The sequence below is a fragment of the Callorhinus ursinus genome, unplaced genomic scaffold (genome assembly GCF_003265705.2).
Source record: "Callorhinus ursinus isolate GAN/ISIS: 27379988/994484 unplaced genomic scaffold, GSC_fseal_2.0 scaffold21, whole genome shotgun sequence".
NCBI lineage: Eukaryota > Metazoa > Chordata > Mammalia > Carnivora > Otariidae > Callorhinus > Callorhinus ursinus.
In genome coordinates this window covers 13335090-13393450 of record NW_027397083.1, presented here as the reverse complement: position 1 = coordinate 13393450, position 58361 = coordinate 13335090, and the positions used below count along the sequence as shown (strand labels likewise).

At 42.3% G+C, this 58361-nt stretch overlaps 2 protein-coding genes across 11 annotated transcripts in view; one reads left to right on the top strand and one right to left on the bottom strand.

Annotated features, from left to right (window-relative positions):
• PRR5L (proline rich 5 like) overlaps window positions 1-4778 on the top strand; it is a 73397-nt gene extending 68619 nt beyond the window's left edge. For all 10 annotated transcript variants that reach the window (XM_025879189.2, XM_025879180.2, XM_025879183.2 and 7 more), the window contains one exon: window positions 2034-4778. In XM_025879189.2, coding sequence (XP_025734974.1) covers window positions 2034-2428 — 395 coding nt within the window. In that variant the 3' untranslated portion in view covers window positions 2429-4778. The remainder of the gene's footprint in view (window positions 1-2033) is intronic.
• A 13496-nt stretch (window positions 4779-18274) lies between these two features.
• On the bottom strand, window positions 18275-39399 carry TRAF6 (TNF receptor associated factor 6). Its single transcript, XM_025879179.2, has 7 exons — window positions 39194-39399; window positions 35556-35873; window positions 31867-32017; window positions 30195-30353; window positions 28648-28719; window positions 26591-26668; window positions 18275-24896 (listed from the first exon to the last, which is right to left on the bottom strand). Exons 2-7 carry the CDS (start codon window positions 35849-35851, stop codon window positions 24027-24029), a joined length of 1626 nt encoding a protein of 541 aa, XP_025734964.1. The 5' UTR covers window positions 35852-35873; window positions 39194-39399; the 3' UTR covers window positions 18275-24026.
• Window positions 39400-58361: the final 18962 nt, after the last annotated feature.

Genomic DNA, 58361 nt, shown 5'->3' with positions numbered 1-58361 from the left:
ACTCCTCCGCCATCTTGCTCCGCCCCCTCAAGGGCATTATTTTTAAGGATGGTTCTTTAATGGGACCCCGGCTTCTTTGAACCCTTCTGGTGCCTCTGTCTTATAGTTACCGATTTTTGTGATCATAAAAGTAATACATGGTTATCGTAACACTGTGGGAACATTATAGAAACGTTGAGGGTATGAGCCCCCATGCTCCCGAGAGAACCTCGGCCAATGCTTGGCATGGATTCTTCCTTCTCAGTTGCTCCTTGCCATTTTGTCTCCTATTTGTTCTTCCCCAAAGAGAAGAGCCACTGACCCAGCCCTCCTGGCCAATACCAGCCTCTTGTTCGGCACCTCCTGGGGGATAGGGTTTGCTTTCCCTTTAGAAACTAGGTCTTCCCCTGGGATCCTGTCCGTGTGCAGGAACACCACCCCTGTCCTGCTTCTCCCCTGCTGCCCACTGCCTCCCCCTGCTGAGAAAGGGATGGGTTTCTTTTGGGATGTTTGGGGTCTTAGGGACGTGGGAGCCATGGAAAGCTGGGCCGGACGGGATGGGGTAGGTGGCTGGCCAGCTGGGAGAGGTATGCACTGGTAGAAAGAGGGACGTGTAACAGAACCCACTTGGTCCTCGGCCCTCCATTCTCACTGGGGTCCTCCAGCCAGCTCATGATACAGATGCAGTGCTGATGTAGGGGAAGAGGTGGGGTGCCTCTTAAGGAGCAGGGGGAGGTAACCGCCCTGAGACCGAGGGGATGTAGGCTTGCCATGGCCCTGGCTTTCCTTACTTCTGGCCCCTCAGGCTCCAACCCTGCGTAGCTCCTGCCAGGTGCATCTTCCTGGAGCACAACCCCCAACCTGCCCCATGCCCCCATGGCTTGTCTGATCACAGAAGTTTCCATCTGGCTTTCAAGGGCCCTCCAGTGATCAAGGGCCCTCCTGCCTGTTCGTGCACGTCTCCACTGTTTCATGTCTTCCATGTTCTAGCCAGGCCGTGGCCGGATGGCGCACCTGGCTCAGCACTGGAGATGCTGTGTGTGTCCAGCATCTGGAACGATGCTGTCCCTCCCCCCAGCTCCAGTGTACGTCCTCCCTGACACATGGATCCGCTTTTTCCTGCCTCGAAACCCCTTGTCCTTCCCTGGAGATACTCAGCCTATTCTAGTTCTGTGTGCTTCATGTGGGGGTGTCTAGGAAGAGCAGGGTCTGCAGTGAGACCTCACTTCACTCCCAGCTGTACTGCAGCTTAGCTGTGTGCACGTAGGTCAATCATCCACCACTCTGATACTCCATCTTCTCATCTGTAAAGTGGGGGCTAATAGCATATCATGACTTAGGTCAGTTTTTAGGAGGAGTCAAAAGATGATTGCATGTCAAGGCTTAGTGTAGTTTCTGGAATGTGCGGAGTGCTCAGGCAGCAGCGGTTTTCCAGTAAGTTGAGGCCAGGCTTCGTCTTCGGGGTCTGCCTCCACGGGACCATCTGTGGAGCCTCGCCCATCCCTTGATGGTGCCAGAGGCTGCTGGAATCGCATATGACTTGAACAGAATGCAGGTCACAGCCCCTTGATCTGGTGGGAGGGGCACTGTGGTCCCGGTCAGGATGATTTGGAGGATGTCCCACGGCCCTCGCTTTGACAGCTGAGGTCCCCTAAGCTGGACTTAGGCTTGAGGGGCTAAGTCATCTGCTGTCACTGGGGAGGCCCCTACTTCCTGCTGAACAGAGCCAGAGCGTGTCTTCTAGAAGTTGGTCCAGCCAGTGTCCAGGCCTTTAGAGGAGACTGGTTGAAAGGAAAGGTAGGGCGAATGCAGTGAAGCTCAGGCGGCAGCTGGGAAAGAGGGGAGACGCCCTAGACCCTGCACGCCCTGGGAAGCCCTCTGGGGCCCCCCGCTCTGTCCCCACGTGTCCACGCTTCAGGTTCCCTGCCTTTCAGCACGTCTGTACCTCAAGCTGTTCCTGGGCATGGAGCCACCACGTCCCTGTTGCCCCAAACACAGGAGCAGGTTTTGGCCCCCCTGCCCAGTGACAGTCTTTGCTGGTCTTTCTCTTGCAGCCAGACGCCACTCCAGGGTCCGGCCCAAGGTCGCGGTCCTGAGCTACGCCTGCCCGACCCCCGCCCTCAGCCGGCCCCTGAATGAGACGGCCCTGACCCCCCTGGCGGAGCAGGAGGGGGAAGCCTACCTGGAGAAGTGCGGCGGCGTCCGGCGGCACACGGTGGCCAATGCCCACTCGGACATCCAGCTGCTGGCGATGGCCACCATGATGCACTCGGGCCTGGGTGAGGAGCCTGGCGGGGAGGACAAGGGCCTGCTCCTGCCGCCCAGCTTCTCGCCACCGCACCGGCAGTGCTCCAGTGAGCCCAACATCACCGACAGCCCCGATGCCCTGCAGCAGGGGGCCGCGGGCAGCCAGGGGGACTCCGAGCTGAACTGTGCTTCCCTTGGCTGAATGCCCACCCCTGGGACCTCCCAGCCCCGGCCTGACCACCAGCGTGAGCACGGCTCCATCCCCCGGGCAGGGGCAGGTGGGGCAGAGCTCCCCAAGGGGCTCCTCCTGGAGGCCTAGTCCAAGTGCCCCGGTTGTGAACCTCTCTGTTTTCGTGACTGTGACCCCCCTCTTGGCAGCCACGCAGACCCGACTGCCTGATGCTCACTTTCTGCTTGCCTGACTCCGGATCCTCCTCTGGGGGCTCTGCCCTCAGATCAGTGCTGTCTGACTCTCCCTACGATATCGCCCAGGGCCGCTGGCCTGAGGATAGCAGGAGGTCGGCTGAGCCACACATGGAGCCCGCAAGGATGCGTTGGCCTCCGGAGAGCCCCTGTAGGTTCTTGTGATGCGAGGCTGCCAGGAGAAAAGAGAGGTGGTAGAGCGGTACCTCTCCTCCCCTGCTCTGGGTGGAGTGAAAGCAGGCAGCGACCCCTGCCAAGCAGGACACTGGGAGCGCGCCTTCCTTATTTTACTTTCAGAATTCCTGGAAAAGAGTTGTCCCTCTGGCGGGTGAGGGTCATTCTCATCGGTATCCAGATCCTCCATGCCGCCTTTAACTTTTGGCCCCGGGGGACCACCCGGCTGGAGAAACGTCCTCTTTGATGAAGCTCAGTGCTCCCCTCTCTGGCCTCCTTCCAAGCTCAAGGAACTAACCTCCCTGGTGGAGTAGCTGGTGCCTTTCAGAAATTGACCATTTTCCTGTTGTGGGTGCGGGGCCAGTGGATGCCAACCAAGTAGTCTGTTCCTGGATTTGACTTGAATTTTTTTAATGTGCATCGTTTCAAAAAAACAATTGTTTGCAAATATTTGCACGTAGGATCTTGCATTGCTCATTTCCAAGGGCGTGTGTCTTCAAACTAGAAAATAAACAGCCCCCCCCCCCCACTTAGGAAAAGAGCCTGGAAGTGGTTCAGGGTGCAGGTGATCCGTGGTGGGCAGGGCTCATCAGCCGCAGAGTGCTGGAAGCAGCTGGACTTGAATCCAGAATGAGCGTCACGGTCTGTATCACTGAGGTAGGGAGGCTCCGTTTGCCTCAAGAGCAGAGGGTCGTAGCAAATGCAATGTCTCAGTGCTTTACAGTAGGGGAAAATGGGGGGAGATGTGGGCAGGACCTTTTGGAGAGAGGTTCATTCCCTGTGATTAAAGAAGTGCCTGGAATTTCTAACATCTGAGCTCTCAAAATGCTGTTTGGGGCAGCAGGCTTTGGTACTGTGGTGAATCCTTAACACTGCTCCCTCCGGGTCTGGGCTTTTTATCCACCTAGAAGCCCTCTTCTCTTTGTATTTGCCTGGTGGCCCCACCAATAACAGCTCCAGAAAAAAGAGAAGGCTTTCCTGAGTCCTTCTGGTACCTTCTAGATGTCCTGTTAGTCCTTGGAAACTGTTAACGAGACATGAGCCAGCTTGGCTTCCAATCTGGCGGGAGGTGGCTGGGCGAGGGCGAGAACAGTGTGAGCCGCCAGCAGGGAAGGCGGCCTTCTAAGCATATCTAAGCCTTGACGGCACATCCCTTCTGGGTGAAGACCTGGAATATGACCAGAGTCATGCTTTGGATGGCTTGTACTTTTGGGAAGTTAGTTTAAAACGCTGTCTCATTTTTATTCTTCTAAGAATGTGGAAGAGAAATGTCCAAAGGAGACCTTCTGGGAATTTCAAACAAAAAAAATCTCTGTGTATGTGTTGGATGAAGTCCACAAATTGACTAACGTGCATTAGCGATAGAACATCAGTAAGTAACAACATGATGATTTATTTGACTGATGGTGTCTGTCCTTACTGGTACACTTAGCGCTCGGGACTAGTATTTATCGATCCAGGCGAAGTCATTAATCATGCTTGGGTATGCTTTTTTAGTTTCCGGCGTTAATGATATATACGCTTGTAAATGCCTTGTCCTTATACTAAACGCCCCTGATGAGGCCAGCAACCGTTGGTTAAACATGTGAGCTCTTAGGCTGAGAACGGGAGTGTCAGTAGAGACCCAGTATACTTAATTGCTGATGACTGTTAGCCAGTTTACAACTTCACCTTTGATGTCCATGCCTGATCCTGCGCCGTGGGTATTTCAGACTGTACAGAGACAATTTTGTTGATGTTTATGGGCATTTTAGCCTTCAGACCTGTCGCGAGAGCGACGGCGGTGGTGCTGGCAAGCACTTTTTCTCCCCTTGCGAGACGAAGCTAGGATCTTCTGGTTGCCTTTTAATGACAGGAAGCTATCACGACTCCAAGCTCTGGGTGTGCTCACGAACCAAAAACCTTTCATGTCTGTTTCCAAAACAGATTCAATAAACGTCATTTTGTACACATCATCCCGTCCCCGTGCTGTGTGGCTTGACTGGACCTGCGAGCGCTGCAGTCCCCGGGCTCTTCATGCATCCTGCCCTCACGCTCTCTGCCGGCCTCTCCTGCCTCCACGTCCCTTTTCCTGTTGCCTCCACTCCAGGATTCGGCAGCAGCCTTACCTCGGCCGGTGTCCCCCGGGTTTTGTTTGCCATCCTCAGCTGGACTGGCAGGTCATTTCCGGGACAAGCAGCCTGTCTGCAGAGCTTGAAAAACACCGAACAAAGTCTGGGAAGGCCAGTTCTCTTCTAAAGCCAGCTTGGGCTCTTCCCGAGCATTTGACACTTACCGTGACTCCTCATGGACTCTCTCTTCATATACTCCCCTCCGATTCGGTTTGGCAGACAGGAACTTTAATCGGTAATCTGCTACTCTCTGCATAGGCTTTCCTAGGACCGCTGGAGCAGAGTTGACCTGAGATTGAAGGCTTATTAGTAAGAGCATTCAACGCGGTGTGACCCAAGCTGATTGAGGATCCTGGGGGATGCAAAGCGGGGCATGTCCCTTCGTGTTGAGCCTTCAGAGGCCGTAAGGCGAGAGAGAGCTGTGCTTCGGTGGATTTCACCTCACTGATGCACTGTCACGTCGACTCCTGCATCTGCTCAGCTACCCACCGAGTATGTGTGGAGCTGCCATCGTGTTGCAGGCCCTTCTCTTGGTGCTGGGGATGCAGCAACGGACAGCCAGGCAAGGGGCCTGCCTGCTCTCCTGGAGACCATCCAGCGGGGGAAGGCTGGTGATCAGGTCAACAGGCGCATTTCAAATAACGACCAACACTGGGGGACATCAAATGACAAAATGCAGTGGCTGGGGGAGAGGAAAGGGCGGCCCTGGGTCCGGTGGCTAGAGAAGTTCTCTCTGCAGTTGACTCGAGCCAGCCTTACGATCGGCTTCTGTTGCCTGTCCCTGCCATCACAAGTGACCACAGATGGTAATGGCATTGAGTGGTTTAAAACCACACACATTCATTATCACAATTCTGTAGGCTGCAGTCTGACGTGGGTCTCATGGGGCTAAGATCAAGGTGTCGGCAGGACTGTGCCCCTGGCCGGAGGCTTGGGGAGAATGCATTCCCTCCCCTTTGCCAGCTTCTGGAGGTCACCTGTATGCTGGGCTTCTGGGCCACCTCCTCCAGCGTCAAAGCCAGCAACGGTGGGGGGAGCCCCTCAAATCCAGTGCATCGCAGCAGCCATACATTCTGTCTCTCCGCCCCCCCACACCCCATGTTTAAGGCCCTGTGATTCCCATCAGGCCCACCCAGACAACACAGCATGATCTCCATCTGGACTGCCAGCATCTCTCCCGGGAGGAGAAAAGCCACCATAGGGGGTGTCAGGGCCCTGTGGAGATGAGACTGCAGTGGGCAGGCGGGTGCTGGTCTCAGTGTCCAGGGGCCTTCAAGCCAGACCTCCACCCACCCTGGCCCGGACTCCCACACTCACTAGGATTCTGGAGTCTCTTGTTCAGATCTTTCTCTGATTTCTAATCTCATAATGCTTGTCAGGCCCTCATCCTCCCATCTGGACTTCTGCCACTGGGTACTCCCTGTGTTTGCCTCCAGATTCCATCTCTCCCCATGGACGGCCCCAGCGGATCTTTCTAAAACATAGTTAAAACTTCTCCCAGGCTTCCAAAAACATCCACACACCTGAATGTGACTTCAAAGTCCTTTCCAAGCTGGCCCCCAGCTGCCTTTCTGGCCTCTGCTGCTCTGTGACTCCCTGTGAACAGGTGTCAGGCTCACTGGATGGTTTGGTGTCCTGAAGCTGCCCCCTCTCCCTGCGGGCCCTGCCCACTGCTTCTCCAGGCAGGAGACGTTTCTGCCTCCACACGTGTGCAGGTGCTATCCCAGGAAGGCAACAGTATGTGGGATTTGTGTTTGCCTGCCTAGGGCTTAGCCATGCAGAGAAAGTTCTCTAAGTCAGGTGCATTGGATGAATTAATGGGATGGCGGTAATTCTGACTGCCACTCCTTCCTTCCCACCTATTTGTATAAAAGACCTTCACCCCCTTTCCTTTCTCCGCAGGCAGAGACCTTCCCCATGCTGCTCTCTAACCGTGTTCCAGCTGAGGCTACGTGGCCCAGTGACCTGGGAACACGGATGGGGGCCAGGTCTCAGCTGTTCCCTGCAGCCCCCCACTTCCTGCTCCAGCCCGAGGCTACCAGTCCCTGTGCAGCGCTAACCTGTGCACAGGGCTGGTGCTTTGCTCCCGAGCCGGCTGCTTCCTTCCTGGCCTGATTCCTTCAGGGCCCGGAACATGTGCCTGTTGTTGGCACGAGGCCAGGTCTTTGCAGAAGTTCTCCTGCCAAGAAGTAAGCGGGAGTATTCCTGGCCAGTGTGCTCAGGCAAGAACCTCCTGGTCCTAACCCAGGAAAGATCCAGCAAAAGGGAGCTTCACACTCTGCCCTGGTGTGCCAAGCACTACACGGACCCTCACAACAACTGTGCAAGGCAGGTATCGCCCCCATTTTGCAGATGGGGAAACTGAGGCTTGGGTTCTTTTACCCCATGTCCAGTGACCATCCTTCCTCTCTTCCATGAGGTGTCCTGGCTTGGTAGAGGATGAGGAAGCAGAACAACTAAGCCAGGGGCATATCCTCCTCAGCTTGCTACATGGTGAGATGGGTTTCAGGGTTTCCAGAGTGGAGAAGCAAAGCTGCCTCTCTTGCTCTTCTCTGGCCACTTCTAAAAAAACCTCATGAGGGGAGGGAGTGAGGGTGGGGAGAGTCTGCTGTCCTGAATGGCTGATTTCCTATGCAGAAAAGATTTCAGTGGGTCTTTTTCTTGAAAAATTAGTAAGTTTAAATTTGGATTTAAAAATAGTATTTTAATAAGTTTAATAATTAGTATTCATTTAATAAATAATTCAGTTAATAATGTCTTTAGAATCAATATTCAATTTAAGATAACAAATTTAAAAGCCTTTCTTAGGCTTTTAAGTTCAACTCAACAAATTTTATTATTGTATTTATAAGTCTAGCAGATTTTAGCATTAATTTTGGAGAATCCTTTAAATAACGCTTGGTCCTATTTACAAGCTTAGCTCAGCACTTCAAACACTTTTAAATACATTTATAAATTTAATATTTCTTTTTTAAGTACTTCAGTTTTTCTGACAACATATAAAATCTCCCCCTTCTAACTTCTTATAGAAACTAATAAATTAAGCTTATAAATAAGGAAAACTTTAAGTGTTTTTACACTCTACTTAAGCTTAGATGACACCATAAAAAATCACAAGTCTTAATTACTCAATTATACATTTTAAAATGGATTATAAAACTGTCACCGATCAGGGCCTTATTCTCTTAAATACCACATGTGTCTAAAATACCAACTATGCGTAGATTCCTTCCTCACATAAAAGTCTTAGTGCTCTATAGTTTCTTTTAAATCTTCCCACACTTGAGTCTAAACTTCCTGGTGTGCTGGTTGTGAAGCTGTTGTCTCTCAGCTTCAGGCCTTTTCCGCATTTTGGGATGCTGGGGCTGGAAGTCTAAAACCAGTCGTGCTGGGGCTGGAAGTCCAAAACCCCAGTTCCGCTTTGTGGGGCTCCTCCTGTAGGAGGTGCTGGAGGGCGGCTGGGAGGCTGGGGTGGGGAGCGGTGAGGAGAGACCGCTCTTCTCTGTTGCCTGCCTTTGTCAACATCCTGGGGCAGGACAGGTGGGCCCAGTGGCAGCACCTGGGATCAGTTTGCAGCTTTTCCTCCCACAGGCAGCCTCAGGACATCTCCCCTCAGAGCCAGCAGCACCAGCCGGCTTGGGCCCTCCTCTAGCCCTTTCGAAGTCAACCATCCCCAACTGGGGCTTTTGTTTCTCTCCTTCTAAGGGTGGTACCTGCTTCCTGCACTTTCCACTTCTGAGATTCCTCCGTGTCTCCTCTTTGCCAGCTGACTTGTCCAATGCCTGATTAACAGTTCTGTATGTTAAATTCTCTGTTCCATTGGTAGGTGCGGCTTTTGCCCCCTGACTAGAGCCTGGCTGATAAACCACTCACTAAAGAAGGCACTGACCCTCTCTGTTTACCCACGTTACTAACGACCAGAAATTTCCTTTGGGTATGCGACCCAGAGCCGTCGACATGCACGGCAATTCTTCTCACCTTGACGTAAGGACACCAAAACATCTTTTCAAGTAATTTTGGCGACTGTTTCTCACATTCCTGAGTTTACTGGTGAAGCATATTTGACCCTTGTCAGAATCCCCAGACACACTGGATGCTGTTTATGATTGCTTACTCATTAACTTCATAACCTAAGAGATGTGACCTTGTAGGCACTTGTCTTATCCAATTGCCTCGTTCTTCAGCCTCCCTTCAGAAGTATGCCCCTCTCACGAAGTCACATTAAATTGGTTCTTAATTTCCATGGTCTTTTGGCCTAGGTCTGGGCCTCTGAGAAGAATCCAAAGCACTATAAATAGAGGCTTCTAAATTCTTGCACGTTCTTGGGGCCACATAACTTTTAACAAATGCCTAAACTTCAGTCTGATATCAATTAAATATCTCAGCTTTGGGCGCCAACTTTTTTTTTTTTTTTAAAGATTTGATTTTTTTTGGAGAGAGAAAGAACGAGCGGGGGTTGGGGAGGAGCAGATGGAGAGGGACAAGCAGACTCCACACTAAATGCAACACGGGGCTTGATCCCACGACCCTGAGGTCATGCCCTGAGCTGAAACCAAGAGCTGGACACTTAACAGACTGAGCCACCAAAGCGCCCCTGGGGGCCAACTTAGAAGGTCATTCCTCTCCCTGTTGACTGAACTAGGATCAAGTCAGTTGCCTGCCAACAGAAACTTTTGATGCCCACTCTAAGGGAATTTTGAGAGGGGCTCACTAAATGGAAGTAGTGTAACACTTCTGCTTCTAGCCAGAGGGGCATGGCTTGTATCAGATTAATCTTCCTGCCAAGATAATGATAAAAGCTGGACACAATATATAGGGCAACTGTTTGAAGGGGCTGGAGAGCACTCTGCACAAGTCTGAATGGCTGTGATCCCTAAGAGAGGCGAAATGTACAGTCATCTCGGTTTTTCCCAAAGGCATTTCTCCAAATCATGGGTGGGGTGGGGGTGGGAGGAGTGGATGAGAGCAGAAAGCTGCCGTCTTACTGGGCTGAGATCAGAGGTGAAGGCTGCTGGAGTAGCTGGAACTCGAAGGGAGGATGATGGAGAGGACTGGATGAGAAATCTGCATACGTGTTTCCCTCCAGTTGTTGGCTGACTCCTAAGCTGAGCACAGCAGAGAAGAGCAGCTGGGGAGCCAAAGAGCTAAATAGATTTCAGCTGCTGCATCATACCAAGGAGCCCGAGGTTTGAGTCCTGCAGAGGTGGGGAGAAGCTTTGGCAAACCTCCTGGGCTTTTGGTTGAGACCCCAGAAAGGCCAACCCAGTGGCAAGATGGTAGACAAGCACAACGATAGCAGTCATTATGTTAAATGTAAATGGGCTAAACACTCCAACAAAAAGACCAAGACGGTCACATCAGGTGAAGAAATAACAATATGCTGTTTATAAGAGATACAACTTTAAATATTGGGACACAGATTGAAAATTAAAAGTATAAACATATACTGTGTAAACACTAGCAAAAGAAATTTGGTGCTCCTAATTTAGAGTCATATTTCATAATGATAAAAGGTCTATTCAAAAGGAAGATAGAAATTATAACACTTAAATTTATCACTTATTGGTCATCAACTATATGTCAAGCACCACCCTAAGGATTTCATTCATTGTGTTGTGTAATCATCTGAGCGCTTTTTTGAAGTCAATTGTATCATCCCGCTTAGACGAGGAAATTGAAGCTCAGAGAGACTGAACAATTTGCCTGAGGTCACACAACTAAGAAAATGATAGAGAAGATTCAAACCTAGTTCTGTCTGACCTCTTGCCAATGAGCTTTAATCACAGCTTTGCTGCCTGTGGTGTGCTTTCTTAAACCAGTGGAGAGGGCCCCCGAGGGCACAAGAGGACATTTTAGCCCAAAGGGAGGACAATCTGTGGGTACTGGGACTCTGGGACTCTGGACTGGAAACCCTTCAAGAGCTAAGACCCTAAATTGTCTGTCTGTCTCTCACACACTCACACTTCTGTGTAAATGCTCTGCTCTATACACCTGATCCCCAAGAGGTACAGAGACCTTCCTATTAATGGACTCTACTGCAGCCCGATTCTTTGAATTTTTCGGTCTAAATTCTCAAGAATATGGTCAAGTTCAGGAATCATGAAACCACTCCTGATTCAATCAGCCGGCTTGCTGCTAAGGAGTCCCATCTTAGCTGGTTTTAGATTTAGCTCTGCTAAGTCCTTCCATTGGAACTGAAGGGGAGGGCTCAGCAGTTCTCAGGAGAGACTCACCCACTCCAGACTGAATCCATGCATATGTGGGTGGGTGGGAACCAGAGCAGAAAACCCCCAGAGAATCCTTCCCAAGCCACCGCTAGCTCTGGTCTTCACCTAAAACACAAGCTGTCTGGAGGCGAAGGACAGGCAGCAGGCTCATGCAGAAGAGGTGGGGAAGCCCCAGGAGAGAGCGGGGAACAGATGGGCTCTTCGTCAGGGTGGCAGGGGAAGCTGGAGGAAACCATGAAATGAAGTGTTCTCTGAAGTGCGCAGTCTGGGTGGGAGCCCTCTCTGCCCATGAGTTACCAGGGGACACTTTCTCTCAGGGACAGTGGTCATCAACTGCCACTCCTCTTACTACCTGGGCAGGCACCACTGGAAAAGCCTACAGACTGAAGTTTGGGGCATAATGTGCTGTGCTCATGGACAGCCAAGAGGACATAGGGGCCCTGTGTGTCTTCTTAGCTTCTGGAACTCCAAGGATAATTCTGTAGCAAGTAACTACACTAACCACATTTAATACTTACTCAGGGTCTGCTATAGCCAGGTGCTAGTGTAGTCTTTGCTCTCTATTATCTCATTTAACCCTTATAACAACCCAGTGAGGTAGAGTCCATTATTATTCACATTTTACACATAAAGAAGCTGAAGCACAGAGAGGGTAAATAACTTGCCCCGAGGCCACAGAGCTAAGTGGCAGCACCAGAATGTGAACTCGGGTAGTCCAGCTCGAGAGGCCTTGCCTGTGGAAAATGTAATCTAAATTACCAAGCAGAATTACAGTCACTGGGAAAAGCAGGAGCTTGCTGGGCGGCCCCTTGGAGCCCCTGGTTTCCCATAATAGTTCTCCTTGAGGGAAATGCCCTCTGTGAGGCTCCCCGCCAGTGAGGCTAGGTCCCCAAAACCTGCCGCCTGAGAGCCAGTGAGCGCATGGTAGGGGGCCAACTCCACTGAGAACCCAGAGGCCGCTAGCGATTAAACCTTTCTCCTCTGTCACCCCTGTCACTGTGGACAGTCAGACCTTTGTCCATGCCCAGCAAAACTAGCTGGGTGACCTTTCACAAGTTATTTAACCTCTCTTTTCTTCTGTGAAATGCAGCTAATTTTGCCTGCCTTGCAGGATTAGAGAGAAAAACACACACACACATATATACACACATACTTACACACACACATATATAAGCATACATATGGCATAGAAAAGGTTTAAGCTGTCTCTGGGTTAGGTAGAATCCTGACTGTTCTTGGTAGCATTATGTGTAATAACTAAAAACTAGAAACAACCTAAACATCTATCTGTTGACGGATGGGGTAGACAAAACGAGGTATATCCACACAGTGAAGTTCTACCTGGCAATAAAAAAGGAACATTATGGACACATGCTACATCACGGACAGACTTCAGAAATGTTATGCTAAATGAAAGAAGCCACCACAATTTGTGTGATTCCATATATACATACAAAATGTCCAGAAAAAGCAAATTCAGAGAGAGAGAAGGTAGATGAGTGGTTGCTTCAGGGGTGGGGTAGGAATGGGGATTGACTGTAGATGGATATCGGGGATCTTACAGCAGGGATGAGAATTACCTAAAACTGATTAATGATGACGTTCCATCACTTTGTAAAGTTACTAAGAGGAACTTAACCTGTACATCTGAAATTGCATTTTTTTTTCTTGTGGCAAAATAGACATAAAATTTGCCATTCTAATCATTTTTAGGTGTACAGTTCGGTGGCATTAAGTACATTCCCACTGTTGTGCAAACCACTGCTACCCTTCATCCCCGGAATGTTTTCATCTTCCCAAACTGAAACTCTGTCCCTGGCAAGCAGAGACTCCCCTCCCCCACTCCCCACAGCCCCTGCAGCAACCATTTTACTTTCGCCCTCTTCGAATGGGATTATTCTAGGTACCTCGGGTGAGTGGAATCATACAATATTTGTCCTTTTGTAACTGAATCATTTTGCTTAGAATGATGTCTTCAGGGTTCATCTATGTTGTAGCATGTGTCAAAATTTCCTTCCTTTTTAAGGCTGAATAATATTCCTCTGTATATAGACCACATTTTGTTTATCCAGTCATCCAGCGAAGAACATTTGTGTTTTTTCCACCTTTTGCCTAGTGTGAATAAGACTGCTATGAATATCAGTGTATAAATATCTTGAAATGGGTGGATGTTATGATATGTGGAACATGTCTCAATGAAGTTATTTTAAAATAAAACTTCAATTATTTTTTCAAAACTTAGCCAATACATGGTAGATGCTGTTATCATCAATAACTCATAGAATGGCAAATTTGATCAGTAAAGTGAGTTTTAAGAGAATAATAAAAAAAGGAAAAATACAAAAAAAGTACAAAGAAGAGAGATCTGTCATCTCACAGAAAACCACTGAAAGATTACTTCACAAAAATGACTAAATTTTAATTTTACCTGTAGTAGAAGGAATTGAAATGAAGACACTGCTGAACTTCAGATGTTTATTCCCAACATTGATATACTCATTCCTAAGCTATCCCTCTAAAGGCAAAAGAAGTTATGAAAAAATATGGAGGTTGAGTTGGGACACACCCAGTATTTCTAATTTCAGTTCATGTTTCATGAAGCTCAAAGTTTAATCCCTGAGGTGCACAATTGTTTCATAAAAATTAGAGGATATTTCTTATGTTTAAACAAATAAAGTGCCTGAATTTTTAGATTAAACAAAAGAACAAAGCTGAAAACCTTAGCAGGCTATTCAGTTAAACTTCTAAGAGAAATTATTAGGGGATGACGAGTTTGTAAGTCAGATAACTAGAGGACAAAACACTTACTTGCAAAAGCAAGAGGAAGTGATTATGGCTAGTGTCTGAAATAAATCCGGGGAGGTTATACGTGACTTCTGACAGTTTTCTCCTCCCTCTGGATCAAGTAGTTCTTGTGTTTGAATATATCTGCTCTAGCCTGAATTGTCTCACACAGAGGAGCAGGGTCCACACACTTAATGTTCTGCTATCTTCACTCACTGTAGGAAAGAATTATTTAAAACTTGGAAATAAGGCAAAAAGTTGGGCTATATATCCTTTCAAAGTCATACTGGGGAATTATTTAAATGTCGTCACCCAGGATTGTTTAATTTTCTAGCTGAATGCATCTGTTTGACTTTGCTATTTATTGTTTGATGATAGCCAGATACTGCAAAGTTATGTGTTAATTTGTATTTTTCTATCTGGTAGGAAAGATAACCCCAAAGGTTATGGTTGTATTAGCCTGGAGGATATTAACTAGCTTCTTATTTAACCCAGCAATCTTATTCTAAGATTCTTTTTTTGTTTGTTTTGAAATGCTTTTCCTGTTGGCTTCTATAAATTATTTTTCCTCAAATGCTCTTGGAATCAGCTTTACCACCTAATGGTTCTGTCATAAATTTATGAGCTGAACAAAACCTTTGACGCATGTCTGTTCTATATTTGAATGAGAGCCATGACTTTACCATTTTAACAGTTAAACTTTGATATATCTGATAGCCCTCAGCTCACAGTCTCGCCTATCTCCTGGGATTACCTACTCTCTGCTTTTGCTGAAGAGTTACCTGGGAGCCTATTTAGAATGCAGATTCCCCGGCCCACTGCTCAGCCATCTAATTCTGAAAGTCTAGCATGGGGCCTAATGATATGCATTTTCACAAGCATCCCAGGAGACTCTGAGGCTAGTGGTCCTCAGATCAGACCCCTCGAGAAAGCCCCCCAGTGAAGTGGGTGGGGTGATGGTCCTAAATGCCATCTTGGTTTTCACTGTTCAGAGTGGCCAGAATAGGCTGGATTACACATCTAGGCCTTGGGGTGGACTGGAGTCCAACAGTCCATTTTCTTAAACTTCAACCTGAGGATGGTAGTTGATCTCAGATGTTCATCTACCCATTGGCTCTATCAGAGTGGGGGCGACCAGGAATCTATATATGGAAGTTGAAATGGCAGTTTCGTGTGGTTCAACCTAATAATTCCTCAGGTGTTTCTAATTTGAAGCTAATTTGGCAACCAAGTTGTGAATATGACAATTAGGACATGGAATTTCCAATACTTGGGAAAAGTGCTTTGTAGTTTCATCAGACTTAAAGGCAAAAAAAAGAAAAGAGAAAGAAAAGTAAAAAAAAAAAAAAAAAGACTCCTCCCAGAAAAATGTACAAAGTAAAACTTTTTGCATACAATCTCAGGGGGGATTTATGGACTCAGTCCATGGACTCCAGATCAATCCTACTTTACAAATTTCTTTTTTAACGTGTGCACTCTTTAGGGATGGAGCTTTGCTGCCCCCTACTGCCACATGGTTCTTAAGCTGAGTTTGCTCTACTGACTTGTCTTCTTCCAGTTTGGAGTTTTTTAAGAGCTAGAACAAGCTGTCACCCTACACCAGCTGTCAGAGTAGTCCAATTCTAGGCAGGAATGGGTATTTTGCGCTTTGATGGAACACTACATTATCTTTTCTGGAGCACAGCCTTCAGGGTTATCAGATTCTGACCCTAAGGAAGCTATTTTTCAGCTCTGTCCTGTCGATAACTTCGAGAAATGCAAAATAATTCTTGTTTTTAGAAATGCAAATCGTATCCTGTGGGGAGAGGTTCACCTGACATCCCTCCCCTACAGAGGAAGAAGCTATTTTTGCTTCCATTTGGACATTCATTTAAATATTCCTGGCCTGTGTCTGTTCTTTGGATTCTCCTTTGGGTTAAAACATCCACCTGGTTCCCTCACTAAGAATTAAATAAAATCTTTAATTTGTGTTCATCTGATACCTGTATGACAGTCATAGTTTGACTCTCTTTTGAGAAGACCAGAATCATATTAGATATCTCAGATTCCCGACTGAGATATAGAAAGGTTGGCCCTTTCCTTGAAAGCTCATAGTCTGATGAAGGAGACACTCAGTGTTGCCAATAACTGAGATATCAGGAAGAAATCTGCCTCTCCACTTTCCACCCTCCCTCCTGTCCCTCTGCATTCAAACAGGTAGCACCCTTTGGGGGGGGGGAGAGAATGTAAATTTGGCCTCCAGCCTTCTGGGCTATTTTCAATCCTCAGATCTTGACTCAAGAGACAAGCTGTATTCTGATGAACTCATATGGGTTCTGGGGCTACATTTAAAAAAGAACAAAATACCAGAATGCATCAAGATGTAGTAAAAGCAAGTTTTTCAAACACCTTTTGTTGCAGCTGAGTCAGTGTACATATTATTTATTCATTTATCTCTATCATCTTTCTATATTTATCTATATCTATATAATTTACTGTGGGTCACAAACAAAAACAACAACAAAAACCACCGCAATAAAAAAAAAAAATCTTTGCAAAACACTGACTCTACAGGCATAGTCAAATTCAGGTCTATTAGCCTAGCTGTCTTCAGAAAACCTGCTTGCTTTCTTCTTTCACAATGGCTCCAGGAGAATATCAGATTAGGTTTGAAATAAATTTCACTTTCAGGCTCCTAACTATTCTAAAGGAAATGACAGGTTAGCTTTAGTTTTCTTAAGCACTTCTGGTGGGGCTTTGTCTGCTTTATGTAGACACTTCAAGTTAAAGGACTGGCCAATCAGAAAGGATGAATACCCACCATTTGCATTGACATGGATGGAACTGGAGGGGATTATGCTAAGTGTAATAAGTCAAACAGAGAAAGACAATTATCATATGGTTTCACTCATATGTGGAACATAAGGAATAGCTTGGAAGACCATAGGGGAAGGGAGGGAAAACTGAAGGGGGGAAATCATAGAGGGAGACAAACCATGAAAGACTCTTGATTCTGGGAAACTGAGGGTTGCAGAAGGAGGGGGGGCAGTGGGGGCGATGGGGTAACCAGGTGATGGGTATTAAGGAGGGCACGTGATGTGATGAGCATTGGGTGTTATACGAAACTGATGAATCACTGAACATTACATCTGAAACTAATGATGTATTATATGTTGGCTAACAGAACATAATTAAAAAAATAAAAAATAAAGGACTGGCCAGAGGGAAACAGCTGGGATTAAGAAGCTAGACCTTCTCACACAGGGTTTGTTTTTTGTTTTTTTGTCGTCGTTTTTAAATCAACCTCTGCTGATCAGGGTGGAGTGGTCCGTGAGAAGGTCCAGGGTAATGGATTATTAAATAAGGATATTTACTTAATATCCTATATATTAAAAAAGGGTTTATATATTTATATTTATATATATTTTTTTATATATAAAAAGATTATTTTTCAGGATTTAGGAATCTAAATCTCAGTGTGGTTTTATTAGTTTTCAAAAGTGTAAATTCTGTGAAGCTCAGACTTGCTGACTCATTTTTATATTAAAATGTGCAAATCCCTACCCAGACCAAGCAAAAATTATTGCGATTATGCATCATTTCCTGACAAGATTACAATTGTCACTTCATAAAGTAATCCTGCCCCTGCTGGTAGTCCCCATACAAAAGTTAATTTTAAAATATGACAAGTGTAACAAGACATCCAGAAGAATGGACTGGTCAAGAAACTAACCCAAATTAGAGGTGGAGTTTAAAAAAATTTTTTATGGCTTATTCTGGGATTAATAACAATATTTCACTTTGGGAACTTTCCAAGAATTAAGATGGCATTTTGTAGAACACGTGCATGCTTGACAAACTTGTACATCCCACTTAGGGAAACTGAGTCTACTTTATAAGACGGGGTTGACCCACAGAAAGCTTCCTAAAAATGCTTTTTTGCCACACGATAGAAGCAGCCATCACTTAAACAAGTGTCTGGGGGGTTTGCTAACAAAGGAGCGGTTGGGATAGCCTCGGCCCTGGAGTCGAAGCTTCTCATGCATCTGTTGGGACTAAGTTCATGCCGCTTCTGGCTTCGTACTTTCTGTTTACCTGGTTTTCTCACTGGGCCTAAAATGGCTGTGCAAACGTTTCTTTCTCTTTGGGCCCAATTTTATTTTGCAAAATACAGTTTTAAGAGTCTGAGGAAGAAACCACAGCTTAAACAAAGGTCTAGAATAAATCCTCATTTGCCATTTCCTGGAAGAGCAAAATATTAACTATTTCATGTGTAAACCAGTGGCTGGGATCATTCTTCCCTCCCAATATAGTGAGTTACAGTCTCCAAAATAAAAGATAAAGCAAAAATCAAGGCAGTGTAGTTATTTTATTAAAACAAACACCCGGGATACCAGTTATATTTTAAATATATATTTCATTTTAAGTAAGAGTACTTCTTTGGTAAAGCCATCGGTGCTATATACAGGTTGAGAAGAGAATATGCACAACAGATGGGAGAGGGTAGACTGTGTCAGTCCAGCGTTTGTTTTCATGTACACTAACATTCAATAAGGTGCCATTCAAGAAACACTTTTGGTCACACTCTTTTAACCACTACTAAGACAGGATCTAATGTAAAATCTCCAAATGCCTTTGTGACTTAAATGTGAATCTATATGCATAACCTAAGGTTGGAAAGAACAGGTCACACTTATCTACTAAATGGAGTGGAGACCCTGTTGATCCCTCCGCCAGTCCTGCAATCCAGTTGTATTGACCTGATGGAGACCACAGGGGAGGGGGGGCAGGGGGGGTTGTTCTCTGTGTTGTGTGTGGTGATGGGGGCGGTTGGAGGGGGGCAGTGGAGGGTGTGTGGCAGTGAATCTGGGTAATGCCTTTAAGCCCTCCCTTTCACGCATCCTGCTCTTCCGATGAACACTGATTTTTGGCCTTTCTGTGATGAGCCACCCCCTCCCATCTTCGCATTCAATCCCTCTCACAAAACACATAATTTTGAGTCCAGATGGATTAGGAAAACTGCTCACAACTTCTGTAGCAACAGTAAATTCTGAGCAACAGCAGGCTTTTTGATGACACTTTCACCATCTGCACGTGCTTCAATTTTTCACATCCGTTTTCACCCCATAGCTTGTCATACAGTTACTGAACTTTAACAGCCTCCCTGGGTTCATAAAACATCTTGCTTAATAGATCCAAGCATTAATAAACATTACCCATTACTTAACAGTATCTAAATTTCAGATTCTATCCCACTCTTTACAGGTAGGTAAACAGACACAACGACAAAGAACTGATTTGCCCATGGTCAGTCAGGAGTAAAACCTAAGTCTCTTAGCTTCTAATTTAGTGGTATATATGCTAAATTACACTGCCTCTTCAGCCCTCTGGGAACATAATCCTGGAACCCTGTGTAAGCAGAATGGGCCCCAAATTACATTCTCACCAGAGAAATTAATTGGATAATTTATCAAGTGTGAAAATAACATTAGAATATTCTGCACAACTGATCAAGGACTTTCAAATAAATCCATTATAAAAAGCATCCCTTCAGGCAAAATAAATAAGATTAAAATTTAGCATGATATGAAAACTAGCTGAAAGTGAGGACCACAATTCCAGCTACAACTCAGATATCACAAGTTTCCCCAAAGAGTTTAAGATGACTCAACTGAAGCTAATTATCTTAGCAAAATTTTTAAAGAGAAACCAAACTTGAAGAAGTCTCATTAAAATTAACATGCACTAAGTGATAAAGCTAATGTTACAAAATGTTACTTGTAGATTCTAGGTGGTGGTGGTTCACTATACAATTCGTCCAACATCTTTGCATGTTTGAAAAATTTCATAAAGAAAGTGCTGGGGGTAAAAAACAAAAAACAAAACAACCAAACTTATCTATACCGTACCACCTAAAACTTACATGACAAACTACCAGAAATTGGTCAGTTTTAACCAGTATTTTCATTAACAGATCATACTAAATATATGAGTGTGTATCCTGTGCTGGGCACCGTGCTGAAACCGTGAACCGAACACCGTCCCTGTCCCTAAATTTTCGCACTCTCCTTCGGACTGCAGTAAAACTGTCATTACGTGCTTCTAAGACTGGCAGCATTTCTTTCGTGGAATACAGGAATCCATATGCTCTTCTTTCCATTGGCCCTTTAGCTTGTACCCTGAAATCTACCTGCAACTTAGGGATAAGTGCAGTCAGCCGGCAGAGGAACTCTGACAGGAGGCTCGCCTTTCCAGAAACCACGGCTGGGAAGCAGCATTGCGGCTGTGCTCTGGTGACCTTCCAGGTGGGCACTCAGAGCTGCAGGCCTTGAGGGAGCAGAGGAGCCAGCCTCTCCTTCCCCCTTGTCCTAAAGGCAGGGCTAGCATCCGACTGAGAAAGCACTTTGAGAGGAAAAAAAAATAGCACCACATCTTCTTATTCCACAACATGCTTGCCCCATCTAGAATGATTTTTCGGTATTTTATAACTTTATAATAACAATTTTGGGAGAGGAAAAAGCTTTAAAACATTAAAGGCTTAGGTGACATTTAGAGAAACAAGTAGGCTTCTCTTTACAGGCATGTGACTAAAAGTGAAGGCTGTACTTGACTACAATCTGTAGAGATCCATCTAATTTGATTTCATCAAATCAACTTTCTGGAGACTGGCAATTTGGGAGTGTCAACTCCATTCTATAGAATGCAATAGTATCAACTGTGAAACTTACTATAGCTTATCGTGTGAATCTGGAAAATCTAGAAAAAAGTGTATTTCAAAAGAAAAGTACAAATGACGATTGTCCATTTTTCATTTTTTTAAGGCATTGCAGTGCTTAGGCTCTGTGGAACTAGGCATCACAAAAGAGACCTAATGGAATTTTATATAAATGGTGAGCATAATTCATAATTTAATTGAGACAAGCCAAAAAAAAGAGCTGGAGTAACTGAATTAAAGTACAGTGCTTTCAAGTCTTAAGTTAGAAAAACCTCTCTCCTAATTAAAAGTGTTTTCTGGTCACCAGAGATCAGAGGGTTCCCTGGATAAAGGAATGACAAGCAACTGCTCCTCTTTAAGGAGAATGTATTCTAATTGCATGCATAATTCCTAATTCCTAATTCCTGCTTAGTTTATCTAAGACTTTACTAGTACAGAAACACTAATGGAGAACTTAATTTTATACCTGTCACAAAAACTGTCACATTTCATCCAACATCTCTATATTAGCCCATCATCAGAGGAAAAAACTCGCCTTTCATTCTATTTCCCTTGACTCGGCCCCACAGTAAAAGCTGAATCACACTGTAGTGTAGACAAAGCTTCACTGCTGCCCCGGCCAAAGGACGGTAAAAACTCCCAAACTACAAATCAACATCCTGACTGGTTTTCCCACAGCCAAATACATGACTTGAAGCCAGTTGCCTCCAACACTGGGTTGGACCTCTCTGGGAAAAGAGGAAACAATTTTGCTACATTCGAGAATGATGTCAGAAGATCAACATGTTCAAAGGTTAATAAAATAAGAATGCAGGGCACAAACACTTGAAAGCCAGTTGAGTGAAGCCAGCATGTTTGAGTCCGGCAGATTGGAAAAATGTCAGAGACCAGATTTTCCATCTCAGGCTTGATTCTGAGGTGAGGTCTTAACAAAAGTTTCTATCTGGAATGACAGCTTGACCATTACTTTTATTCTATATTCACAGTGAATGACCAGTGTAAAATAAGTGCCTGGTTTCTTACAAAATACCACATGTTTGGGGGTGAAAACAAATGCTTATTTGAATTAAGATGAGACCCAGCTGATGGGATACTACATTTGAAGTATTATAGGCAGCAAAAATTAAGGCAGAGCAATTTCCTACAGGCAAAATCTTTTAGTAAGTATTGTCAACGCTCTGCTGGTTAGGACTTAATTTCTTAAAACAGAATTTTATGGTTGGAGTGGACCTTAGAAACATCTAAAGCAACTCCTTATTCTACAGATGAGAACCTTGAAGCTAGAAGTAGAAATTAGGCAAAAAACAGGTTTTTTGCCTAATTTCAACTAACAGAGTTAGTAGGAAAAAAAAAAAAAAACTAACCAAAGCAGGAAATGACTTGGTTCAGTACCTAAAGTACAGCCATGCTTTTAATAGAAATTTGACCAGGAAGCTTTTAAATAGTATTTCCTTTTTTGGTGGGGTTGAATGTTTTGTGGCAACATTTTTTTTTTCCCTCTGATAAAAATATATGGTTTATTGTAGAAAATGTAAAACATATTAAGAAAGCACAAAGAATATAAGTCATCAAAGATAGGTCAGTACATTTCCTTCAGGCTTTTTCTATGCAACAAAAAAAGTTTACCATTTACTTGTTAAATGGAACTCAACAATTATTCACTGAAAAACAGTCACAACAGCAGTAGTGCAGGGCTCCCAACCTGGAGGGTGGTGGTGCCATGATTCTGAGGAGCTAGTTGGAAGGCATAGCCGCTAAGGGACACCAACTGCCAGGAAGTGAACTGGGAACTAGTGATGAGCAGTTGGTACCGTTGGTAACTCTGGGGAACAGGATCTCCGCATGACCCTTCTTTTTACTGTGGAACATAAACGCATCAGAGCAGGAGCGGCAGAGACGTAGGGCAGGAACACAAGGGAAGGGAAAGGTCAAAGTGACATACTTGCTGGGTCTGCCTGGAACCAAAACCATTCTTCTCCACAGACAAGGTCTCTTGGCTTCCTCTTGAAATTAAGGCTCATCTTCAATGCTGGTCAGGGAGCTCTGATCTGGCCCCTCTAAAGATATAATTCCATCTCTCATGACCAGACATCATTAAACATTCTTGTGTAAACAGCAAGGGGTACGGGTCTTCTCAGATTCTTCTAAGAGCCTCTACTAGCTCTAGGACTCACTGAGAAAAAGATTTCACCATATTTAATATCTATAGGCCTTAACAAATCAACGGCACAAAAATCATCTCTCCCTATTAGGAACATTTAGCCACTTCAATACATTCCAGATGACCCTCCTCAACTATGTACTGTTGTTGACCAAAGCAACCTATTCAGGCTAAGTCCTGACAGAACCACTGTGACTGCCCACCTTGGTTTGATGACCTCTCAGGTTATCTCCAGTGATCTCCCAAGTATTAAGAAATTCTGTTTTTAGGAAATCAGTTTTGTTCCATTTAACAACTATCGGAGGTGTTCAAAAGAGCTGAAAATTTCTGGCTCAGATAGCTCCCGTCACCACCAGTGAAATGCCATGTTGGCTGACTGATGAGACTTATTTTTTCTGTTGGTGCTTATATGTGTGCATCTCCTTGTCCTACAAGCATTAAGCCACAGAGAACATATGTAAAGCTGTGGAATTCACTCTGCACTGAACGGACAGAAAGGGATTTATAGCATAACACTGGGCAGTTGGTACCCACATGGTTCTCAAAAGTCTCAACTCTGGAGAAGATGCTACTTGTAGCCTCAAGGAAATATGTATGCCAGATAAGTGTTTATACTAAATAACTAAGGTTATATTTAGGGTTTAAACTAGTTTCTGAACATCCTACAGGGGGTGGGGGGTTGGAGTGAATGAGAACTTAAGCTTTCCAAGGATTAAGGTTCAAATCCTCTGAAATCCGTACAAGGTCAAATAAAATGAGAACTCAGCTCCAGAGTAATAATTCTCACTGGCATCAGCACGAGGCAGTAGTGATTCTCAAGTTTAATATATTACATATAAAAATAAGCTGAAGTTTTAAAGAATGTCATTCTTAAAAAGTTTGAGCTTTCCTAGTCCAACCATGGGCTTTTTGACAATCAAACACACTGGAGCAAAAGCCCATGAAGTACAACAAAGAGGTATACTAAATGACAAAAGAGCTGCTGCAATATGCCACAGGCACTTCGGTTTTTGAGAAAGCACAGAATGTGTAGATTCCCAAGGAAAAAAATAAAACTGCTTCAGAGATTTGTAACAGGAAGAAGTGGTAAGTGACCTGTCTAATAACATTCACTGGTGAATACTACAGCCTTCCCACTTCTTTTGTGGTTTGCGTTATGATTGAGAACAAGGCAAAGACACTGCTTTCTCCAGACGGCTTTTTGTTTTTGAACAAATGCAGGGATGCTATGTGCCTGAATCAGTACTTCGTGGCTGAAAACCCTCCCTCCGGAGACTGCCCATGTCAAAGCGGGTGTAGACCTCACAGCGGACTAACAAAGTATCATCCTTAACGAAGGTTCTTTGTCTTAGGGCTTCCAGGTGCATAAAAGTCACATAGCCAAAACCTTTTGGGTTCCGTGGGATTGTGGGTCTCTGGAAGGCAAGCAGCTCTGGTTTGGCATCCATGATCTCTTCATGGTTTTGCCTTACAGGCGCTTCAGACTGATCAAGAATTGCAAGGCGTATTGTACCCTGGAAGGGCCAAGGCAGGTGGCTGTCATACTCTCCCTGCATTGTGTGGACAAAGAGGGATATATAATTAGCACAGCGCTGAGCAGTTGGTAACTGGAGGTGCAGGCGCATGCACAGTTTGTAGCCAGGTTTGCCCGTGTAGAATCCAGGGCTGTGAATGACAACAGGTTTCTCCTCTTCCTGAGATTTCAAATGCATCCCAAAGTTGCCAATCTTCCAGATGTAGATCCCGTTGCACTGCTGCGCTTCTATTTCAGCAACTTTGTCTTCAAGGGTTCGAATGGTTCGTTTGAGCTCATTTACATACATGCTCTGAGTTTCCATTTTAGCAGTTAGCTCTCGGATTTGATGGTCTTGTCTTACAAGGCGACCCTCTAACTGCTGAATGGTTTCTTGGAAATTATGGACCTCAGGGTGACACGGAGTGGAGACCCGGGACACAGAGGAAGAATCATATGGCGGCATATCACGCTGAGGTACAGGAGCTAAAGCAAGGCTTAAACTCTGAACGGCCTGAGCCAACATTCTCATGTGCGACTGGGTATTCTCTTGTAGGTGGCGTGCCAAGTGATTCCTCTGCATCTAAAAACCAAGCATAAGCCTTAGGCTGGGACTAGATACTGTGAGGACTAGGAAAGGGACCTAGCCAAGCCAAATAAAAGGTTTTTAAGTAATGTCATCACTTCCCTCCATTCCCTACAGCCTTCTGTCTTCATCAAATTCTTGATCCAGTGAGACGATCTTGTCTCTTTATTCACTGAAAAAGTGAGGCTATGTGCTGAATACCTTTCACTCAGATAAATCTCCCTCCCACCTATAAAAGTATCAGTATCTATACCCATCCTTCGCTTCTGACTCAGAGATGACTCTCCGCTTGTCCAACATTAATGCTTCACCTAGGCTCTCAGTGGCACCCACCTTTTCAAGACCTCAGAGGTTTTGCTCAGTTATACCCCTTCTCCTTTATCTTCATTCCCTCCCCTTAACCCTTCCCCTCAGAATATATTACCGCTTTCCTATCGAAAAAAAGGTACATCTCTCTAGTGATCTCATGTCTCTCTTTAGCTAATACCATTTTCTCTCTCTTCCTTTTACAACCGAGAGTGAGACTCCATCTGCGCTGTTTCCAATCTGTTTTCCAAAGTATCTTTCTTGTCTCCACACCTTCTCATGTCATCAAGAACATCTTTGTATGAGAAAGTATAACTTTCATTATAAAAGTAATTCATGTATATTATCGAAAAACAGAAAATACAGATGACTGAAAAGAAAATGAGTTACTTATGATCTCACCTAACTACCATTAACATTTTTTTAAAAAGATTTTATTTATTTGAGAGAGAGAGACAAAGATAGTGGGAGAGAGCGGGGAGGAGACGGAGAAGCAGACTCCCTGCGGAACAGGGAGCCTGACTTGGGGCACGATCCCAGCACCCCAGGATCATGACCTGAGCTGAAGGCAGACACTTATCCAACTGAGCCACCCAGGCGCCCCCCATTAACATTTTGATACATTTCCTTCAAGTCTTTTTCTCTATGCAGACAATACAGAATCTTCCCATAAAATGTAATCATAGTATATACCATTTCTTCACTTTATTCTTAAAATTCGTAATTGCATGCTTATTGTAAAAAAAGTCAGGTTAAAAAGCATAATGGAAAAGCAAAAGTATAGCTGGACTCTCCAGAAAGAATGACTTGTCATTAATAACCATCGATCTCTGGGGTGCCTGGACAGTGCAGTCAGTTAAGTGGCTGACTCTTGGTTTCAGCTCAGGTCATGTTCTCAGGGTTGTGAGATTAAGCCCCACGGTTGGGGCGGGCTCTGTGCTCAGTGGGGAGTCTGCTTAAGACTCACTCTCTCTTTGCCCCTTCCCCTGTGTGCACGTGTTCTTTCTCTCTCAAATAAATCAATCTTTAAAAAAATAACCATCAATCTCAAATATGTGACACAACTGATCACTAGTCTTGAAACTAATTTTGGAGAGCGTAGCAACACCACCTTTTCCTTGCCTGATTCACCAATTTCTAATACACTCTGTTCATGACTTCTTTGATGGTCTGCTTCTCCTTCCTGTACACACTCTATCGACCTTCCATTATCATCACAAACCACTTCCCCAAATCAATATTCCGAGTCCCAATTTCTCTTTGGAGCTCAAAACTTATACACTGCATGTCAGCCATATCCCCTTCCACTGGTATTCTCAACTCTACTACAGAACAGAATTTTCTTTGATATTCAAGAATTAACAAAAGAAGGAAAAAACCCTTACCTTTACATGGCAACCAAAAGTACTGAATGTGCATGGAATTGGGGCTGTTGGACAGTCTAGATCATAGTGATTAGGCATCTGAAAACCAAAACAAAGGTTGAAAAATGGTTCTCCCTGCATATCATCTTCTAGTTTAATGATCACATTTGAAATAAAGATTTACATTTCATCTAAACAATATCAAGTATTGTCTACGGATGCTTTTGCACAATGCAGAGTTGAGAAGTTGCAACAGGAACCATGTAGCCCACAAAGATCAAAATAATATTTATTTCCAAAAGTCACAGAGAAAGGCTAGAGAAACATCTCTTACCATCCCTCCAAATCACTCAAATGTCCAGAAAATGAATGTTTCTATTGCTAGGAACTAACGCCCTCTAGTGGCACTTTAGAGAAAAAGCACCTTCTGATGGCAACTAAAACTGCAAACTCAAGACTCGCTGTGGTCCAGGCCATTTAACAGCAACCAGTTAACTGCATACACTGAAACCACTGGTTGCGGCCAGTATTTCCCTCATGACCGGCTCTCATAATCTTACTTTCTTTTAACCAGGGCATGTTTTGGTTACCATGGGGAGATGCAGATGTCAGAAGGTATTTTCAGCACATTAATAAAAGTTCTAAAGAAAGTCTCAGCCTTCGATTTGGGGATTCTAAACACATTCTTTAAGGTGAAATCCATTATGCAGAATCATGTTCTTTGAAAGTGGTGCCAAATTCCCTTTAGAAATTTAGTATGGCTATATTCATAGATACTTCAAGCAGAAATGACTATAGAAACTACTTAGTCCAATTCTTCATTTTGCATCATCTGGAACAGCAGTCTGCAGAATTTTTTGTAAAGGGACAGACAGAAAGTTTTTTCAGCTTTGTAGGCCTTATGGTCTCTGTCCCAAGTAGTCAACTCTTACTATTGTGGTACACTAGCCATGTACAACACACAGACATGTGGGCATGGCTGTGTTCCAATAAAATGTATTTACAAAAACAAGCAGTGGGCCAGATTGGCTGGTGGGCTGGTCTGCTGATTCCTGATGTAGAATGTCAGCTTTCTTGTCAGAGATCAGTGGGCAAGTTAGGGGCACAGCCAAAATCAAAACCTAGGTTTTCTCTTAACCTAGAGTTTTTTCCTACATTATTTTATTTTTGCTGGGTTTAATATGTGATACACGGTTTCCTTCAAATATTAAAACAGAGCAAAAAAGAAAACTAAGGAGGTGAGACTTCAAAAGCAAAAAGAAGTTTAACACCTTCGAATTAAGGCTTTGTTGGGGGAAAAAAACCTAAAAGACTTTGTTAAAAGACAAATGGAAAAGTTCAGTTAAGTGACGGGTTTTGCTTGCTGCTACTTATTAAGGTAATCCATTATGATCTTTGGGTTTGCAGACTTCATGGGTGTATAAATATTTAGTGACTAATATTCATATTTTGTGGGTAAACTCCCCAAATGTCAAAAGATAGCAATCAGATGGAATTTTCCTTTCTCTATTAATACAAATGTACAGTTTTCTATTATTACTACTTTTGATGATGCCCATTAGCAGGCTATGGCACGAATGAACAGAGGCACTACAGATCTTGGAAAGCTCAAAATGTCCCACTGTCTCAGGGGCAACAGCTACAGACAATGCTCTGCTACTGAAGAGACTTGCTTTCATCTGTTTCATAGTTCTCTCACTTTCAGCCGGTCTCCGGACATCTAAGAACCCTGTTCCACAGTGTGCAAATATGTATTTCTCGAAGTTTTTCTTTCTTTAAATGGAGATTTTTTTGATTATTTTTATCTTTAAATGACCCGGGTTTGGTAGGAATCTTTATGAATATACACAAACATGGGTATTATGTTAATGACTCAGAAATTTTAAGTACTTAGAGGGGGCTGAATATTTTGTTCTTTCTGAAAGTACTATAATAATTTACATGAAAGCTTTTCAGTTTTAATACTTCTTCAACCTGTATTCATTTTGCCTTATTGATTTAAATTTCCCATTAAAAACCTAACTCGTTTCTTTAATCTATTAATGGAAATATTAACTTACAAAAGGGAATCATTATACCTGTTCTCTGATGAGCATAGTATTGCAGTATTCACAGATGACATTTGCCAAAGGACAGTTCTGGTCATGGATCTAAATTTTATTAGAAAAATATTAAAAAAGCATGAGAAAATCTGAAAAAGTAATAATCTATTTTTATAAAAATTCACTATAAAAAAATTAAAGACCTCAATTTGTGCAAAACAAAAATGTAAAAATAATGTACAAAGGTTATTTTCTCTCCAAAGGGAGCCAATATAATTCTCCAAAGGCCCTCTTCCAAAAATTTCCAGCAATAGCTTGACGACTTAACTAAAACTCTTACCAGGAAGATTAAAAGAAGTATTATTAGAGCAAGAAGCTTTGGTGCCCAGGTTCTCATATGCCCCAGGAAAGTGAGCTTTGTGTTCCAGAATACAATGAACTTATTAGTTTAGTTGATATGCTGAGAAGTAATTAAGCTTCCAGGTTAAGTCCAGTAACTTACTGAAGTTTAGGAAGACATCAATTTGCTCTAATTATGCCTCAGACTTCTCTACATGTTTAGCAAGTTAGCAGACTTCTTTAATATTTCATCAACTTAATGAATATGCTTGACCTTCTAAGAAAGTAGGAAAAAATTACCAAAATGAATTTATAAGAAAGTTTAAAGAAGTATCTTCACAGCAATAAAAAACATAAATTATACATAGGTTATTTTAGTAAAGAGGACACAGGATGGGGATCCTGGACTAGATCTTAGTGCTAGCTTTGCCACTGACTATATTAATGTAAAATTACTTAACCTCTCCACATCTGTTTCTGAATGGAAAACTGCTCTATCACTATGATGCTGTCAAGCACAATGACACTTCTTTTTAAAGATAAACGTTTTAATTGAAGTATAACATATGCACAGAAAAGTGAATTCATTACATGGGTGTAGCTCAATAAATTATCATCAAAGGAACACATTTTGTGGTTTTTAATTTATTCTCCATAAAGGTTTTAACTACCCATTCTCTTTTTCAAAGAGAAAAGTGTAAGTCTGATAAAGTAATCATTTGTTTCTAATCCAAAATTGGTCATTAAAATATCACATAGAAAAGGAGATCAGCATATGTCTTTCCTAGAAGCTTGTGTTACTCGCAGATCTACTATAGTGGTTAAGTAGTATAAACAATGTTTTCTAAGAAAGATATACAAGTATAAACTCTATGCTTACTTACTAAATAGTTTATTGACCCCTGTTTCTTAAAAGTCAATCTTCCCACCACTGCTAATATAGACTCAGATTTGGAGTAACATCCTCTCCTATACCCTCAAATATACATTAAAACTTTTTTTTTTTAAGATTTTATTTGAGAGAGAGAGAATGAGAGACAGAGAACGTGAGAGCAAGGAAGGTCAGAGGGAGAAGCAGACTCTCCGCCGAGCAGGGAGCCCGATGTGGGACTCGAACCCGGGACTCCAGGATCATGAGCTAAGCTGAAGGCAGTCGCTTAACCAACTGAGCCACCCAGGCGCCCCTGAAACTTTTTTTTTTTTTAAAGAAGTAGTGAAATTAACAAATCCAAGTAAGTACATGCCTCTTTATCTTCAAATGCCATCAACGCAGCACAGTTCACGCAAGAAACCTGTCTCCTCGGGCACTCCTTAAGAATGTGAATATTAAGTAGGCATTTTTGGAAGGGACGCTGGCACTGGGGACAATTCATGAGAGCAAACTCACAATGTGCTTGGTGATCCTGTAATGAGGAAAATGTAATTGATCAGTATTTGCCAATCCCTATGAAATTTCCTAAGAAATAATCTACAAATGTACTGTTCCCTTTTATAGAACTGGCTACTGAACCTGCTTTGTCTAGCACACACCATATGAAGGTCTTACTGAATTTATTTTTTATTTATTTTAGAGATAGTGAGCGAGTGGGAGGAGCAGAGGGAGAGGGACAAGCATATTTCGCACTGAGTGCAGAGCCTGACGTGGGGCTCAGTCCCACGACCCTGAGATCATGACCTGCGCCGGATGCTTAACAGACTAAGCCACCCAGGTGCCCCGGGCCTTACTGAATTTAAATAGTGGTTGTGAATTACAAGTTTATACAAAGAATGTGAATTCTCAAGTTAATGTATCCAATTAGGGAAAGATGGCAGATTTTCTGATTATCAATTTAGTCTCAAAAGGACCATTCCTTCAAAAGGAGCTAAGTAAAGGTGGGCATGCTGCAAATACATTTTATTTTTTAAAGATTTAATTGGCTTCCCATTGTTAAACCAGATATTTTTTAAGATTTTATTTGAGAGAGAGAGAGAGAGAGAGAGAGCAAGCACAAGCAGGGGGAGTGGCAGAGGGAGAGGGAGAAGCAGGCTCCCCACTGAGCAGGGAGCCTGACATGGGGCTCAATCCCAGGATCCTGGGATCATGACCTGAGCCGAAGGCAGACACTTAACAAACTGAGCCACCCAGGTGCCCCGCAAATACATTTTAAACACTTAATTTCAAATACAACATAAGCAGTATTTAATTCTTGTAAAACAACCAAGCTAAGAATTGTTTTTATTTAATTTAAAAGCAAATGCTTTTAGCTGATTACTTCAGCTAATCTCAAGCTGGAGGAGGACTCCATTTAGCTCTTAATAAAATGTACAATTTAGAAAAACAAAGTATGGTTAGGGTACTAAGATGACGGATGACTAGACAGAGTTTGCTGCTTATTTCAAAACGAGAAAAACAAAATTAAGAGATTAACATGTGACACTTATATTTGAAATGCTCCTCAGTTTTTTTTTTTTTAAAGATTTTATTTATTTATTTGACAGAGACATAGCGAGAGAGGGAACACAAGCAAGGGAAGAGGGAGAGGGAGAAGCAGGCTTCCCGCCGAGCAGGGAGCCCGATGCGGGGCTGGATCCAGGACCCTGGGACCATGTCCTGAGCCGAAGACAGATGCTTAACGACTGAGCCACCCAGGCGCCCCACAATGCTCCTCAGTTTTATTGCAGATAATGTTCACCTAAAAAATTTGTAGTAGAATACAGATTTCTTTCTTATTATCACTGGGCAAAGCCAGAGTATATGGACTAGAAGTATATAGTTTCTACTCAAATTTATATTCAATTATGAAAGAATTGGTATTAATTCAGCAATAATTTATTAACCAATTATTATATGCTAGGCACAGAGGGGACACAGCAAAGTGTGTATCCTCTAGGAATTGCCTTGCATATATGCTAACAGCTAGAAAATAATTTTAATACCTCAAGATGCCTCAGTTCCATCTTGTGCAAACAACCTTCATTTGGACACTTCACCATCAAAGAAAGAATCTCTCGTTTTGCAAAATTGTCAGGAAATAGTTGATTTTCCAGCAATATTTCATTGTCAACTGGACATTTGTGACCAGCATCCCTAAAAGAAACAAGATACATACACTTAGATTTAAACAAATGTTATCGTTAGAACACACAAATCTTTTAGTCACCGCATATAAATTCTCCATTGATTATTTCCTATGGAAAGTAATTTAACAGCATATCACCAAAATAAACTGTTCTTTTGTAGACAGTTTAACAAGCATTCTTTACTGAAATGAATACAACTAGCACCATTTGGTTACCTATCAAAAACTATGTTGCATTTTAGATTTGGGGATAGATTTAAAGCAAAAAATGAGAAAAATTGAGTAAAATCGTATTTTGATTGGCATGAAGTGAAATGAAAGTTAAGGCTGGGAATTGTGGCAGTCTGGCAGGCCTCTGTTCTGTGAGCAGCTGTACAGTGTCCTAGTGAGATGGAACTAGATGGGCTGCTCGTGTGCCAACAACATCTAGTTGTAGTGTGCTGCTTGGTCATAAGGAAAAATTAAACCAATTAGCAGTAACCCTACGAGGTCACATTTTTAGGTTTACTCTGAACAGTCATTACAATACTCTGGCTCACAGGCAACAAAGGTTTCCTTTATGTTTAAGGTTCAGTGTAGTAGGGAGTAGAGCACCTCTATGTCCTGATTCCCAGTGGTTTATTCCATCTTATGATGGAAAAACCATCCCTAGGAAGCTTGGGTGTCTGTCACCCCCCTTTAAGTTTTTGGGATGTCTCAATCTTCACTGACAAAATATGGCAGGTCAGGTAGGCTAGTCAATCACTCAAATATTTGTTGAGCACTTCCTATGTGTAAACCAACAGCGCTAATTGCTGCTGCAGGTAAATAGCTGCTGAAAAATGGGGTCTGCTGTCAAAGGTCTTAGAACTAATAAAGGTGAGAGACATGGTCTTTATTGAGGCCTCTCTCAGAATGCATGTTATTACTACATTGTCAAAAACTTTCTGAGAAGCATAGAAATAGATGCCCAAAATCTAAGTGATGGATGACTAAGAGAAAATAAGAACAACCTTACAGAGTAAACTGGAAACCACTGTCCACAGCATTAGCAATCACTCCAAAAGAAAATGGAATTGAACTGAGATAGATTTTGATTCCTTGAATGACTATAAGAGATGAAAAATTCCAGAGCTGTTCCTTTAACAACTTCAGAGTTAAACCTAAATGGTCATTTCTAACTTAGAGGGAGACAGGGAAAAAAAAAAAGCTCAGACTTCCTTTTGTGGGTTTTACTTCCTTTTCAGAACATGTCCTACTTGCATGAACTCTGCTATTAAAAAACTGCTAAAGATTAGCTACCTTCCTGGGATGTGTGACCACTTGGTAAAATACTATATATTTGTACCCACAGGAAAACCAACAACCCACTTTCACTGCCTACATAATGATATAAACAAACATCACTATAAAAAAAATACTTGAGCCTTTAACATCATTCTCATGTACATTCTAAACCAGTGGTCTCAACCAGGGCAATTCTGTCCCCCATGGGACATTTGGCAATGTCTGGAGACCACTCTGGGAGTTGGGGGTGGGGGGTACGACAGCATCCATGAACAGAGGTCAGGGATGCTGCTAATCATCCTACAATAATTTCCCACAACAAAAAATTATCTGGGCCAAAATGCCACGTGAGGAGGGTGAGAAAATCTACCTTCAACAGATCTTACCAATTCAGCAGTGGGTAACACAGTTTTTTCAAGAATTGACACAAGTCACATGTTCCCTTGTTACTTAAATCAAGCCAAGTCCCAAGTGTGGATGTAGTTACCTTAAACTCAAGTTTTATGTTAAAGTTAATTTAAAAGTTCAAAGAGAAAAACTTGTAAGACTAGTGAATAGCCAACTTAACCTATTTAAGAATGATTTTACTGAGGAACATAAAATCCTCCCCCACCTTCTTCCGTTATTTTTGTTCAGTATAGAACCCTTTAGTCACCTAAAAAGACTCCCATCTACTTCTGAATTATAGTAAAATGTATCTATTTCTTAGGAGATGATTTTGAATCACATGTGGAAATCCCATCTACCTTCATTTGGTTAAAGAAACCATGATTTACTGAGCACCAACTGTTTGTCAGGCACTGCTCTTGGCACTTAGGAAATAGTGGCACTCAAGAAATAAAAGAGATGTCAACGTCTGCTCTCAAGGAGCTAATCTCCCAGTTAAACAAGCAGACGATAAAGAAATTATCTGGTATTTCAGAAGATGAAAAGTGCTAAGGAAGAAAGAAAAGTAGGTTAAGGGAGACTGAGAGAGTGGGGGGAGGTAGGTAGTCATCCTGTGGTATAAATAGGGTGGCCCGGTTACCTATGAGAAAGTGAGATGTGAGCCACACTGGGGGAAGGAAAGAGTATTAGCGAAGCAATTAGCTGAAGTAAGAGTGCTCCAAGCAGAGAGAGCAGTTAAAGCCAACTCCCCAGGGCCCAAGAGCATGCTTGACATGTTCAAGAAACAGCAGAATGAACCGGTGGAAGGAAGGGGAGTGTAGTAGAAAGGCGGTCAGAAAACAGATTATGAGCCTATTATACAGGGCTTTACAAGGACTTTGGCTTGTATTCTCAGATGACCTGCTGCAGTGTTCTGAGCAGTGATATCATATTACTTATTTTACCAGGTTGTACTGAAAACAGTCTGGAAGAAGGCAAGGGTAGAAGCAGGAGGCCTATGAGGGCTGATGGTGAATCAGATGGCAGTAGCAAGTGGAGGCAGTGAGAAGGAATTTGATTTTGGGTATATTAGGAAGGTAGAGCCGTCAACTATTACTTCCTTTAAAAATACTGGCTATTTTACAGTTGTCCATAGACACCAGGTTTAAGAGAATTTAACACTGCTAAAATAAGAATAACTGATCACTTAAAAGTCAGCATTCTTTGTATGGCTGAGATTATCAGATTCCAACAGCATCATCATTTAAGGTACATTTTTAAAAATTTTAAGTAATCTCTATACCCAACATGGGCTCAAACCCACAACCCTGAGATCAAGAGTTGCACACGCCTCCTGAATGAACAAGCCAGGTACCCCTAAGGCACATTTATCCTGTATTATTTTCTTAAAGCATAGAGATTCACCCCTTAGTCTGCAACAGAACTACTTTAAGTAGAAACAGCTAGTTTACCTAGTTATTTATCTAAGGGACAGGAGGGGACAGGAGAGTAGTTACCTTTCACACCACAACAGAAGCGAATAAGAATCTAAATTTCTCAATTTTTTGTCCAGTGTGCTTTTCCCTAAGTAACTTTTTACGTATAAGACTATTCTCAGGAGGTGCTCTGTGTAATAATGTTCTCTGTATTTGGTTCTGTTGCTGGATACAGTTCTTATGCTCATGTACCTTAATTTTTTTTTTTTCCAAGAGTTATTTTTTATTTGAGAGAGAGAGAGAGAGAGAATACATGCAAGCGGGGCGGGGGGAGAGGCAGAGAGAGTCTTAAGCAGACTCTGAGCTGAGTGCAGACCCTGATTCGGGGCTCGACCTCATGACCCTGAGATCACCACCTGAGCTGAAACCGAGTCGGATGGTCAACTGAATGGGCCACCCAGGCACCCTGCTCACGTACCTTATTGATTTGATGATGCAAGCTTTGCAGAACCTGTGGCCACATGGTGTTTGCACTGCTTCCCTTAACGCCATCAAGCAGATGGGGCATTCATACTTGCTTTCCAGGGGTGGGTCAAACTCCACATCATATCCCTGGATCTCTTCCATAAAGGAGCTGGACAGGTTCCCCGGGCCGGCGGTTCCACCCACACTGTCATCTTTTGCTGCAGTGCTACACAGGCCGGCCATAGCGCCACAGCAGTCACCCTCAGACTGGCCGGATCCACAGCTGTTTTCACAGTTTAGCAGACTCATAGTAACGTGATTATCAACTGCTCTGTAGAAACAATGAGCAAAAATGCCTTCACACACATGTACACACACACACAGACGTCATAGCTTATCTATGCAAGTCCTTATTTAGTTGATATATGCTAGCCATGTTAATAACATTATTTACAGAAAACGTTTAAAGTTCTTTGGGCTTTGCTTCATGGCTACGATTTTTGAGTTGTGGAGTTTATGACCTAGGAGAAAGGGAGAATATAAAATTAAAAGAAGAAAAGCACCTCAACTGTAACAGTTATATCTTAATTATCTACTTATATGTCTGTTTCCTGTGACTGAAGTCAAGAATTTTCATATCTTCAGTACTGAGCACAAGATCTTTCATATAACAGGTGCTCATTAAGCATCTGCTGAAGAAGTGAATTATGCTACCGAAGTTCCTTCAGTGCCATAAGGTGAAGAGCACAGTATGACCAGCAAGCAGTGCAAGGAAGAGCGATGCACAAGGAAGCAGGTGATCACGTGCAACACTAGATGTGTGATTTGGGGCAACCTAACAATTTGGCTCTTGGTTTCTTCTAGAATTTGAAATTCTACAAGTACTTCTAAATGTTCAGTGTGGGGACTTCTATTATGTAGAAAGAATGGAATTGAAAATATGTATGTGTATGTCCTTTTGCCTTCAGTCAGGTCAAGTGACTATGTCTCACTATTAATGACTGGAAAAACACGTGAGGTTTCATTGGCCTACGGAAAACTATTGCTTTCATGGGTAGGTGGGATGCTTTCAAATTCTAAACCATTATAGTATTTATGAATTAGAAGCTAATGTCTAAAAACAATTCACAGCCTATGTAACCAAGTCTCTGTTGCAGATAATTACACCTGAGGAAAATTCCTAATACATGCCAGATATAGTTCTAGAAACAGAATGTAAGCCGCTAGTCAATATGGTAGACATTTATCCCCCTGCCTGTCTCATTTTCATATGAAAATCCTGGTTGCCACCAGGCCAAATGGCAGATTAAGACAGTAATCCTGTATCTTTTACTTCCCTACCTTCTTCTTTTACAAACACCTTCTTCTTCTCAAAAAGATCTACAAAGGAAGAGGCACTGTTTTGGCTGGATAGACAGTGCGTGAAGCTTAAGTGCTGAAATTTGATGATAGCGGTTTATTTCTTTTCTCCATTATTTGGTGTAGGACCTGGACGAGTTAGGTAACCTTCTATCCTTCAGTTTCCTCATGTATAAATAGAGATAATCAGAATTACTGAGGATTAAATGTGTTAATATGTGCAAAGCACTTAGAACTGCCTCTGGAAGAATGAGTTATTATTATGTGCAGCTCCTTGTAGTAAATTAATTGAACAATTTCACTGTCCCCATTTTATCAGAGGGGAAACTATGAAGCATAAAAGGGTTAAGTAACTTGCTGGAAATCATAGGCAAAACCTGAAGTGTTCCCCAAGGTTGATACAAAGTAACCACTGACCAATTCCCTATCATTTAAAAAAATTATAATATACTCAATCACTCTGAAGAATAAACAGTCACAGCCTTCTCACTATGTAAGCTGCTTTATAACAATATCCCCTGAGCCTCATTCCATGTTTTGGTTCAACTGCTCCTGGTTTGCGAAGAGTTTTTTTGGTGTGTACGATAAAGTTTTACTAACTACTACTTCAGTGATTCACTGGCTTTTTACTTCTATTATTTTTGAACTTTGACAAAGCACAGCTTTAATTAAATATTGTGGGATGTAGCCGCTGATGACTTATTTAGACTGCAAGATGAATAAATATTGTCATAAATCATGGCTTGTCATATATCATGGCTTAAATCTAAATATTAGTATCTGGGTCAAAGAAAGAATACATCGTTAAATATCTTAGGGAAGGGGGGAGTATAGTGATGCACAAAAATGTGCTCCTCTAAGATCAACAGATGCTAATGAGAAAAAGGTTCTAAGCAAAAGAAATCAACAAGGTATGTCTCCAATCGGGTCAATTTTAAGTCAACGGAAAATTCATTCATAGCAAAACAGAATTCCTATAAGTAAAACGATATAAAACAAAATACTGAGAAAGAACCTTTATTCTTCTACTAGCTTTAGAAACAACTATTTACAACTCTTTAAAATCTATTCCTGAAATGCAAAGACTTGTAAATGTGCTGCAATGGCCAAGAAGTGCTGCAAAATAGTCAACTGTTAGATCTTAATTTTGAATACAAATTCAAGAGGCATTCCCATTCCTAGGCACTATTTGTTTTCCTCCTGGAGGCAAGGATTTGAACAACTTCTTTTAAAATTGCAGCCAAAATTGTATCAGCATCACATATCCCAACTTAGCACAAAAAAGGTCTGGCCTTTACAATTCTGAAATACTGAGAAGTATATAGAACATGCAGGTTGAAACTCTGCTCATCACATGGCCAACAAGTGCCTGAATGAAACACATTCCTTCCTTGAGTCACAAAAAAGCCACACTGTCCTTAGCCCACCCCAACCTCAAAATCAGAAAAACCCCTTCTATCTTCCCAAGTAATCACAGAGGAGTGGATAATATGGCAGTAGTTGGGTTCACAAGGCCAACACTTAGATATTCTTTACAAGTTTTTCTCGTTTCTACCCCTGTGTAGCAAGACATTAGTAACCTGTTCTCCCGAGAAACAGAGAAACACGCAAATACTATACATTTAAGCTGCTAATACTTTAGGTGCTTTCTGTTCACATTCAAGACAGTCCTAAACTCTCAACTGGAGTTCCCCTAAGGCCAAATACTAGGAACAGCTTTATCAACCCAGCGTCTGGAACAATCTCTACAACTACCGAATGCAGGGGCGGGGAAGGAAACATTCATGTCATCTGAACTTTTTTTTTTTAATTGCTGCCTGGGACCTCTATCGAGTTCAAAAGGGAACCCCAAAATAGCTTTCCCATGACAGTGACAGAGAGCGATGGGAATTTAAAAGGTCTGGCTTTTGTTTCGTTTTTCCTTTTTTAAAAGGCTGGTAACAGCTCCGAGGGACGGGAAAATCCAGGAGGCAATTTCCTTTTCTGGAAAGGGGAATACGCGGGGTGAAGGGAGGTAGGGCTAAGAAAAGGGGCGCGGGATTGCCGCTGGCGGACGGAGTGAGGGGAAGGGAGGAGGTGCCTGCAGGCAGGGGGAGCAGAGGTGAAGGGAGAGGGGGCGGCGTCCCCAGCCTCTGGGAAGCGAGGAGACAGCGGGCGGCCTCCCCAGCCTCTGGGAAGCGAGGAGACAGGAGGCGGCGACCCCAACCTGTGAGGAACCGGAGAGAAGGGGGCGGCGTTCCCAACCTCGGGGATGAGGCCGCGGCCACTGGGAGGAGACGTCCGAAGACTCACCGCTCTCGTCCGCTGGGCCGCCGACACCAGCCGGCAGCACGACTCGGCTCCGCCAAGGCTCCTCACTCCGAGTTGAGGCGGCCTGGACGCCAATCTGCCGACCCGAAGGCCGCTTCAGCTGCGACCCCGGGCAGCCCGGAGCCCGAGCCCCAGCCGCGGACGCCCCTACTTCCGCCTTCTCTGCTCTCCTTGGGCAGCGAGGGGCGGGAATCGGACGGGGGCGGAGACCGAGCGGCGGAGCCGGGCCCGGGTGCCCCCTGGCGGCGGTCCTCCACGGGCCCGCAGGCTTCGGCGCAGGCGCGGGGCAGGTCCCGCTGTCAAACCTGCGCACGCCGTCTGGGCTTCCTTTTCCGCTCGGAGAGATACCCGACCTGGGAATTCCTGACCCCGCAGTCCTGAACTGGTGTATGTGGGTGTGGGTGGGTGTGTGGTGCGTTTTTATAGCTTCCCTCTCCAAGCAGGAAAAAACCCCAAATGGGTTAGATCACTTGACCTTCGGGAATTCTTAAATCCCTCCCCAACTCCACCCTCCTTGCCAAGTTTCCACAGTACTTAGAACCCTGTTATCACCTGGTCCTTCTCCTTCGACCAGTCCGAGGGAGTCAAGCCCATATATTAAGAATTTCTTGGAATCCGCTGCCAATGACACCACCATCCTCTTTTCTGTCACTGTCATGAGAAAGCTATTTTGCATTCCCTGTTTAACTGGAGGCAAACCAAAGGAATGTAACAGGCACTTTGCAGGAGATACACAAAAGATTTTCATCCACCTCTGCAAAGGCGGTTCATGTTCACCTCTTATAGGGTAAAGGTTACACAGTTTTAAAATAACTTTTAAGGAACATATGAGAGGGAAAAAAAGAAGGCTACTAAGGTAGAGAGTGGTAAGAGATGGAAGCAGAAGGGCAGGCAAGGGCTAGATCATGCAGGGTCTTGTAAGGCATGCAAAAGAGGTTTATAAGGAGGGAAGAGGTGTGATGTTATGCATGGGAATCCCTCTGGTGGCCGTGTGAAGAATAAGGACAAGGGTGGAAGCAAGGGCAAAGGGGAGGAGAAGATTGCAGTGCTCCAGGAAAGACAGTGACTTGAACTGGTGGGTAGCAGTGGATGTGGTTAGAAGTGGGCAGGTTCTGGATGCATTTTGGAGGGAGAGCCCCCCTGTCATAGGTCTTGCTGATTGGGGGTGAGCTGGTGATAACAAGGGACTGTGATATATTTTTTTTAAGATTTTATTTATTTGAGAGAGAGAGAGAGAGAGCATGAGTGGGGTGGGAGGGGCAGAGGGAGAAGCAGGCTCCCCGCTGAGTAGGAACCCCCCCCCCCAGGATCATGACCTGAGCCAAAGGCAGACACTTAACTGACTGATCCACCAGGTGCCCCAGGACTCTGATATTTTTGATGAGCAACTGAGTGGATGGAGAAGATTGAGAAAGGACCAGGTTGGGAGAGAAAAGAATCAGGAGTTCTATGTTCCAACCTGCCAAGACTTGAATTGCTTACTAGTATACAGTTAGAGACCTTTAGTTAGCTGTGGAAGTAAGGCCTCTGACGCTTAAGGGAGAGATCAGACCTGGAGTTGTAAATTTGTGAACAACTGCCATATAAACAATGTTTAGAATCACCTGAATGATATCACCTAGTGAGACTGTGTTTAGGGAAGAGACGCAATCTGGTATCTGCAGTGTGGACAAAAGCATCTTAGAGTCAGAATCTTTCTCATGCCAGAAGCAGGAAGAACAAGAAAAAAGATATGCTAATCTTTGATAAAATTATAGATCAAGAAAGAATGAGTCAATCAGAAGAGGAATTAGATGTGATGGAACCTAGGAAAAGGTCAGAGATCCAGTATGGCATTTCCCATGTACCTTCTGTTTTGGGGAGGAGGTGCCCTGGATCAAACTCTCCCTCTAGCTGTCTATTTTCAAAGGTAGGAGTTTTGGAAATAGCCTGATGTTATTACTCTTTGAGCTGTAGAAGCAATTGCCAACAGGGGCCAAACAAAGCCAAAGGAGCACACGAAGGAATGTTTTCCAATAGAAGATTCTGGCCTTGGAATATATATTGAGTGTAATAAGTTTCAGGACAGCCCCTCTCATTTCTCCCTCCCTGCCCCCACCCCCCATTCCAAGACCAGAGCAGGGATGGGAGTAGATAACGAGGAGTGAAGGTGGGCAGTAGGGGGAGCTCAGAGGGAAGGTGAGTGAGGTGTGTGGACAGGTAGATGTGTACAGGAAGGCTCCGGGGGTGGGGGGGAACTTCAGACAGTAATAATAGGCTTTGGGGCTATGCACTTGGTTCAGTCTCCTGTCCAGGTTGAGAGCAGACTCTGAGCCACTGAGACAGAAGTTTAGTTTTTTTTTTTTAAATGCCATTTCCTTTTATTTTTTTAAAGATTTTTATTTATTTATTCATGAGAGACAGAGAGAGAGAGAGAGGCAGAGGGAGAAGCAGGCTCCCAAGGAGCAGGGACCCCGATGTGGGACTCGATCCCAGGACTCTGGGATAATGACCTGAGGTGAAGGCAGATGCTTAACCATCTGAGCCACCCAGGTGCCCAGAAGTTTAGTTTTGAATCTGCTTTGCAGTTTATAGAAGCTCCTAAAATTGTCTATGGCAGGCGGGTCTGGCTGACTCATTCGGAGGAGTGTGTGACTATTGATCTTGGGGTCTGGGGTTCAAGCCCCGCGTTGGGTGTAGAGATTACTAAGAAAAAAAAAATAAACTTTAAATAAATTGTCTAGGGCAATGAGTTTTCTTTGGTAAAGCCTGTTTCCTAGCAAGAACTTAAAAATAACTTGCCTTTCTCTACCCTCTTTCCAAATCCCAGTCAAGAACCTAGACTTTTTGTGGGTACCCTCATTTTTCCTGCCCCTGGAGAAGGGAGGGGAATCTCTCTTTTTTTTTTTTCTTCCTTTGGGAGAATGGGAGATGGTGGGTAGATGTCCAGTGCATTGTGACTAGTTTATTTCTTGTTCACTGCTCATCAAGCAATGTTGAGATGATAAGTTTGACCCAATTTACTGCTTTCCTTGAGGGAAAGAATGTACCAGCCAGAGGAGGTGAGTATCTGATGTATTTGTGAGTTGTACTTTTAATGTAAATGATTGCTTTTGTCTGATGTGTCTATTTGTTTCCCATGAGCTGCGTTAATGTAGAGGCACACTGGGTGGGAAAAATCAGTTTTTGAACTTACAGAGCTAAGGGTCAGGATAATTAATCAGGGTAAATAACACCCTATGACGTCTCTTGGTACATTCTATCTGGATACATTTTTAAAAATTACTATCAAGAAAAATTATCCAAAACTTGAAAGAAAGCAAAACGAAGGCTAGTATCCTTTCAGTGTCATTTTTAAACACGTTTGCCTAATAATTCTTTAATTATTGATGTCTGAGAATTCACCTATATTTGATTTCACTGTTTATTATTTGATTAGAAACCAGACACTGACGTTACATAGTAACTTACAGATTTCTGTCCAGTTAAAAAATACAAACCCAGAGGTTAATGCACAATATGATATTAACCAATTATGTATCTAGGAACCCCATAAATTCATTTCAGCATTCCTTTGACCGACCGTATAAAATCTGCTTCTCCAAGTCTCCTTTGAACCAGCTTTGTCATCTTAACGATTCCCTCATTAATCGTTTGAATAAAATCTTAGACCTGTGTTCATTCTATATTTATCTGGTAGCCTTTTGTGTCATTTTTTGAAAATTCTACTTTAACATGACATTCCTACTCGACTCTGCTTCTTTTCAATGTTTGCAAATGGAGTAAATTGCTTAGTCAGATTTTTGCATGTTTGATGGTTAACCTTTTGAATGGGATAATGTCAAACCTCTTAGGACATCAGGATGCTTATAGAAAACTTTAATCATGGCACTATAACACAAAATCACAAGTGTATCTATAAGCTTTTGGCTTATCCGTAATTTGGAACACATGGAAGCTTATCATTTAGGAAGTTTCTGAGTTCAAAAGCCTGATTTGTATATGTTCCTATTGGAATCCTAGGTGTGTAGATTCTCCACACCAGCAGAGGAGACCAGAATGTCTGAGACAGAACAGTAGCCAGAATCTGTGGCTTGAGCTTGCTTGGTGGGAAGAAGAGGAAAGCTATTTCCAGTGTTCCCGATTAGAATTTATAATATAATTTTCCCAAAAGGCAATTAAATAAGTAATGATTAGTTTCTTTGAATTGCCCACAATGTAGTTGAAATAATGTCTTTTATGCAACAGAATTATTTTCAGTAATTGTATCTTTTAACTGCAAACATATTTCAGATACAGTATGAGTCTTTTGTGGAGCAGACTGGGGAACTAGTCCCAATTTATAACATTGTTTTGTTTTTTTATAGAAAACATGTATTTGGTTCCAAACAACTAAATAAAAATGCTTTGGGGAGAATATATAGATATAGAATATATAGAATTATAGATGGGAAACAGCCTACAATGAGGTTTATTACAATGATAAAATTAAGCAAATTAAAAGCTGTTTTACTAAAAGGGAATAAAGAGAAAGTGTTTGTGTGCATGTGAGCATGCGTGCATGTGTGTGTGTGTGTTTTGTTAATGCTATCACACCTTTTAGTTTTTTATCACACAAAGTAGGACGTATTCCAGGTTCCTGAAGCCTTTGCCCACTTTTGCCTTTTTCATATGGTGCTATTGTTAATACCTCGTGATTGTTACAAACAAAATAATTTTCAATTTCAAATTAAACTTTCAGCATTTCATCCACCAAAACGTCATATTTCACCCCAATTTCTGCCAAAACAGAGCAGGTTTCTTTCTGGATTTTCTAAGTAGAACATTGAATTAATGAATAATGAGACTGACCACTTCCTTATAACGAAGCAATTGTAGTGTTGAATAACAGCTAATACTCCATTTCTTTCCTGAAAGAGATTCGGCAGGGCATCCAGCATTCTAATAATTATGGTAAATTAATAATAATCTTTGAAGATTTGACATATGCACATTAGAAGATTTCCAAAAATTTTTGAGGGTGGTAGTGATGGTAAGTTTTTCTTAAGGCATTTATTAAAAGTAATTTACATTTTTTGTTTTCTGCATCGGTGAACTAGGGATATAAACAGTCAATGCCAGCAATCAATGAACAAGAGATCATTTTAGCCATGACCAGAGAGGCATGTTTTCTTTTTTTTTTTTAAGATTTTATTTATTTATTTGACAGAGAGAGAGAGACAGCGAAAGAGGGAACACAAGCAGGGGGAGTGGGAGAGGGAGAAGCAGACTTCCCGCTGAGCAGGGAGCCCAATGCCGGGGTTGATCCCAGGACCCTGGGATCATGACCTGAGCCAAAGGCAGACGCTTAGCTGACTGAGCCACCCAGGTGCCCTGAGAGGCATGTTTTCTGATGGGAAATCCCTCAGAGCTAAATTGGGAAAGTGCCAAATACCATATTCCAGAGAGGAAATAAAGTGTTGGAAATTGGAACAAAATTGGATACTAAAATGATTCATCAGCTTTAGTTCTGTTGCTCTTAAAATAGTTTATATTTATTTCACTTCTTATATCAAGCATTTCCTATGTAATTAAAATGCCTCAAAATAACATTAAAGAATGTACGGTTTCCTGTGTATGGCTATGCCTATAGAATCCCTAGGATTCTAGGACTGACTATTGTTTTAAAAAAAAAAATGAACACCTCCTCCCCCGTCCCCATGCAAATCTACCCCTCCCCAGACACACCCAGTAACATAAAAAAATTAAAATTCACATACAAGATAACGTAGTCATGCTGATATAGGAAAAACGTTATAGAAGGGTAAAAACTGAAAGATGATTTTCCCCCTTATATTTTTGAAACTCAGTTCTAGGGGCGCCTGGGTGGCTCAGTTGGTTAGGCAACTGCCTTCGGCTCAGGTCATGATCCCAGGGTCCTGGGATCGAGCCCCGCATCGGGCTCCCTGCTCGGCGGGAAGCCTGCTTCTCCCTCTCCCACTTCCCCTGCTTGTGTTCCCTCTCTCTCTGTCTCTCTCTGTCTCTCTCTGTGTCAATTAAATAAATAAAATCTTTAAAAAAAAAAAAAAAAAAGAAACTCAGTTCTACTTTCTTCAAGTAACCATTATGATATATATATATATGTATATATATATATATAACCAACTTAACATTTGAAAACCAGGCATTGCTATTTATATAACCTACATTTGGGAAGGAGGGGAGTGTGACCTGCTAGGGGTTCAAGGCCACTCAACCAGGGTCCCTGCATTCATTAAGGTCACAACACTTTTGATACAAGTGCCATCTCTAGCCACCTCTAAGAATTGCCTGTGGTTTTTTGCTGACATTCCAATGGGGGAAGATGACACCGCAGCATGTCCCGACAGAGAGGGAGGTGGACTTCGGAGCCATAAATTGACAAAGTAGAAAATGGCGATTTAGAGGTATTGATAACATGCATTTGAAAAAGATTACAGTAGCTCCTCAGTAAAACATTGAAAGCTTATAAAAGACTTACAACATTTATCCAAGAGAAATGGAAAGGAGCCACTGTCTAGGCAAGTAAAACATTAAAAATTCCTAGTATGGGCCAAACTTCGTAACTCTTGATTATTGGGCCTCTTTTCCTCATCACTACTCTTTATTTTTTTTAAAGATTTTATCTGTTTATTTGAGACAGAGAGAAAGCGAGAGCACATGAGAGGGGGGAGGGTCAGAGGGAGAAGCAGACCCCCCGCTGAGCAGGGAGCCCGATGCGGGACTCGATCCCGGGACTCCAGGATCATGACCTGAGCCGAAGGCAGTCGCTTAACCAACTGAGCCACCCAGGCGCCCCTCATCACTACTCTTTAGAGTGTCCTGACTATTTGCTTATCTTTCAGAAATGTTCCATGTTGGTGCTCACTCTCCCTCTTCTTCCCTCCCTCTGCCCTCTTCAAATTATTGGAGAGGTTTTTGTTTTTGTTTTTTTTAATTGAGAGTTAGGTGCAGACATTGCTCTATGTTATCCCTAAATACTTAAGTATACTAAGAACAAGGACAGTTATATAGTCTCCTGTATAACCACGATACTATTCTCAACACTCAAAAATATACTGTATACATCAAATACTATCCGATACACACCCGTATCTAAATTTCTGTCAATTGTACCCCCAAACAATCCTTTAGACCTATTTTTCCATTCAATCCAATCCAAGTTGGCAATTGCGTTTGCTTGTGATTATATCATCTTTTTTAAATTAAACCTTAATTTTGAGATAATTATAGATTTCCATGTAATTGTAAGAACGAATACAGAGAAATCCCATTTACCCTTTACCCAGTGTCCACAAATGATAACATCTTGCAAAACTATGACATGGTATCACAATAGCTTGACACGGATACCGAATACCATCAAATACCTAATATTTCCATCACCAAAAAGATCTGTTATCTTGCCTTATTATAGCCACCCCCACTCACCTCCTTCTGCCTCTACTCTCCCTAACCTGGAAACCACTCATCTCTTTTCCATCTCTATAATTTTGTCATTTTAAGAATGTTACATGAATGGAATCATATAGCATGGAAACTTTTGGATTCGAATTGGCTGTAAACATTCCTATACAGGTTTTTTGCGTAACATAAATTTTTATTTCTCTGGGTCATATATTCAGGAGTGTAATCATGCAGTCATATGGTATTTGCATTTTATTTATTTTTTATTTTTAAGGATTTTGTTATTTATTTGGCAGAGAGAGAGAGAGAGAGCACAAGCAGGGGGAGCGGGAGAGGGAGAAGCAGGCTCCCTGCTGAGTAGGGAGCCCGATGTGGGACTCGATCCCAGGACCCTGGGATCATGACCTGAGCTGAAGGCAGAGGCTTAACCAACTGAACTACTTAGGTGCCCCAAGGTATTTGCATTTTAGCTTTTCAAGAAAATGCCACATGTTCTTCCAGAGTGACTGTACAGTTATATATTCCCACCAGCAATATAGGTGTGATTCAGGTTTAGAGCAGTTATAAATACCTCTTACTAAAATTATTTTTAGATATTTCATATTTTCCTTTTTTTGATATTTTGCATTTGTTAATGAGATATTCTCCTCAAATATATATTCTTTGAATTTTCTTTAAATATTGTTTTATTAAAAAATCAGCAGAGGGGTGCCTGGGTGGCTCAGATGGTTAAGCGTCTGCCTTCGGCTCAGGTCACGATCCCAGGGTCCTGGGATCGAGCCCCGCATCGGGCTCCTTGCTCAGCAGGGAGTCTGCTTCTCCCTCTCCCACTGCCTCTCCCCCTGCTTGTTCTCTCTCTGTCTCTCTCGCAAATGCATAAATAAAATCTTTAAAAAAAATCAGCAGAAATATCAGAAAATGCTGAGGAGCACAGAGAAAACACTCAGAGTTATTTTTAATTCTCTGACCTAGAGATCCTATGTATTAATATTTGTATGTCTATGTCATTCTAGTCTGTCAGGAATATTTTTATGTGTTTTGTGTGGGATACTCTGTGTGTTAGTATTTTTATGTGTATCCTTTTATTTTATTTTTAAGAAGATTTTATTTATTTATTTGAGAGAGAGTGAGAGCATGAGGGGGGAGCAGAGGGAGAGGGAGAAGCAGACTCCACACTGAGCATGGAGCCTGACACGGGGCTCCATCCAATGACGCGGGGCTCCATCCCACGACCCTGAGATCACAACCTGAGCTGAAATTAATAGTCCCATGCTTAACTGATTGAGCCACCCAGGCGCCCCTGTGTGTATCCTTTTAAAACAGAGATATTTATATGTATATTTTACAAAAAATGCTATCATGTTGCTACATAACCTACTCTCTTCACATAACAATAATTCTAAACATTTTTCTTTTTCATTCAACGGTATAATTTTAATAGTTTCACCTGTGAAAAATGCTCCCCAGAGATTTGTTTCCTTTGTTGTGAACATCCTCTGTTGTGAATCCAGGAAAGTTATCACACTCCAGGGCAGTCATTTCATATGTAGTCCCTTCACTAAACTTTTAATAATTCTTATACTTTTGCAATTTATTCACTGAATTTTCTAAAGAGGCAACCACAGTGAAGAGGAATAATTTTGTCTTTTCAATTTGTTAGTTCCATTTCATATTGGATTACTTTAGTTAAAATTTTCAGGAAATGGGGGCACCTGGGTGGTTCAGTCGGTTAAGCATCCGACTCTTGGTTTTGGCTCAGGTCATGATCTCGGGGTCCTGAAATTGAGCCTCACGTTGGGCTTTGCGCTCAGTGAGGCATCAGCATGGGATTCTCTCTCTCTTTCCCTCTGCCCCTCCTGCTCATGCTCTCTCTAAAATGAGTAAATGAATCTTTAAAAAAAATTTTTTTTTCAGAAAATGTAAAATAATGGTGACTGTTTTGCATTTTGTTGCTTTCTCCATCCTCTGATTTTTAAATAAGGATGCGCCTACTTTCATCGTGGAGTTGCATGTTGGTTGGTGGTTTGATCTGGGATAGGAATCTATATTATTGTTACTGAGATAAACATTACTTTTGACTGAGGTGATCACATGTATGATACAAAGTATATTTAATTACTAATCGATTCCTAATATCCAACAATTCAGGGAAAAATTCCACTTAAACAGGCAGAATAATTCTAATAATGCAGTGCTAAATTTGATTTGCTTATATTTTATTTATTTGCTCATGTTTTTGTCAGGTCGTGGTAAAACACTTATGCCTGATTCATGAATGTATTTCTAGCTTTTTAAATAATCTGAATCAAATGTATATAGCACTATAATTAGCTCTTCCTTAGAATTTTGAAAGAATTCATTAGCTAAAAAAAAAATCACTGATTCCTTAAGAGTTTTTTGACATGATTTTTAAATATTTATGCTTCCATAACTGCTCTCTGCAGATAGTCTACTTCTGAAGCAATTTATGGTTCAAATGATATTCTCCAAAAACTTTCCACAGTAGTAAGATTTTCAAATTCATTATCAAATAATCTTGCATGACATAATAATTTATACTTTAAAACCTCTCTTGAGGCAAAAACATCCTAAGAGGAAGGGATACAGCAGGAACAAACAAGCAAGAGCCTTGCCTTCATGGAACTAATGCTCTAGTGGAGGGAGTAAAAACTATTTAACAAACAAACAAATCAGATGATGTCAGATCATAATAAACCTTATTTTTAATCTGCTTACAAAAAATGTCTGGTTTTCCTTCTGGCCACAGAGTAGGGTTGTAATGCTCTGCCCCCCTGGAGTTATATATGGCTGTGTGATTGCTTTCCCAGTAAAATGTGGCCAGAAGTCATGTGTCACTTCAGAACCTATAATCTGCCGTACGGACTCTTTCCCTCTGTCCTGGCAGCCGCTACTTCTGCTGCAATTTACTGACCACAGTAGTCACAAGGCCCAACTGGTATAAAGGTTTGGGGGAATCGATTCTCCTTCATCTTGAGAGGAGTTGCAAAGTCCCATTGCAAAAGGTATAGATTCAGGTAAGGGTGAAAAATTGTGAGCATTTTGCAATCAATAGACCACCATTATTTTCTGCTTGGATTTTAAAAATTTCCTTTTTTAAAATCTCTCTCTCTTTTTTTTAACTTTTTAAAATTTTTCAGTCAAGTACCGATTTCAGTTGTATTAAAAAAAACAAACAAACAAACTTAAGTACTACTATTTTGATCTGTTTCTACCCACAGAACACTCTTGACGCCAAGTGTGTAGAGTTTTATTTCCTCATACCAACCAATTTTGCCACTTTCTGGGCACCCACTGGGTGGACTACAATTTAATTCAATTCTGACACTAACTACTCAGAGTTGGTGCAGACCCCACAGTACTACAAGACGGCCCCCACTCCAGATGTCAATCCTAAGTCTGGGCAACTCTACTTCTGACTCACCAGCCATGAAGTTGGGGGTTTCCCATGACCCCTGCCTCATATAATTGGCTAAAATGGCTCATGGAACTCTGAGAATGATTTTACTTAATATTACTGATTTTTTATAAAAGAATACAACTCGGGAACAGCCGGATGGAAGAGATGGATAAGGCAAGGTATGTGCAAAGGGCCTAGAAACTTGTATGCCTTCTCCAGGCATGCTGTCCTCCCAGAACCTCCATGTGTTCACCAGCTCAGAAGCTTTTGAGCCCTGTTGAGGGTAGTGCTGAAAGTTTCAACCCTCTTATCACACTGTTGGTTCCTCTGGCAACAAGCCCCCATCCCAAAGCTAAACAAGGGCCCACCAAGAGTAGCCTTATTTGCGTAAACTCAGATATAGTTGAAAGGGGCTTATAATGAATAATATAAGCTGCTCCCCTTCACCCTATCACTCAGGAAATTCTAAGAATTTTAGGAGCTTTGTGCCAGAAACCAGGGACAAAGGTCAAATATATTTGTCTATCACAAATACATTTAGACCTACACATTCCCATTTGAGTAAGGCTTTGGGTATCCTACCAGTTACCACATGTTAACATGTGGTGGTCTTCTTTTTTTCTTACCCTGTAAATAGTCTAAAGTTGTAGTTTTACTTTCTTTTTTGATCTAATAGCCATGTAAGGTTATTTTTAAAATGTTCAAATCATCAGGATTTTCTCTTTATCTTTGTTATTAGTGACTGCATTATATTACATTTTGATCGGAGGATATGTCTCATATAATTGTGTTGCATCGAGGTCTATTATTATATGAACAATCTTCGAAAATGTTTCATGGGTGCCTGAAAAGAAGTTGTGGACATTTTTAAATTGCATGTAAAGTTTGAGATAGATCTGTATGTAAGTTCAAATACATTAATTAGAATACATGAAGTCTTGAAGTACACACACATATAATTTATCACAGAGAGTAGAATGTTAAATATCCTCTTACAAGCAAGTTTCTGTCCATTTATCCTCTTTTTTTGTTTTAAATATTTCAATGCTTTGTCATTAACATATGAAAGATAATTATTAGTTCATAATTTTAGATTATGTATAATTTAATTTCTGGTCTTTATCAGGCATTCATTTAGATCTGCCTGACTAAAGTGAATCCCTATCAAGTTCCTTTATTCTGTGTCAGGAGCAAGAATTCCCATCCCCTTCAAGGTCCTTCTAGCTAGAATAAGAATCAAATTGACATGAGACTGATTAACAGGGGAAAATCAAATAATAGCCTTCATCTATGTGGACAAGGAAATTCCAAAGACAGGCAAAATGAAGTATATGTCATTCTGAACTAAGCAGAAGGGGGTTGGGGTCTGGGACTTCACAGGGAAGGAATGCAATTTATAGGAAGAGGAAAAACAGTAATGGTTTGGTGAACAAGTGTTTCCTGGGCCACTGGGAAACAATGGGGCATAGAGGACTTTGGTCAATAGGTTTTGCTAGGTTCCTCCCTATCATTCCTAGTTCATATAATAATGTAGTTATCTATGGTGATAGCACCCTTCCTGCAGTAGGTCCTCTCTCTCTCAATTCTTTTTAGGGGGCTCCTGCCTGGCTCAGTCGGTAGAGCATGAGACTCTTGATCTTCGAGTCATGAATTCAAGAGCCGCATTGGGTGTGGAGCCTAGTTTAAAAAAGAAAAATCTTTTTAGGCAGTTGAGAGGGAGGTAAAGAGCTTTTCCTGAATCTACTGAGTTTTTGTTACTTTTAAACTTAAAATTATCTTCATGCTGAAGTGGCCCAATTTGGGGCGGCCTACCCTTGGCCCCTACATCTGATATAGAGTTAATGGTTAAGTGATCTTTTCTTTCACATCTTGGGGAAATGATGATAAGAAAAAAGTAGAAACAAGTGTATTATTTGTCATAATCAATGTGGCTGGGTGAAACTCACCTATTAAAAGGGAAGGATTGGATTAAAATAAATCCAATTATATACTATTTACAAAAATCTCTGTTCAAATGAAATACTATTAATCAAAACAAGAAACAACTCAAATGGCCGCCAACAGTAAACGCTTAAGTAAATTGTGGTATATTCATACAATAGAATACTTTATAGCAATGAAATGGAAGCAGAGCTCACTGTATCTTCAAACATTAAGATGAATAAAAAATGTGAGACAGAAAAAAATTTTATTACTATTTAATTTATACAGATTTCAAAAACTTGTACTTAGGGATGTATTCCCAGATAGGAAAAGCATAAAACAAAAACAGAAAGTGTTTGCTTTAAGGGATGAACAAGAAGGGACATAAAAGGACATTTAAGGCTGGCAATTTACTATTTCTTAATTTGAGTTGTAGCTCTGTATAAGCACTCATCAAATACATAATTTTTTATTTTTTATTTTATTTTATTTTTTTGCACATTTATTTTTTAACACATGAATAGAGCATTTTATCAGTTTCCTCTGGTGCTTAATAAATTATCACATATGTAGCAGCTTAAAACAACATCCATTTATTATCTCACTGTTTCTTTCAAAAATTATTTTATTTTTAATTTTTCCCCCAGCTTTATTGAAATATAACTGACACGCAACACTGTGTAAGTTTAAGGTGTAAAACTCAATGATTTGATATATTTTATATCTAGCAAAATGATTACCACCATAGCATTAGATAACACCTCTTTCTCGGTACATAATTTTTTAACATAAAATTTACCATCATAACCCCTTTTAAGCGTACAGTTCGGTGGCCCTAAGTACATTCACATTGTTGTGCACCCATCACCACCATCCATCCCTGGAACATTGTCATCTTCCCAGACTGAAACTCTGTCCCCATTAAACAACTCCTCATCTTCCCCAACCCTCCAGCCCTGGCAACCACCATTATACTTTCTGTCTCCATGGGTTTAACTCTTCTAAGCACCTCATAGAAGTGGAATCCTACATTATTTGTCTCTGTTTTCTTGGTGGCTGTTAGCCAGGGGCCTGCTCTCACTTATGAGGTGGGCTGCCTACCTTTCCCTATCTTTTCCTTCCCTGCTTCTTCAAAGCAGCAAGGGAGAAAGGTCTCTCTCCTGGCTACCAAGATAGGGTCTTAGGACGTAACATAGTCAAAGGTGTGGTTGCCACCTTTGCCGCGTTCCCTCGCTTAGAGCAAGTCACAGGTTCTATCTGAATTCAAGAGGAACAGATGTGCACATAAATGATTTTATGCACGCTTCTGTATGAGGAATGTATTAATAGCGCATTTTTAAAAAAGGAATAAATTAAAAGGATAAAATGGCATGGGTAGGTAAAAAGATCTATCTATCTATCTATGAATTACCTACAGTAAATTGAAAACAAAAACAAAAACACCAATGCAAGACAGCAAGGGTTATCCTAACCATAGTGGAAATCAAAGAAAAAGCATCAAATAGAATAATGAAGGTCATTTTATATTGATCAGACTTCATAATTTTTTAAAAAGAGATTATTTATTTATTAGAGAGAGAGATAATGAGAGAGCACAAGCAGTGAGGAGAGGGAGAAGCAGACTCCCCGCTGAGCAGCGGGGCTGGATCCCAGGACCCCGGGATCATGACCTGAGCCAAAGGCAGACGCCTAACCGACTGAGCCAGCCAGGCGCCCCCATAATTTTTGTTTTTTAAAGGTAATTTTTTCCGTGAATGGATATTTTCAAGATTCTTTATTATTCTTTAAACTTCAAAATGTTAAAAGCCCGAGTCTTGGAAGAGATCTCTGCTCATTATCTTTATCAGAATATGGTGATGATCTTTCCCTCTTTGTTTAGTGCTGGAAAACTGACTTCAGTTCTATCTGGAGTAAGGCTTTTATTCCATTTGGTTTAACTGGATTCAATTAACTTTGGGGGAACACCACCATTCTTGGGAGTTCACATCACCATTTCGTTTGTCCCGGAGTATCTATCCCTATCTTTTTTCTCTCGTTATTTTCATCTCTTTATTCATGTCCTGTGTGATCAAAGAGTGTTTCTCCAGTTTGTCTTCTGTACCACCAAGTTGCAAATTGGTCTTTTATAGCATCCAGTGTGTTTGTCTTATGTCTTCTCCCTGGGTGTTAGTTTCATTGCCCTTCCTTCTTATCTTGGCTTATCTCCTCATCGAGGCTCCTTCTTTTTCAATTGAGACGATTCTTTCTAGGGACAAAAGTAAATAAATATTTTCCCATTTTTCTTCTGATTCAGAAAAAGCATTCCCCACTGAATTATTTGGTCATCAGAAGAGTGTTACTTTGTGCTATAAAATTTCTTCATAGATCTCATATTGATTGAGTTCTATTATTCATCCTAGAAAAAGGAGAATTCTATGTAGAGCCGATGTTAAAGAATACTTAGTCTACTTCAATTGGAACACTCAGATCTGCCCTCCCCAGGGCTTCCTGCAGTTCCAGCTTGAGTTTAAGGCTGGACCTACCTTGGTAGGAAAAACAACGCTGGCTTTCTCACCAAATGTAAAACTCTTCAATGCAAATGCAAAGAGACTCACATTGGGATAGTTCTTACTTGATTCAACGGGTTCTTATTTGGCAGAATAAGAAGGTCAATAAGGAGAAGCACCTGACCTATTCTATATTTGCAGACCCCTTTTAGTTTCATGACATTTTTTTTTTCATGTGGTAAAACGAATCCATAGTGGAATTTGAACTCAGAATAAATCTTAGGTGCATCTAAGCTGCAGTTCCAAAGAGGCAGAGAGGATTTTAGGGGGGCTTTTGAGAGGCTCTTTAACTTTGCCCTCAGCCTGTTTTTCTGGTTAGTGCAGTACTGCTTGCCTGGAATGGGTTTGTATTCTTTCCTTTGGAGCCAGCTTCCCAGATTCTTGAACAGCTGCTTATCTGAGGCAGATTCTTCTGCTCCACGCTCCAAGGCTTTTCTACTTTGAGCAACCGTGCTCATCAGGGCAGCCTCCCTTCCCATCTTCAAGTTGGAAGGTATCCCTGGGGCCTTGCTTCTATCATCAATGGGCTTTCTCTTTTCCCCTCCTTGCCCCCCTTCCATTCCCTCTACCTCCTTCATTTTGCTTTCCTGTTTTCCTTCCAGCCTATTCTCTCTGCAAAAATTGAAGAGTGGATGGGGACCCTGTTATGGCCTCAGTTGTGGCCCTTAAAATTCATATGTTGAATCCCTAACACCCAATGTGATTGTATTTGGAGACAGGGTCTTAAAGGGGGCCATTAAGGCTAAATGATACCATATGAATGGTTTCTAATCCAATAGGACTGGTGTCTTTCCATGCAGAGGAACAGGCAGTAGGGACACGTGAGCACAGAGGAAGGACCCCGTGGGAACACAGCAAGAAGGCGGCCATCTGGGAGGCTGCAGGAGAAACCATACCTACTGACCCTTTGGCCTTGGACTTCCCACCTCTGGAACTGTCAGAAAGAGGTTTGTGTTTAAGCCACCCTGCCTGTGGTATTTGTTACAAGAACCCAGGCAGACTAATACACATCCCCGCCTTACGCATCATTCTGCTAATCTGTAGGGACTCCTCCTGGGGATACTGGCATATGTCTCATTTTTATCCCCAATACCTGATCCTGCTGAATTTTTCTTGCATTTTAGATGTTTTATAGGCTTTTTAATGGGCACTGGAAAAGAAGGGTCTGCTTGGGTTTCCCTTAATCTCCTCTGAAACTTCACATTTTTTATGGTCTCTGGCATGTAATTTAGCAGTTATGACCTCTCTTGTTCCATTCATTAACAGCAACAGGTTTAGTATCACCTGCCCAATTAACATATAGCTTGCGAGCAGCAGGTTATTATGTCCTGTAATTCCCGTCTAACACCATGCTACCCTTAAAAATGCTGGAGGGTTGGCTGATTGATTTAAAACCTTGAACTGGATTCAGGGCACAGGGATCTTCTTGATTCTTTCTGTTTCCTGGGTTCAGATGGTGAATTCAGATTCCATGAGGAGTGAGGATGGGAGGCTGGGCCTTCTGCCAACCAATGTGAATATTTTGGAGCCCCAGTTCTGGTTTGCACACCAAGTGATGTGCCGGTCTGTTGTTTCCCTTGGGGACCTAGAGGCAGATGTAGACAAACAGCAGGTGAGGAGGAAGGGCAGCTGGAGCAGGCTGAGGCTGTAAACACCCCGAGCTATATTAAGGTCTTGCTTGGGCAGCACCGGTCTCAATGCTGCCACCCACTGGGCATTTCCTGAATTGACTTTCCACCGTCAGCTGGGCAGGGCCAGGTGTGGAATGATTTGTAACATAAAGGAGTCTTTGAGTTGGGAGGCGTCTTAGCCATCATATCCTTTGGTGTTTTACAAAGTCCTGTGATGGTACATGAAGTGATTTTTAGGTAGGATACCAGATGATTGTAGGTGGAGACATACTCACGTTGGACGTGCATTAACAGTGAATTGCTTTTCCAGTGTTCTTTGAGTCCTTTTGATACTGGAAAGGAGACAGTATCTGTCTGGTGCCGGTAGACCTTGGCACTCGATAACCTTCTTTTCTAACAGAGACAGTGTTTTCCCTCCTAGATTGTTTTTCTGTTACTACCATTAGATAACATATGAAAATCTTTCCTCACGTAAACAAGGTGACTTCCTTTAGAGGCAAATATTAAATAATAGGGCAGGCGGTTTGAATAGCACAAAACTTGTGAAGGTGGCACACAGTGAAATTGCGGGCATCCCCTCCCTCCCCTTTGCTTCTTTTGTAATCTTTCACTGAGAGGCTGTCTTGGGATTTGGGATCATTAGTTAGTGGCATCTGTTAAAAGCAGGATGCCCATAAAAAAGGAGAGGCTCCCCAGAAGTAACCAGAGCTTGGCATCTGGATGGCCTTTCACAACGGCAATGCCTGACACCCCGAGAAGGTCTCTTAGCAGCCACCCTTCCGCTGGTCACCAGAGGAAATAGAGAAGAGCACTGCTGGGAGAAAGAATATTAAAATTTGGGAGTGTAGTCTCTGTGGCGTTAAAAGACATGAGAACCGGGGGACTTCCAGTCATGTCAAAGGGGCATATGAGCTGGCAGGGCTGTGCAGAGGTGACAAAGCTAGGTGTCAGTAGTTGTTGATCTTGGGGTCTTAAATCACATTTTGGATTATTTTCAGTATCAAATAATTATGGTTACATGTTGTATACTTCAATATAGAAAAATATGAAAAAAAAGAAACTATATATAAAAATTATATAAAAACTATATATAATATATAAATGTTAAAGTATATATTTTAATCTATAAAATATATAAAATATAAAATAAAATATATAAATAAAAAATATGTAAAATATATAAAATAAAAATGCATAAAACTATAAAAATACATAAAACTATAAAATATATATTAAAAACTATATACACAAATAGAAACTATCTATAAAATCCATATGCAGAGCAGTTACAAATCTCAGTTGTGCAAGTAAGTGAATTTCTTTATTTTCAGAAGCCAACTGAGTCACCATTAGGAACTCCCATTCAATCTGAAGACAGACAAATTAATCTAAACAGTGCCTCATTTTCCCAATCCTTTCAGATGAAACCAACGCTCCTGTAATTTCTCTCCTGTCCTCTATCCTTCTTCCTTGGTGGCACTGACATTTCTGACATTATGGTTTGGAGATGGAAGGTGGGAGCCTGGCTGACATATGCTTAGGGGCTTGGGTGTGGACTTCATCACATCCCGGTATCTGTGGACATAACTCCTTTTCATCACTGGTCATCTGACTTTAGTTCTGCTTCCTCCTCTCTCCACTGCCTGTGTCCTTTCCAGACTCCAGCCTCAGAGAACCCATGGCCTTGTCTCTGACCTCCGATCCCCTGTACCCCCACGCAGTGTCATCAGCTCTGTTGCTGGGCCTCATAAAGGCATCCTTCAGTACAACTGTGAGATTTTGCTCATTTTTCCAGGTTAAACCCAGGAAGTCAGATACTGTGTGCTCTCAGATTCCCCAAACGTGTTGCGACATGGCTATTGTTACCTCCCCTTCTCTCGACTTTGTTCAAGCTGGGCTGAGCCCAGGGTCCCTTCTTGGGGGCTCTCATCAGCATCTCTATCTTGCTCGGTCTGTCTCCTCTCCTCCACTCTGCTTCCAAAACCCCTTCTCCTCCCCAGGATATTGATCACATCTGGAACTGGGATGGCCTAGAACTTGGTCCAAATCTACTGGAATCGATTGGAAGGTTAAGAATTGTCTTTGTTCTCCCTCCCAAGACAGTGGCAGTGGCCTGCCTGAGTTCCTCTTGCTGATAAAGGGAAGGCATTGGTTCATGATTCAAAGTTTATCTAGCAGTGTACACAATAGTAGAAGGAATGTATACATATATAGGCTTTTAAAAACGT

Coding starts and splice junctions, on each gene's coding strand:
- TRAF6 (XM_025879179.2), bottom strand. CDS start 35,851: ATGAGTCTGCTAAACTGTGAAAACAGCTGTGGATCCGGCCAGTCTGAG. Junction 30,354..31,866: donor TGGAACTGAGGCATCTTGAG/GTATTAAAATTA, acceptor TCCTCATTACAG/GATCACCAAGCACATTGTGA. Junction 28,720..30,194: donor TGGCATTTGAAGATAAAGAG/GCATGTACTTAC, acceptor AATAAAATTTAG/ATCCATGACCAGAACTGTCC.